Below are 71088 nucleotides of genomic sequence, written 5' to 3' on the forward strand. Positions count from 1 at the left end.
GCCCCTCCCGTATCATGACCTCTTTTTGGCGAATTCTCCCTTCTCCAAAAACATTGCAGTGTATACCAGTATTTCTGCTCCAACTGGAAGTCAATCTCTGTGGAGCAAATTGATATATTTCCATTGAAATGTGATGCTGTACCTCTGAGCTGGGTAAGAATTCTTGAGACTGCCTGTATTGAATGATACTCAATGTGGAACCTATAGCCATAAAACTATGAAATGAATATCTTTATGCCACATGATTTAAGGTATTTTTTATATATTTTTCTAAAAATTCAACACTCCTGTATTCTTCTGAGTGGGGGTGGAAACGTGGTATGAAGAAAGATTTGTACAGATATATGCAGATACTCAATATGTTGTACAGTGCCTCAAATGTTTCAGTAAAAGTGATTTCACTTGGTGCCAAATTATGGTAAGCAACACCTTTAACGTCAGTTTGATGTAAAATATTCAAAATCTGATTCCATTTCTAATTGGATATCCAGTAAGACAATTTTTAAAATCTTGGCTAATATTCTCTCTTCCTGGATTGTTCACTCTGGAGAAAGTTGTTTTTTTTAATTCGTTCATGGGATGTGGGCATCGCTGGCGAGGCCGGCATTTATTGCCCATCCCTAATTGCTCTTGAGAAGGTGGTGGTGAGCCGCCACCTTGATCCGCTGCAGTCCGTGTGGTGAAGGTTCTCCCACGGTGTTGTTAGGTAGGGAGTTCCAGGATTTTGACCTAGCGACAATGAAGGAACGGCGATATATTTCCAAGTCGGGATGGTGTGTGACTTGGAGGGGAACGTGCAGGTGGTGTTGTTCCCATGTGCCTGCTACCCTTGTCCTTCTAGGTGGTAGAGGTCGCAGGTTTGGGAGGCTGTCGAAGAAGCCTTGGCGAGTTGCTGCAGTGCATCCTGTGGATGGTACACACTGCAGCCACAGTGCGTTGGTGGTGAAGGGAGTGAATGTTTAGGATGGTGGATGGGGTGCCAATCAAGCGGGCTGCTTTGTCTTGGATGGTGTCGAGCTGCACTCATCCAGGCAAGTGGAGAGTATTCCATCACACTCCTGACTTGTGCCTTGTAAATGGTGGAAAGGCTTTGGGGAGTCAGGAGATGAGTCACTCACTGCAGAATACCCAGCCTCTGACCTGCTCTTGCAGCCACAGTATTTATATGGCTGGTCCAGTTAAGTTTCTGGTCAGTGGTGACCCCCAGGATGTTAATGGTGGGGGATTCGGTGATGGTAATGCCGTTGAATGTCAAGGGGAGGTGGTTAGACTGTCTCTTGTTGGAGATGGTCATTGCCTGGCACTTGTCTGGCGCGAATGTTACTTGTCACTTATGAGCCCAAGCCTGGACGTTGTCCAGGTCTTGCTGCATGTGGGCTCGGACTGCTTCATTATTTGAGGGGTTGCGAATGGAACTGAACAGTGTGCAATCATGAGCGAGCATCCCCATTTCTGACCTTACGATGGAGGGAAGGTCATTGATGAAGCAGCTGAAGATGGTTGGGCCGAGGACACTGCCCTGAGGAACTCCTGCAGCAATGTCCTGGGGCTGAGATGATTGGCCTCCAACAACCACTATCATCTTCCTTTATGCTAGGTATGACTCCAGCCACTGGAGAGCTTTCCCCCTGATTCCCATTGACTTCAATTTTACAAGGGCTCCTTGGTGCCACACTCGGTCAAATGCTGCCTTGATGTCAAGGGCAGTCACTCTCAACTCACCTCTGGAATTCAGCTCTTTTGTCCATGTTTGGACCAAGGCTGTAATGAGGTCTGGCGCCGAGTGGTCCTGGCAGAACCCAAACTGAGCATCGGTAAGCAGGTTATTGGTGAGTAAGTGCCGCTTGATAGCACTGTCAATGACACCTTCCATCACTTTGCTGATGATTGAGAGTAGACTGATGGGGCGGTAATTGGCCGGATTGGATTTGTCCTGCTTTTTGTGGACAGGACATACCTGGGCAATTTTCCACATTGTCGGGTAGATGCCAGTGTTGTAGCTGTACTGGAACCTTCTGTATTGTATTTAGTGATCTAGACTCCTATAAGTTGCATTGCTATGGTATAGGAGGAAGTGCCTTTAAAATCAAAGTTATTTAGTTACAATTTACAAGTTCTGTATCCAAATGACTGGCAAAGGACATGAGAGACTATTCTGAATTTAAGAAACCACTTTCAATTCATTGGTTTAGACAAGTTCAAAGTGGTTTCCATATAAACAATGTTTGTAATCTGCTTCGAAGAGATGTAGTTCAGGGTCTCATGCATCTGTCTAATTATAAATGCCTTTTCCTTGCCATTCAGTGCTGGTGCTTGTTTTAGAATATTCTTCCTTGGGATCATTATTCACTACAAATGTTCACTAAATGATATTGGCGTACACCAGAATGTGGGATATTCATGTCTACTGCTACATTAGTTGCAGAATCATGTGTGATTGTCAGATAGCTCTGGATGCACCAATACTCTATAATTGTTGGGCACATTCTACAGTTCAGGTAAATTGCAACAAATCCTATTTCTCTCATCGTGATGCCCTATTTGGAAGGGGCAGATTACAAATGGAAAGAAGAATTTTCCTATTAGAGAGGATGTCAGGAAATGTTTACCATTTTAGGCCCAATATTGCCAGTAATGTAATGACAAAATTATAAGTGAAGGATTGCATTTTGGCATTTGTGAAAATATAGCCTAATCATTGGGCTGTATACAGTATAATGCAATAATTGAATACAGTTTAATTTTGAAATTTGAATAAATTTATTAATTTTAACTAAGTATTACATAATTCAGTCTGGAGTCATGTGCATGATGCCGCATGAAATTGAGAATCTCTACAAAGCAGATTCCAGTTTATAAAAGCCACAGAACTGAGTTCAAAGGAACTTCTACAGGGAGTCTGTGATAACTGGTTGTCGATGTGAGCCTCTGAGTTTGTGTGATCTGCAGACCTGAGAGATTGAAGCCGAATCTTTATATTCTGTTCTGGATTCCATGACTAGTTTCAAGTCCCATGAAATTTGATAAACATCTGAGAATAGACATCCCACATTAGTAGCTCAGACCATGCAGGGGTGACATTTTAGTTCTTATGGCTAAAGACCTCCATGCACATAGCTGTAGTGCAAAGTATCACCTTGAGGCAATTATGTCCAACATCATATTTGAAACTACAACAGCAATTTTTTGTGGAGCATGTTAAATCTTTTACACAAGGATTCTGTTTGTTCCTCACCATAACCAGTAGACATTTCTACTAGCCAGTATTCTCAGCAATAAAATAACTGTTCACTGTCTCCTGTGGTTTTCTTGTCGTGGCTGCTGCAGTGTCAAATAATTGACTCCTCATTGTCAAGCTAGAAAGACATGCGTTGGAATTTTGACAAGACTACACTTTGTGAATTCATCTGGGATTTAAACAATGCGTGATCTTTGGAAAGAAACAGCTGGTGGTTGAAGCTAATATGCTTTCTGTTTGAGACTAAAGGGACACTTTTTAGCTGACTTTATTGGATGCAACTTTTTCTTCCGGTGCTCTGTGTCTAGTTACATCTTCATAGTGTCTATGAAACATATTCCACATCTTAGTAGCCTACGAAAGTGTGATATCTCACTTCTGTAGTAACTCTGAAAACAGAGACAATTCATAAAGATCATGCACTGTTTAAATCTTGGAGGTATTCCCAAAAGTGCGGTCTTGTCAACATACTATGTATGTAGTTTTGCCTCCCATTTGTTGCGTCGTCTTATGAAGTAGCAAGGAAATGAGCATGGAATTCGTTTAAAATAGCACATACTGTCCCAGATGAACTTGCAACCCTTTGGTTTCAAATATATACCTAATTTTATTTACTTGTAAATCCGGATCTTCACCATATTCTCATCACAATTCCTTTTGGTTGAGTGGTGAATGGCTGTATAGTTTATCCATCTAAAAATGGTTTTAAGAACTAGGAGTAGGCCATACGGCCCCTCGAGCCTGCTCTGCTATTAAATAAGATCATGGCTGATGTTTAACCTCAACTCCACTTTCCCGCCCAATCCTCATCCCTTGATTCCGCGAGAGTCCAAAAATCTATCAATCTCAGTCTTGAATATACTCAACGACTGAGCATTCACAGCCCTCTGGGGTTGAGAGTTCCAAAGATTCACAAACCTCTTGTGAAGAAACTCCTCGTGAAGAAACTCCTCCTCATCTCAGTCCTAAATTGCTGACCCCTTATCCTGAGACTATGCCCCCTAGTCCTAAACTCTCCATCCAGAGGAAACAGCCTCTCCGCATCTACCCTGTCAAGCCCTCTTAGAATGTTATGCATTTCAATGAGATCACCTCTGAGTCTTTTCTAAACTCAAGACAGTATAGATCCATTCTTCTCAATGTCTCCTCAGAGGGCAATCCTCTCATCAATCTAGTGAACCTTCGTTGCACCGCCTCTAAAGCAAGTCTATCCTTTCTTAGATAAAGAGGCCAAAACTGTACACAGTACTCCAGGTGTGGTCTCACCAAAGCCCTATACAATTGTAGCAAGACTTCCTTATTCTTGTACTCCAACCCCCTTGCAATAAAGGCCAACATACCATTTGCCTTCCTAATTGCTTGCTGTACCTGCATATTAACTTTCTGTGTTTCGTGGACAAGGACACTCAAATCTCTCTGAACACCAACATTTAATAGTTTCTCACCATTTAAAAATATTCTGCTTTTCTATTCTTCCTACCGAAGTGAATAACCTCACATTCCCCCAGATTATACTCCATCTGCCATCTTCTTGCCACTCACTTAACCTGTTTATATCCCTTTGCAGACTCTGTCTCCTTCTCACAGCTTACTTTCTCATCTACCTTTGTATCGTCAGCAAACTTGGATACATTACACTCGGTCCCTTCATCTAAGTCATTAATATAGATTGTAAATAGCTGAGGCCCAAGCACTGATCCTTGCGGCACCCCACTAGTTACAGCCTGCCAATCTGAAAATGACCGTTATTCCTACTTCCTGTTTTCTGTCCTTTAACCAATCCTCTATCCAAGCTAATATCTTACTCCCAACCCAATGAGCACTTATCTTGTGTAACATTGTGTGGCACCTTATTGAATGCCTTTTGAAAATCCAAATATCCACTAGTTCCCCTTTATCTACCCTGCTAGTTACATCCTCAAAAAATTCTTAATAGATTTGGCAAACACAATTTCCCTTTCATAAAACCATGTTGACTATGCCTAATCATATTATGATTTTCTAAGTGCTCTGTTACAAATTCCCTAACAATAATGGATTTGCACATTTTCCCAATGACTGATGTCAGGCTAACTGACCTGTAGTTCCCTGTTTTCTCTGTCCCTCCTTTCTTGAATAGCGGGGGTTACGTTTGCTACCTTCCAATCCGCTGGAACCGTTTTAGAATCTAGGGAATTTTGGAAGATCACAACATTTTTCACTTCAGCCTTCAGTCTTGTTATTGAGACATGCCATAGTTTATGCTGACAAAAGTACCAGAACAGAATTCCGGTCCCATACACCCTTGATATCACATGTTTTATAAATTTCTGTAGGAACCTTGGTTCCCAGCACTTCAAGCATCCCTCTGCAGGAAGGATCGACAGAGTTACCTAATCAAGTGACTTCTGGCATAAGTCATTTGAGAGAAATCAGGGACAGTTTTGCTATTTGAATGCTCATGTTTTGTTTTTCTTAAGGATTCGTAACCTTTGGTTGTTGAATGGTAGCATGTGGGGTAATTGTGTGTTGACGTTTCTTGAAATACTATTACCATTGCTGGATTTTGTTTAAAATATCAGGATATCTGTTGTATTAAGGCATTTGCGCCTGGAATTTCTGATCATCATTTTATCACCAACAGTGAATTACTAGCAGTGTTAAAATAACGCTGATGGGAAAATCCAGGCCAAGAATCCATTGCCATAGGTTTATTAGATTGCCAGCATTTGTAGGCAACTTTTGGTCTGTTCTAACAAATCTGTAGGCAAACAATGTCAAGGAGCCCCATTGAGAGAGTTAAATATAGAGGTTTCCTATTTTCTGGAGCTGCTGTAGCAGTAGATGTCCAAACTGTGAAGGAAGCAGAGTAAATTGCTGAGTTCCCCCATTGGTTCAGCAAACTTATCCAGACCAGAGAGGTTCCAGATTTAGTCCGAGCTCTGTTTTGAGTTAGCTGATGTCCACTGGAAGTGACAGTAGGAGTGCCACAATTAACCTCTGCGCTACAGAGAAGGAAAATTGACCAGGATTTCCATTCCAGACCATTATCCAGTGACCCCCTGCTGGGAGAACATGTGTGTGGACATTGGTTGAAGACAGTATTGGGTTTGGCTGCGATACTTTCAAGGTTGAATAAACCACCGATGCTCCCTGTCAATGCTTACGTGTGCAAAATGGCCACTGAGATGGAGAATGGCCACTTGGGTGAGGTACTGAAGAGCTCATGTGGGACCATACCCCTTAAAGGAGTCAACATCTTCAGAAAGGGTGGGCAGAAAATTGCTGATAACGAAAAAGACTTCACTGTAATTGTGTATAAAATCTGGATCTCACTGCATTACATTCAGATCAAAATTTTAATCACAGTTGTAATACTGATGTAATTTACGAGCACCAAGAATCAAGACTTAATCCCAGCATGATTAAAGGCCAATATATTAAAAAAAAATGTGGGCTATTCATCTCCCTCTCTCTCTCTTAATGATCCAACACAAAGATCTAATAGTATGTAGAGAAAGGTTTCATCAGTACTGGAAAAATTACAAGCAGATCTGTTTAATAATGTTATGGATCAGTCTATGTAATTTACTTCTGAAGGGGAGGCAGCCTTTGACTTTGCTTCTGTTTTGGAAAATGGAAAATGTCTAGAAGTATTAATAGATTATTAGAAGAACTTCAATTAAGTATACTAAACTATTGCTGGTTCCCTATACATCAGCAATAAATAGCAAACTAATTCATGTAAAATAACTTGCTAAATTGAATAGTTTACATTTGACTCTTTTAAATGTAGGAAAATGTGACTTTTTATTGCCATATCATCAAATTTTGTCAAGACAAGGACCATATTATTTCAGCTTGTTCATGTAGATAAATAAATGTATTTTTTCATTTAAGTGTTTCTCTTCTATTCAGAATGTCCACATTTGGGAAGATGACCTACTTACAGCCTATGGACACACGGCAGTATCTGTACTGTCTCAAGCCCAAACCTGAATTTGCAGAGAAAGCTGGGGTCATCAAGGGAGTCACAGTTATTGGAAAATTGGATATAGTCTGGAAAACAAACTTGGGTGAAAGAGGACGGCTGCAAACAAGTCAGTTACAACGAATGGTTAGTAAATGTTTCTACATTTAAGTTTTCTCCAACGTTGTGCATTTAGTCAAACTTCAATATTATAAACTCTTGTGGATATAAAGTTCTATGAGGATTGTGCTTAATCAGGCTTTGTGTTCACCATTGGAACTTTCACTAGGAACAGAACATTTTGATGAGGTCCACTACTGAGTGTCCCACATTTATCAGGTTACTCTTAATAAAAGTGTAATCATACTTGTTTCATTATGGTTTGTTTTAATTAGAATATCCGCAATGCACTATTGTAAATTTGTGTGTTTTTTTGCTCCCTCTCCTGAGAGTGGTGACTTGTGTTGGGGGACAGTTCCATGGTTGCAGATCATCCTCCAGTACCTTGCCCATTCTTGATGTGTGACCCGAAACACATTGTTGAGCTTTTCAATCATGGGGCCAATAGATATGCCTGAACCTGTCAACACTTTTCGACTTTCAGCAGGGATCACTGGATAGCACTCAAGTTTTGCTCTCATCAAATCCTGGCTATGCTTAGCTGACACCAACATGTAGTCCCTTTCCTCTACTTTAAACTTCAGTGAAGCATCCCCAGAGATTGAGCCTGGGGCCTTTTTGCCTATGTAATGTTGCTTCCTTGGTGGGGGGAGGCCACATTTAGCCTGGGGAAGCTCCCTTCCGAAGATTTGTAATTCTTGGTACCAATGCAGAATGTTTAATGTTTTGTCATCTTTCTTTCAGAAAGATAATAAAACAGATATTAATTTTGCCTGTTTAGAGTTCTCATATGGTCAGTTTCTCATATGGTTTTATTTCAGGCTCCTGGATACGGTGACGTAAGACTTTCCTTGGAGATGATCCCAGATACAGTAAATCTTGAAGAACCTTTTGAAGTTACTTGTAAAATAACTAATTGCAGGTAATAGTAAGACCGCTGATGAATGCAGAGTGTAACTTTGTACTGCTTTTAGCATATTGGAGAGAAAATATTTTCAGTCTGAAATGTTGACCCACCCCCCGCAACACTCAAAAAAAAAAAAAAAAAAAAAAAAGTAAAGATGAAAATAAAGATGAAAAGTCTTGACTAAGCTTGAACTTCATTTTTCCTTTCCTGCAGAGGTCCTTTATTTCTGGTATCCACATTCAGCAGAGTGATTTCCTATGGAGCTACTTGTTGAAGGGCTCTGTAGCTGACATCAGCTGAGTTGCTCCGCCCTGAGTGTGGAGACGTGGAATGGTAAGCCCTCTACAGGAAAGTGAAATTTTTAAAAATCAGGTATCTCCTACAGGGTAGGCATTCTTGAAATTAATGTGCGCTCTCACTCCTTTAATTCATTGAATTAATTTGTCAGATGATGGATGAAAGCCATACTATTCTATTGCAGCTACTTTAATGTGAATCCTTTTTCATTTTAAGAGGGGGGAAAGTCTAAGACGAGTATAAGGTATTCCACCATCTATATAATTTAAAAATAAATATCTTCTACCTTCTGGTAAATAGCATTGCTTTTATCATTTGTCACAACTCCCGTGGAGACCCAACATCTGAGTCTGCTCTGGCTCTGGTTTCTCTATTGAGCAGCTTTGATGATGCATGTTATGGGTGCAGCTTCATAGACTAATCCAGAAATTGGCACATGGGATCAGTCTGGATGCTGATTTGAAAGTATCAAGGTGTGGGTGCTCATCCGGTAATAACTCTTCTTGGCTCCTGCTCCTTTCGTTTGGTATCTGGGTTAGTCCAAGCACAAATTTTCAGGTAACTCTCTATGGAACTGCTCCTAGAAGCTCCCATAAACAATGTTGCTGGAATGGGTTCTGGAAAGATGAGTTCTAAAACAGCGGGCCTCAATAAGAGGCAAATGAATTATTATAAAATACCATCTCCTACACGATAGGAGAAATATATTTCACTTTTTGAATTTGCATGGATGGGTGAATTTTTTAAAAATAATTTCATAAGTATTTTTGCAGTGTTACTTCTGGTTTGTGACTATTTAATCACTTAGTTGAAGCCATAGCGGTTATTGTACAATGTGTATTGTAGAAAATAGTTTGGGAGTATTTACCGTAGCTGTATAAGATATTCATAATTTAGGTTTAAAAATTGTTCGTTAAAAAATGTTTAATTGCCTGAAAAAAAAACTCAGGTCAGTGATTTAAGTAGAGGTGTCAGTCTAGTAATGAGGCTGTAATTGCTGTGGCTCTGATGCACCAGTTGTAAATAAAAACCGATCTAATTATTACTAAAGGTGTGAATAGCAACAACAATTTACATAGGAACATAATGTGCAGAGTACCATCATTTCAAAATAAATGTTCCTAAACTTTGTAGTATCGTTTACACCAATTGTGCAAAATGACTATTGTTTCAGTGTTGTGACCAAATTTTATTTGATACATATGTGATGCTCTTGGGAAGATGCCTTGCAGGAGTTTGAAGTTTCTTCTGATATAGGTGGAGTAGTGATGGGGATTTGCTAATTGATACTGTGCATCCTATATACTAAATTTAGAGGCCATATCCAATAAGCTGAGTTATTTTTTTTTGTTCTTGGGATGTTGGCAACATTGGCATTTGTTGCTCTGAGAAGGTGGTTACGGACATTCTCCTTGAACCGCCGCAGTCCTTGTGGTGCTGGTGTTAGGTAGGGAATTTCAGGATATTGACCCAACAATGATGAAGGAACAGCAGCAGATGTCCAAGTTAGGATGGTGTGTGACGTGGAGGGGAACTTTGAGTTGATGGTGTTCCCATGAAATTGCTAACCTTATCCTCCTTGATGGTAAAAGTAGCAGGACTGAGAGGTGCTATCGAAATAACCTTGGTAAGTTGCTGCAGTGCAGCCACAGTGTGCCGGTGATGGAGGGGATGGATATTCAGTCTAAGGGCAGGTGCACCAAACAAGTGAACTGCTCTGTCCTGGATTATCTCAATCTTCCCAAGTGTTGTTGCAGTTGCACCCATCTGAGTGAGTGTGTATTCCATTACACTCCTGACTTGAAACTTGAAGATAGTGAAAAGCCTTTGAGGGATCTGGAAGGGAGCCAATTTTTGCAGAGTACACAGCCACTGCCTTGTTCTTGTACCATGGTGTTGATGTGGCTGGTTCAGTTCAGTTTCTGGTCAATGGTGACACCCCCTAAGATGTTGATGATGGGGACTCAGCAATGGTGGTGCAGTCGAATGTCGGGGGAGATGGCTTGACTATCTCTTGGTTGTGATGGTCATTACCTGGCACTTCTGTGGCTCAAATATTAATTGTTACTTGTCAGCCCAAGCTGGGATATTGTCCAGGTCCTATTGTAGGCTGACATGGGCTGCTTCATTATCGGTCCAGTTGTGAATGGAGTTGAACACTGGAATTATCAGTGAACAGCCAGACTCCTGACCTTGTGGCAGAGGGAAGGTCTTTGGTGACATGGCTGAAAATGGTTGGGCTGAGGAGACATCCCTGAAGAAAGCCTGCAGCAATGTCCTGAGTTTGTGATGAATGGCCTCTGAAATCTATGACCATCTTCCTTTGTGACCTCAGCCACTGGAAGATTTTCCCTTTGACTTCCATTGACAGTTTTGCTAGAGCTCGTTGGTGCTGTACTTGGTCAAACACTGCCTTGATGTCGAGGATAGCTGTTATCACTTCTGGCTTTCAGCTCTTGCATCCATGTCTGGATCAATGCTGTGATGAGATCTGGAGCTGAGTGGTTCTGGCAGAACCTTAACTGAGTGTTGGTGACGAGGTGTTGCTTGATACCCTATTGCTGACTCCTTCCAGCACTTTGCTATTGATTGGGAGAGCAGATAGGGCAGTAATTGGCCAGGTTTGATTTATTTTTTTTATGCATGGGACATACGTGAGCAATCTTCCACATTCAGGTAGATGCCAGTGTTTTAGCTGTACTGGAACAGCTTGGCTAGGGGAATGATGAGCTCTGCAGCACAGGTATTCAGCATTACAGTCAGAATATTATTAGGGCCCATAACCTTTGCTGTGTTCAGTGCAACCAGCTGCTTAATGTCACATGGAGTGAACCAAATTGGTATCTATGATGGTGGGGATTTCAGTAGAAGCAAGTAGAATCATCCATTCGGCATTTTGGCTGAATACACTTGCAAACACTTTATCCTTCTGTCTTCCACTCACATTGGGCTCCACCATGATTGAGGATTAGGATGTTAATGGAGCTTCCCCCTCCTGTTAGTTACTGGTTGTCTATCACCATTTTTGACTGGATGTAGTAGGACTACCGAGCTTTGTTGTAATCCATTGGTTGTGGGAGCACTTAGTTCTGTCTCTAGCCTGCTGCTTTTGGTGTTTAGTATGCAAGTAGTTTTGTGTAATAGCTTTACCAGGTCTGTACCTCGTTCTATGGTACGCCTGGGTTTTGGCACATTATTCTTTTTATTCAAGGTGAAGTAGAATTGTTAAACTGATGTAGTGCTCAGAGACTGGTCACTGTCATGTGAGGATGATTCAAATCTTTATTTTTACACTAGCAAAATGTCTGTGATATTGTACTGAGCTGTTTCATTCACTCTTTTTCTTTCTCTAGCAGTGAGAGGACAATGGATCTGGTGCTTGAAATGTGCAATACAAATGCAATCCACTGGTGTGGAACTTCAGGAAGACAGCTAGGAAAGTTGAGTCCAAATTCCTCTTTACATCTTGCACTCAAGCTATTGGCCTCTGTGCAAGGTTTACAGGTAAAATCCTATGACTGTGAGAAGAGCAGTAGTAGAGGGAGAACTTATTTTATGAAGTAGCCATGACAAATTTACTTTGTATTTTGAATGTTAAAATTAGACTTCGCTACAAATCATCAACCTTTGGAACAAATTTATACATTGTATCTGCTCACCAGCCCACGATTTCTCCCGATCTATTTTAGTGGAAAATAAAGAGCTGGCAAGTACACACGTGGAAAACCTCAGCCACAGTGTATAAGAGTCATAATGTTTCACACCTGAGCTTTCCTCGGTTTTTGGAAACTTTTTAATTGGTCATTGTATAACTAAGTCTGTTAATGTATTCATGGCTTCTTGGATCAATTTCATTAAATTATGTAATTGCATTGCTGACCAAATCTAAACACACACATGTTAAGTACAGCCATTTTAAAAATTAATTATTTTTATTCATGATCATGAACTGTGTTTGCAGTATTTGAATGTTTTAAATTTTTTTTTACATTCTTACTTTCAGCACTAACAATCCATATTATATTGGTTTTCTTTTAACTGTGCAATTACTGGTTATGACAAATGTTAGCAAGGATGAGGGAAAAAGTTGTTCTTAATAGAGGAAAAACATCCTTGTTCTATTCACAAAATACAGTGGAACTGTACCTGCTGGTAAAGCAGGAGCACAATGTGGTAACTTCGAATATATTGCATCTTGCACCACTGACCTTTTGTTTGATTTTGCTTCCTGTTTTACCCATCACATGGTCCATTGTTAAAGGGACACAGTCTTCATGAAAAATAGCAAATATGATTTGTTTGGTGGAGCCAGGATAGCTGTGCATCACTTTCATATGTTGCATGCAAATGGTGTGTGATGTTTCAATGTGATTTACATTATTGTTTGCAACCAAATCCAAGCACTGCCCCTTAACAATTTTGAACAAACTTTGCAATCTCTTCCAGTGATCTATCTACATTTTGTGTATGCTTCGTACAACTTCTAATTTTGTTCATTTCTCTTTTCAGAGTATTTCAGGATTACGACTGATGGATACATTTTTAAAAAGAACATATGAGTATGATGATATTGCACAAGTATGTGTGGTCTTTTCACACTTGAAGCCAGAAAGCTAGAAGCATCTTCTAGCAGTGGTGTCCCCTTCCTGTGGTTAGCTGTGGGCCAATGGTTCTGTTTTAATGATGTGACCTTTTTCACTAGTGAAAGACTATCACCACGTTCTTATAAACCAAACATGTATAAAGATTTTATCATTTTAAAAAGTCTACTGATAACATCTGTTTGGAAAATGTTAACTCTGGGGACTGAGTGGTTGTGGATTGGGGCACTACCCCTTTCATCTCTGGGACCTGCTTTCAAATTCAGTGCAGATTGATGGGATAGCAGTATTCTTTGCTTGCTGGTTGTAGAGGTCTTGCATGAAATAAGTTTGGACAGTCTCGATTCATTTCTTGGCCATGAACCCAAAACACAAAACTGTTATTTGCCACTAAATCGATGATCTCATTCAGAGATGCCAAAGGGTGTGGGAAATGGGAAAGTGTCAAAGGTACAGAAACGGAGTGCATTTCTGAAGATGGAGCTGAAGCATAATGTGGAGGCACAGTAGACGGAGCTTTACTTTGCATCTAATCATGCTATACCTGACCTGGGAGTGCTTCATGCTGACATAGGATGTCTGAGATGTCTGTTCCATTCCCCAGCACTTAGCGAGGCTCACACTGAGCATAAAATCCACAGAAAACTCTTTTTTTTAATAAATAAATATTTGCTCGAAACTGGTTTTAATTTCATGTGAATGTAATAAAGCTTTAAATGTACTTACCAAAATGGTCTGAAGTGTACATCCCTTTTGAAAGAAAATATATCTCAACGTTACAGTGCTTTTACAGTTAGAATAGTGGTGACAGGCATTATGACTCAAACTTTTTTGATGAAATCATTGTTTCTTTTACAGTTGTATTTGGGGTAAAGGTGCATGTGACATAACTGTCCATACTGCTTTGTTGGAGTTTGAGCAGGTTCTGTGCAGCTGGAAAGAAAATAGTCCTCATAGGGCTGGGGATTAAAGCTATGTAGGAGGTGAGAAAATGTTGATTTTCTTTCCTTCTTTGTTCCTCTTTCTGCCCTGCCCCCCCCCCCACCCCCCACTAGAAAAAGGGAGACCAAAGGGGTGGGGGAGCAATTTAACTTAATTTTAATATGTTTAAGGATCACAGAAGTACTTAAAGATCTTGGGGCAAAGTCTGAAGCTGCTAACTATTACCTCCTTGTGTGAGTTCATACTGAAAATGAGCTGTATCAGCAAACTGGGGAAAATGTGTTCAGTTCTTTTTTAAATTCCCAAGCGCTCGCTCATGGAGGATGCCACGTCATTGCTGTGAGGGGAGCGGAGATGGTTACAAGAAGAATATTTATAGTGGCAGAAATTTTTATTCTGATTCTACTGAATTCACCATGCTTTTTGTTACAAAGTGGAGTCGTTATGTTTGTGATAAAAAGGTCTCACTCGAGAGACCACAAGGATGACTGATGTTGGAAACTGCAGCATTGTGCTGCTACAGTAGAAGGTGCTCTTAACTTTGGTTAAGCTACATTCTCAGGGAATGATGGGAGTTATTCCTTGTATCTAACTTGTGCAATGCATGACCTTGGGAGTCTGTAATACTGGCCTGGGCATTGAAAAATGTTTTTTTTTCTTTCTGCAATGCAAGCATCTTCAAGTTAATTGGTCCATCTAGCTGAAGTGTACTTTTTGAATCCTCATTCATCTAAACAAAGCACTCAAGACATGACACTGCTGTATGTTTCCCCTCTCCTTCCACATCTGAAACGTCTCTATTCCCATTCTAAATTTTCTGTGACTAGTGCCTGTTTATTGTCACTCGTAACTTGTTAGCGGTTTCTGAATCTTAGCATTCTGGGTCCACAAAGAACAATTCAGCTTCCATGATATTTACCTTTTGTAACTTTAGGCAATTGAATTCTATATTCTCAAATGATTTATTTTTTAAAAAGTGAGCTTTCTGAACCTCTTGTAACTCAATGATCTAAATGCTGGAACCATCTTAATTGCTGTTCCTTGCACCCGCGCAGTGCATTTGTTGCAATTATTAGAACTGGGTGTAGCACTCAAGTCGGCGCTTACTAATATTTGGAAGAGAATTAACGATTGCTTTACTATAGGCACTTGGCCGTGCATTCTCATATTTCATTTAACTCCCATAATTTTGAAGTGCATATAGCTTTTATTATGCAATCATATTTTGATCATATATGAATAACACTTACATTTTAACTGAGTAATTCTCTCTGTTCACATGCACTGTGGATGTAAATCCCGTTCAAATGACTTTCTCTCCACTTTCCCACCTAACTTAATATTATAAAAACTTGGACGACCACCTGCTTACAATTAAGAAACATCACCCTAATTGGATTAATAAGATAGTGAAATAAGAAAAAATCAAAAACCTTTAGGCAGTAAACTGAGGGAAACCACTGGGAAGAATACAGGAACTCCAAAAAAAACATTGTAAAAGGCTGTCTGAGGCAAAGATATACTGAGTAGGGTGTCCTAGCGCTCAGTACGGGGGCCTCCTACTATTTTCGATCTACATTTTAAAAAAAATCTGAATTCAGAAGCTTGAGTGAGTTAGTCAAATTTGCAGATGGGGTGGGGGAGTAGTAGTCTAATAAAGCAGTTGAAGGTTTACAGTGATTTGGATCATATTTGCAATTGGACAAAACTATGACAGCTGAAATTGAATACAGATATAAATGCAAGGTCTTACACACTGGAAAGAAAATGCATGGGAACGTAATGATGCTGAGCTAGCTAGAGGAGAATTTGAAATATATCTGATAGTCATTGTATCCAATTATTGCAGAGCAGCAATTAATAAAGCAAACAGTACGCTGAGCCATATTGCCAAATCAGTGGAGTTTAAGTATGTGGTTACAAATCTTAAATGGTATAGTGTCTTGTTAGGACACACCTTTGTTCAATTCTGGTCACCAAGGCATTGAAATAAGCTCTGAAAATGATGCAGAGAGGAACCAAGAGGTTGATCCTGAGTGTCAGAGGACTGAGTTCTGAGTAAAGGTTAGAAAAAGTTGGGCTCTTCTGCCCTGCAGAAGGCATATGAGATGGAACCTTCCAGAGGTATGCAAGATACTAACTGCAATAGAAATGGTTAATCCTGAGTACTATTTTAAGTTAAGCTCTGACTGCAGGACAATACAATATAAGTACAAGTGCAGGACTTGTTAAGAACCATTTCTTCACATAAAGCATGATTAGTACCTGGAATTGTCTTCTGGTGAGGATAGTGGAGGAAAAAACTAATTTGAGGCATTTGAATGCTATGGTACAGAAGGGGACTTCTAGATTTCTGTGAAAAGATGAATTGGGTGGGCAATTATTGTGGATCTTTTTAGATTACTACTAGAAGGTCTTAGGATTGACAAATCTGTAACTCTTATTAGTTACTGCTATTGAACTGTTCCTCTAAATTATGAGCTCTTGAAACTATTTCATTGTTTGCTGTCTTTTGCTTTTACTAGAATTTCAAGTTGACATTGTGGTTGCTTGTATTCCAGCCAGAAGAATGGCAGCAACCTCCTGTTCACTGCAAATGTTAGATCTAGTATGTTATTCAGTTTCATTTTATCCTTTTAACAATTTGAAATGCACGAAGACTGAAAATACAGTGTGATTTGGGGTATATTGTCTGGAATGTTACTGCTAAACTGTTGGTGCAATTAATTTTACACTCGAGCCAAGGATGCCAGTGCTGGAGAATGGAACACACTTTCATGTTTTGTATCCATCCATCATCAAAGACACCCAGACAATGGTTTAGATGTCAAGTGGAGCATAGAAACATTTTCCACTCCAATAGTTACTGTGGTCTCACCAAGTAAAACAGTCAAATTATGGCCAGTCTTGTACTACAGACTTAAATTCACTCTGATCACTGCACCATTACAGCCAGTGAATAGGGGACTTGCATCCCATCAGTCAAGGCTGAATTGAAACTTGGATTCCAGAAATGACCAGTTCAGTGCTCTAAACCTACTGAGATTCAAGTTCTATGTTGATGCTAGTTTTACTTTTTAATTCAAGGATTTTTTTTTTAATATGCAGCATAAATTATATAACATTTTTATATAAGTACTTTAAATTGTTATGTATTGTGGTATATTTCTTATGCTAAATAATTATGTAATTAGCATTCACATTTAGAAGAATGCAGGTTATTTTTTTAAATGTTGTCTTCTCTGCCCCCACTCCCATTCTACTGTGAAGTTTGCCATGGCTCTATTTACCTGACTTGCACATTAATCTGTTCGCTCAAATATTTCATTGGATTTTAACAACATTTTATCTCCTTAACCATCCCCCACTCTCATTGTGTTCCTTTTCAAAAGAAGCACAGTGGCATTGTCCATCTTTTTATTATTAAGTTTGACAAGGTACCACACAGACTTTCGGGAGAAGATTAAGGGATATGGAATTAGGGGGAGGGTAGTAAAAATTGGTTAGAAGGGAGGGCAGGGAGAGGAAGAGTTAAGGGCAATTTCTGAGTGGTTGGAAGTGGGTAGCAGTGTCCCACAGGGATCTGTTCTGGAACCACTTCTGTTCACTGTGCACATCAATGATTTGATATAGGGCTAGAGTGGTGTCCGAGTTTGCAGACGATATTAAATTAGGAGGCATAGCAAATAATTCTAAGGATCAAAGGAAGCTGCAAAGGAATATTGATATAATGGTGGAATGGGCAAGAGTGGCAGGTGTCGGTAAATGTGAGGTGGTACATTTTGATTTTTTTTCTAAGAAAGAAGTAATTACACTTTTATGGAAGGTTGGGTGATGTGGAAGGACAATGATTTGTGGGGGGTTCACAAGGCATTAAAAGCAGCACCTCAAGTGGATAAGACCATTTTTTGAAAAAAAAAATCTAGATGGGTGGAAGTTAGGCAGGCTTTTATTAGCAATTGCCTTGTTAAGAGTTCCTTTGATAATGCCCTGCTCTCCACCAGAAATACTTAATTCCAATGGGGAGGAGAAGACGGCAATGGCAAAAGGTGAACAATAAGAAAGTAGAGACGTAATAATAAACCTATATAAAACCTTAGTAAGAACACAGTTGGAGTAGTGCGTGCGGTTTTGGGCTCCACCCTATAGGAAGAATGTTGAGGCAATAGAGAGGGTATAGTGCAGAATAACTGGAAGAAAGACTTGAAAAATTGGAGCTGATTTCATTAGAGGAGATTACTGTAGCGGTGTTTAAAATTGAAACGCTTTGGGATGGAGCAGATAGAAACCGACTTACCAGTGATTGAGGGCTCGAGAACAAGAAGACACTGATATAATATCAAATGCAAGAGATTTAGGACAGAAAGCAGGAGAAACTTATTATTACATAAGTGGGTTGTGAGACTGTGGAATGCATCATTCGAGATGGTGATTAAAACCAGGACTATGCCAACATTTAAGAATAGGCTAGATAGGTGGATAAAGGGAACAGGGCAGGCATATGATTTTAAGACTTCTGCTTGTGTGGAGCATAAACACTAATGGGCTGGTTAGGGCAAGTGGACTGTTTTCATGTTGTAATTTTTATTTAATTCTGTGTAATTTGTATGTCTAATATTAACTTGACAAGTGCTTTTTGCTCATGTCTTCTGGCTGCCTTTTAATAAACTGACCTGTTGAGATCAATTAGTCAACTGGAAATAAGTTTATAAATATGCACATGAAAACATGGCTCTGCAGTGATCGTCTGTGTACTCGCAGGAGTCGACAACTCATTTTATTTTCTGCAAAGGACTTCAAGCTGTATATTAAAAGTGAATTAATTTTGTGTGGTTGTGCAATGGGACTTGTGTATGTGGTAGTTACATTTGGTCCTTATGTGTCAGTGTGGCTGTGAATGCTCCCTACTGCTATGTGCCCCCAGTTGAATAGTACTGATGGATGGGTGCATAGCCAATTGGTGAGCTGCAGGGAATATAGAAGGTCTCTATCTAAATTTACAAGTGATCATCTGTGCCAGGGCTCTCCTTTCATGACTGCAAATTAGAGTGTGGATCTCAAATCCTCTAACGGTAGCAGAGTATGAGAGTTGGTGCTAATGCTCTGAGATTGAGGTTTTTGCCATAGGTGGAACTGGTAAACTACAGTGATATGGCCATTGTTCCATGGCTTTAACTTTGGGAGATGGCATTGCAGAGCTGGATATTGGCTTCCCCCACCTTACTACCTTCCAGAATTGTTTACAAGTAGAAAATTGACATCACAGTTCTTTGCTTCTGCTGTAAGACTGTTTGAAACTGACCACTAAGATCTACATCCTCATACAACTTAGCATGCTAGATAGCCATGATAGATTTCCACGCAGTGTCAACTCTTCCCTCATTAACCACAATTGTCCCTTCCGCATCACTGCTTCACCATCATTTTGTATTTCTCCCAGTGTGCTGGTGCCCTTTGTGAGCAGCTGGACGATCACTGAGCAGAAGGGACATACATCTATTTTGGGATTGTAATATCAATGTATTTGCTTTTGCATTGTTTGTTTATAGATGCATTATGAAAATCATACATTCATTATAGTATATAACCAATAGTTCTGCACTCTCCAATTACCACAGTCCCAGTGCATTCCAGGATTGTTCACTCCTGAATACATCAATCATAGCTACCTCATAGGGAGTGAATTGCTTCATGTTTTGAGGTTTGCAACCTGTTGCACACTACATCCTCCTGTTTTAATGGTAAAACATGCTTTGCACAAATGTAAAAGCAGTGCTAATTGAAACCTGATTATTTGGCGCATGGAAATTCCATCATACATACTCTCTTTCTCATCATGGCATATACAATAGAAGATGTATAACCCTGCTCCTTTCACTTCTGATACCGTGCTAATATGTCAGTACAGCAATTTTTGTGTAAATGTGTTCTGTGCTGCTTTCTATAGTAATATGCCTTTTGTGCTCTAAGTCATGCAACTTCTTCTGAATCATATCACTCTGACATATTGGCACCTCCTGTGCATACTTGGGGCTCTGCTTTCCCACCAATACTGTGCTTGTGTCACTTCATTATGGAGAGCATCAGCATTAAATTGGCTTTTTTTTAAAATCACTTCACTTTCAGCTATTTTTACTAAGACATATGCAAGCCATGCCTGGATTAATAAACTTTTTGAAATTTATATTGATTAACTGGGTCATAAGCTACTTGAGAAGCTCTAACTACTGACTACTTTGACCCCTCAACTGTCTTGTATAAGGTTTTGGATAAGTCTCAACTTCCTCCAGCTCAGCTTTAGAAATACCAACACCATCGTCTTCGATCTGCATTTTTGCCATTGATTCCAATTCCTACGACTGAGCAAAACCATTTGTAATCTTGCTTAATCCTTAACTGAGTTTTAAATCCTATATCCTGTCCCCTCACCACCTTACATTGCCCACCTCCAGTCACTACCTCAGCCTGTCTACTTGCCACCTTCAGATGCAACTACTCTTCACGTTCTTGCTGGTCTCCCAAGTATGCTTCAACCTGTCAAACTCTGCCACGCTTATCCTGCCCCACACTTAAGTCCCGTTCGCCCATCAATGGTCCTTGCTGACCTACATTGGCTCCTGGTCCTCCAATGTAATTCTTCCCCTTTTATCTATAAATTCCTTCATGGCCTTGGTCCATATCTCTGCAATCTCCTGCAGTACTTCAGCGAGCAAGCAGTGGGTTTAGGAATGACAGATGTGTTTTAATGTGGATAATGGTAAGAATACTTGCTGAAATATGAAATCTCTACAAAATAGATAAAAGATAATGGGCTGGATCTTGCTAGAAAAATAATGGTGTGTTAACGACACACGCCATTATTAATGCACAAATCGGACAGCAAGTTTGGGGGATTAAGAGAAGCTGTGAGTTGCAAATCCCCAGAACTTGGTCAATTTACACCGCTCCGCCATTTGCACAAACGGCATCTCACCCGTAGCCTCCCCGTTATTTTTAAGAACTTGCTGGATTTGCACATTAATTGCCCATTAAACACAGCAAGTACCTTTTTAACAAACTGATGGCTGTTAATGCAATGCCATACTCTCTGGCACAGAAATGGACCAATTGAAACTGGCATCTCATTCCTTCAGGTGGTAAATTATTCTTGGAGATTTAAAAAAAATATTCTTACTTTGCCCTTGTCTTTTTTTCCAATCTCTCTTTCTCTTTCAGTACCTGATTTGACTAATTCACTCTCCTCCTCAGTGGTTCCTCTTTTTCTCAGTCCTTAAATTGGTTAAGGAGATACATTGATCTGGATTTCCTAATGTAGAATGTGGAGAATTTTTTAGTTGATACAAACATTTACTAATAACTCTCCTCCCTCCCTAACCACCCTCTTAAAAAAAATTAATTTAAAAAGTACAGGCAGCTTTCTTATTTAACCAAGGGCAACACATGGAAAATGTTGAAAAATAATTTTAATACACACATTAGTGTAGAAAGCCATGCCGGTTTAAAGAAAAAAGGGTCTGCATTTTAATCGACAAACATGCCTATATTTTTTTTATATCAAAGACATACCAGATTTGTCCACTTAAAATATTCAAGTGACTCAATTTATTGTGGTTTAGGTATTACAGCCACAACAAAAACATTCATGAGAGAAAAATTACTATGTAGATTGTTCATAATTAAAGTACTTACAAAGGAAGACCCATTCCCCATTCTAGTGAAGTTACAATATACAAACTTTTTTCCTGATTACTAAAGAAATATCTTATCACTTACACAAAGCAAATGGGGAGGGGGTTGCATTTCCCCACCTTACAGCCTGTCATGTGCTGAAGAAAGTTACCATCTTGTACAGTAACCAGCTGATGTACACTAAACACTTTTAAAGTGTTGGTGGCACAGTCTATGCTTCAGTTAATTACTGCATCAGCTGGGAACTTTGAGCATTGAGACAGTGGGAGGCACAGCAGCACTGAGTAGATAAGTGGATTAGAGGCAGTAACTAAAAAAATAAACTGAAGCAATAAAAAATGTTTAGAACATAATGTCGAGGTAGGTGTCCTGGCTCTTATGAATGGTTTACACTGTTGTACATTAAATATTTTACACTGCATACTTCACTATTCATGTCTAATTGTAGAGTTCGTATTTTTTTTTAAATGATACAGTTGAATCATTCCTTGTCAATCTGGTGCAACACTGACAAGTACAAGACATCAAATGGTCCGAGGAATGTGGGTAATCTAAACTCCAATTACAAGCACAGATATCAGACTTCCTGTTTAAGTCTGAAGTCTTGACATACTGCAGAATTTTCAAGTTTTACAACTAGACATCAACCCCTAACATTTCATCTGCTTTACTTTAGTGTTTTGAGTTTACAGTGCAAAATAAAAATAAAATCAGTTATCATAAAAACTGATAATTAAATGGCATTAATCTCTTTAAATATTGCAACAGTAATGATAAAGACAGAATAGATTATTGGACTAACAACCAAGCTTGGCTCACATTTGATTACCTTGAATAACAGAGGGAGATAGTCATTTATACTTTTAGAAGTGAATATTGTCAACCATTAGAGACAGATTTGCATCATGCCTTTATTTTAAAGAATGTTTGGTACAAATCTATCTAATGACTGGGTTTATAAATTCTTTTAAAAGGGCATTAGTTGCTTGAAAAAGAGTAATATTAGAGTGTGATCAGCTTATAGGAGAATGGGATAAGACTAGGTGGCTCAGAGAAAAACATCAGCAAAAACTTGGGCTAAATATTGTTTCTGTTTTGCAGCATTTTATGATTCTAAATTCTTTAATGCACCTTGTTAGAAACATTAAAAATCTCTCACTAGACATTTCCTTTTTTCGGGGAGGGGAAGGGAAGAGTGAGGAGGAATATGGGGATGAGAAGGAATGATCATGTTAATGTAGACAATGGCAATTACTACAGAACTTAAGGATTATAACAAACATTTTAGCTCATCTCAACCCTATCCAGGATATTATTTGATAGAATACTTAAGATGCATAATTAAACATTGGTAGGTATCTCTCCTACTTTAAGCAGAATGCATAAATAAAATAAAGTGCAAATAAGTTGCAGTGATATTTAATGCATTAATATCCTTAATTTTACTTTTTTCAGTAGTTGCTTTTCATAATCTGGCAATATTTTGTCTAAGAGCAATTCTACTAAAGTGCCACATTTCAACGAGTGCAGTGCTAATCTGTTGCTCTACCAGCTCAGGTATTTTGTACAGTAATATCAACCCAAGCTTATGATACCAGATGCTCATAAGTAGATAACAGAATTGTACATTCACTCCTTCATATCCATGTATTTCTCTACACATACTGTAGAAACTAATTTAATTATATTCTGCAAACTTATTACATCCAAACTGTAAAAAAAATTATACAATTCTCTCACAATGGTAAACATTCTCGAACTTTCATAATTAACTGATAACTATGAATTGCAGCCAGATGCCTCTGTCTGTTATTGTGCAAGCTGTGGCATTCAGAACTGATGGGTACTTGCTTTTGGCATCCAGCATCATTGGGATTTCCTTGATATAAGTATTCCCTGTTTGAGCAGAAAATGTCATTATGAAACTGCAACTCATAAACTGAATGGATGTCCTTACAGTAATAATCCAAAATTTAAAATGCAACTTTGGTATTTGTGTTCTTTACATCGCTGACTAAACACATTTAACAATAGAAATTCCAGGTCCTCTCATACTAAGTGTGTATTGAAACATCATGTGCCCATGATTTCCTGATGCATGCTAATGATGTATGAGGACTCATAAAATCTACTGTTGAATCAAAATTTACCCTTTAATGTAGTTTGTCATATATTGCAAAATTATTTTTTAAAGTATACTATTACAAAACATGTTGCTTATAGCAGCAATGCCTTGTTTTCATACACACAAGTTCACACAGCCACCTAAATACACCTTTTATCAAGCTCTTGAATCATAATATTTGGACAAAGATGCAAGATAATGTTTCTCATTGTGTAGACGCTTAAGGTTTCATGGCTGCTGCTTGTTGCCCTCCAGTACCTCACCCAAGTGATCAATATTCTTGTAAGCATCAGTAGGCTGTTAAACTGTTTGCTGCTTTCAGCCATGGCTACAATTGAGCGCCCCTTCATTAGGGCAAAAGAGGAAAAAAATCACGTCAGAATTCCCCATATGATCATTATCCAACAATCCATGCTGAAAGTCTATTTGATTTTTTAAATCAATGATAAAAATGCTACATATATCTACATATATAAACATAATTTAATAGGACAAAGTCAGCATAGCTTTACGAAGGGGAAGCCATGTCTGACAAATTTGCTCGAGTTCTTTGAGGACATAATGTACAGGGTGGATAAAGGAACCAGTGGACGTAGTGTATTTAGACTTCCAGAAGGCATTCGACAAGGTGCCACATAAAAGATTATTGCTCAAGATAAAGAATCACTGGATTGGGGGTAATATTCTGGCATGGGTGGAGGATTGGTTATCTAACAGGAAGCAGAGAGTTGGGATAAATGGTTCATTCTCGGACTGGCAACCAGTAGCCAGTGGTGTTCCGCAGGGGTCGGTGCTGGGTCCCCAACTCTTTACAATCTATATTAACGATTTGGAGGAGGGGACCGAGTGTAACGTATCAAAGTTTGCAGATGATACAAAGATGGGAGGGAAAGTAGAGAGTGAGGAGGACATAAAAAACCTACAAGGGGATATAGACAGGCTGGGTGAGTGGGCGGAGATTTGGCAGATGCAATACAATATTGGAAAATGTGAGGTTATGCACTTTGGCAGGAAAAATCAGAGAGCAAAATCTTAATGGCATGAAACTGGAAAGTACTGCAGTACCAAGGGATCTGGGGGTCCTAGTGCAAGAAAATCAAAAAGTTAGTATGCAGCTGCAGCAGGTGATCAAGAAGGCCAACAGAATGTTGGCTTTTATTGCTCGGGGGATAGAATATAAAAACAGGAAGGTATTGCTGCAGTTATATAAGGTATTGGTGAGACCGCACCTGGAATACTGCATACAGTTTTGGTCTCCATACTTAAGAAAAGACATACTTGCTCTCGAGGCAGTACAAAGAAGGTTCACTCGGTTAATCCCGGGGATGAGGGGGCGGACATATGAGGAGAGGTTGAGTAGATTGGGACTCTACTCATTGGAGTTCAGAAGAATGAGAGGCGATCTTATTGAAACATATAAGATTGTGAAGGGGCTTGATCGGGTGGATGCGGTAAGGATGTTCCCAAGGATGGGTGAAACTAGAACTAGGGGGCATAATCTTAGAATAAGGGGCTGCTCTTTCAAAACTGAGATGAGGAGAAACTTCTTCACTCAGAGGGTAGTAGGTCTGTGGAATTTGCTGCCCCAGGAAGCTGTGGAAGCTACATCATTAAATAAATTTAAAACAGAAATAGACAGTTTCCTAGAAGTAAAGGGAATTAGGGGTTCGGGCAAGAAATTGGACATGAATTTAGATTTGAGGTTAGGATCAGATCAGCCATGATCTTATTGAATGGCGGAGCAGGCTCGAGGGGCCGATTGGCTTACTCCTGCTCCTATTTCTTATGTTCTTATATTTTCAGGTTGTAGACAAGTAGTTAATGTCATCCTGATACCAAATAAAATTTGGAGGGAGGCCTTAAGCAACTTTTTATCTCCCTAAAGAAATTTCACGAGTGTTTTTTTTTAAGAATTAACTCAAGGATTGCATGGGTGCTAAATTGGGATAATCAACAAAGAAAGGTTACCACTGCATATCAGGAGTGATCTTCGTTGCTGCCACTGAATGATCGGGTTCGGATCTGATTCCTTAACTGTTCTATCAGTTCTGGGTTGTCCTCTTGCATCTGCTGTGCAAACTGCTGTCCTCTATACAAAGTAGATAATAAGCAGGGTAGTAAGGAAAATTATAAACTGTCTCTAATGTGATACAAATAACAACGATGACTTATGTAGTTGGAGAAAAGTGTAAGAACCTTTATTCTAGTTATGGCAAAATTAACCAAAAAAGCCCATTCTTAAGTATACAATTTTTTGTACATATATAGGTTTGTTTTCAGAAAGTTTCTGCTGAAAGGATTGTAGAATGGTGTTAACAAAATTAAAGTGTGAACTGGTGCATACGGAAGAGGTGGATGTTCCTGAGGTTCTCCATAGAACTAGTCCCTGATTTTAGCTAGGTTAAGATGAAATTATGAAAGGTGGTCGATATAGAACACTCCTGGTCACTTAGTCCCTGGTTCAAAACGTGATATTAAAATAGCCATTGGCCAATTTTTTGGGGTCAGGGAATGGTGTAAAGTATACAAGGGCCTAAAGACGCAGGAGAAAATCAAGTTTGGGAAAAAAAAATGGGAGGGGATAAACAGCCCAAAAATCTTTTCAAAGCTTCATTCAAAGCTATTTTCTTCCAAATAACCCTCAAATTCCTTCACAGGTGCAAACCTGCATCATAAAACTATTTTTAAGTGTTTCAGATCCTTGATTTATTGTGATCAAATTCACACATTTAGGGGAGGGTTTTTTTTAATATTCCTTAATTCATGCAACTAACACTCCTTGGAGAAGTGTTGAGAAATGCATTTGACGGTACGAAGTTACTCCATGATGGAGGGAGCAAGATTTTTAAAAATCTTATTGCAAAATGTATTTATGCTCTAAAGTGGAAGATGTATTTCTGCTGCAACACAAATTAAATTAGGAAGTTTTGCTCTGATCTGTATACTTGATTCTGTGACTAAGAAGTGTTCCATTTCTAGTGTTGATACCCTGTGTTGATGAATTGAAAAGCTCCAATAGAAACCTTGTTTCCTTGGTTCTGGGAGAAATCGATTTTAGTCAATAAAATCTTACCACTTTGCTTTTTTCAACAAACCATTTAATAGGTTTATTTTTTATAATTGTCATCAGATCAGAAAATAGCTGAAAAATAACAACTTCCAGAAGATTTAATCTTTTTTTTCTGCAGATTTTGCTACTATAATTTTTCTTTAAAAAAAAAATTAAATAGAGAAACCAAGCTGAAAGGCTAATGCTTACGGTGCAGGATATAAAGTTTAAAAAAGATTAAAAGATAATGCAAGGTAAATCAGAAAGTAGTAGATGTCAAAAATCTTGAGTTTTAAGAACCTGAAAGCTGTAAATGGAAAGAAAGAAGGTAAGGCATTGTCCAGTTTAATTCATTCCTTCCCAGGAACTCTAAGACTTACTGTGCAGTTTTGTACTTTAACTAAAAAACAGTGGGAGAACATGAGCACTGACCATAGTAGCATAAAGACAAGGAAAGCTTGGGTTTAGGGGGAAGAGGAGAATGAGAGAAAAAAAAGATTTAGATTAGGACTGACTTTTCTTGTATCCTGTCCAAGAGAGCAAGAATGCTCTACATATGAGAGCAGTATTGAAGTGTTTGATGTTAGAGAGGGAAAAATAAATATTTGGCACAAGAGAGGAAACGAAGCTTCGAGGTCAAATAAAATAGTGAGGCCAAGAATGCCGAAAGATGAAGAAGGACTAAGGTTGGGTCCATCGAAGGCCAGAAGTTGCAGCTGCTAGTTAGACTTGAGACATGAATAACCTGTCTTTGAAAAATTGAAAGAAACAACGGGGATGAAATTGGTCTCCACCAGTAGCGCGAAATGCACTAATAGTGAATTGACAGCCCGTTTTTTGTTTCCAATAGAAAAGAAAATCGGGTGCCCAAGTAAAATGGGCTGCAAATTCACTGCAAGCACATTTTATGCTACTGGTAAAGTCCAATTTCACCCCCTATATTTTCATTACCCCAGTGAATCATTAAGTCCTTCATACCATTCATTTTTTCATCCGCATCACATTGCATGTATTGTGCCTGCCAAATATGTTAAAAGTAATATAGTTATATCAAATTCTCTAGACATTTCTTTACCGTAGTTGCAGGAAATGCAGGTAAATCCAAGTACATAAAAAGTAAACTGATTTGTTTGTGACTAAATATTTAACATCAGAGGTTAATTCACTGATCAAATAAAAAACCTGATGAGCGTCTATATGTGTGCATTTTAAGAGATTCAAAGTAACTGTCATTGGGCCATCATTGACAATGCCTTCCTGGTTGCATTGGCTAATCAGAACAAATCAGATCAGCATGGACCAATCCTGTAAAACTAAATAAATACTTAAAAATAAAAAATCAGAATGCTATTAAACAACAATATCTGGCTTCCTTTCAATCTGGGGGTTCCTGACATTCACAAACTGCTTGACCATTACTTTAATAGTTTATATCTTGGAGTTGCTGGATTGAAATACTGCCTGTACCTCACCTACAGAAATATATTACCCGATAGTAAACCCTCAGCAACAGCAAACATGAAAACTCACTATTCTGTATCATAATTTTGGAAAAATAATACCAAATTATAAGTTGTTAAAAGTTATGCGAGACTTACGCTTGTATAAGGCTGCCCATATCTGTTAGACCTCCTACACCTGCTGCAGGGCCACTGATCGCATTAGACATCATTCCTGACATTCTTTTTGTAATACAAACAAAAACAGAAAAAAGATTCTAGGTTAAAAGGTCTTTTTTTTAAAAAGCTAATATTAAAAATGAAAAATATTATAACTTACAGTTGTTGTAACTGAGGGTTCTGCATCAAACTTGCAGCCTAGAAAGAAGATTAGTTAGTAAAATAAGCAGCAATCTTCAAGTTTGAATTTATGTTTTAGAATGCACAAGGAATTTGAGAATTCAGTAGTTTTTTCATCCAATTTCTGCTATAATTTAAAATAGCTGATCTTCCTTGGTATTGCTCATGCACATAATTTTAAAAAAATGTTGTTCTCTCTTCCTGTAACTATCTTCTGCTCATTTGTCACTCATTATTTCACTGTTTTGTTTTACACTATCTTTTTTTCATCTCGCTCTATCTCTTGCATACCTTCTCTAGTTTGTCTCTAACTCTTTCTCTTTCCGAAAATCATTTTTTCTGTTATGTCTCCCAATCTCTGCACAAATTGTTTCTCTTATTTTCTTTGCCTAACTGAACAGTATTTTTTTGCTCTAGATTCCATTGGTAAGTTGTTTGAGTAAGACGCAGTGGGCTGCAAAGCTGAGCAGTGAAGTTCACCTTAGAATCATACAAGATCAAAACTGCAATCTTAAAAATTAGGTTGTGTTGAATTTGACATCATATATTATCCAATCCCTAAAAACAAACCAAAATAATAGCCATTTGATTAGTCTGAGAAATGGTGTATACTAATTCAGATGCCATGTTTAGTATTTTTCTTGAGCAGGGTCCACTGAGATCATTATAAATCAGATGTTAGCTATTCATTTTGTCTCCCTAAAGATTGCTAAATTAAGCAAAAATTGCTCTCACTTACTTGTATAAGCCTTGCCTTGATCTCATATTTCTTGTCCATTTTTCTTCAAGGTAAGGAACTGTTAATTGGCAACATTAACATTTACATGGCAGGATCTTTCTCTAAGTACCAGCTCCCAGCACCAGTGCCACTTTCCATGCTCTTCCCATTCTGGTTTAACCAGAGACTCTCCTAGTGGGACAGCGCAGGCAGAAATGCTGAGAAAGTGGAAGGCTCTGTGGGCGCAGGTTTGGCCAGAGAAATTAAGAAGTGAGGCTTGGGGCTTGGGCAAGAGGTAGGCCCACAGAGTGTTGAGTGGATCTGTTGGGCCAAGTAAAGTATGGGAAGTCCGAAGAGCAGTGGCCAGACCTGGGGGGCTGATGGGTTGGAGACACTATTTAGGGTTGGGCTGGGAGAGAGACTGGGAGGCCTCCAGGCAGAAGGGAGACTGGCTACAGAAGCATGAGGACTGGGTCATGGTAACCATGTGACTGAAATAACTGTAAAGTAGTTTCTTCTGACGAATCGGGTCGTTAGAAAGGTACACCACAGACTATGTTTCTAGCAATGGACACTTAGGCAATTCTCTTTTTTTAAAAAGTAGGTCGGCACAATTTTCTAAGAATCTTAGTTGGCTCTTGTATGCAATATAACAGATGTACCGAAAGAAGAATTGCAGCTGGATATTAGCATACTTCACTTTTTTTTAAATGCAGAATCATAGAATTTTGCAGCACAGAGAGACTTAAAGTGTAAGTCATTTAAAAAGCTATGATAACCTATTTCGTAACTGCTTACGTTACTTAAGCATCATTAAAAATGTTTATTCTTCACCAATTTCTAGCTGGATATTGCTTATGGTCATTTGTCTCTCGAGCTGAGTTTCCATACTACAACAATCTATCAGGAGGAGTGGGCTTGATGGGGTGAATGATCTTTTCTCATTCTGCACTTAAGTTCCATCAATCTGTCTATTTTTACCCGTATTTCTTTCTACTATCTTTCTACTGAACTTGGATAAATTACCCATCTGATTCCCTCTTATCTTAAGAGTTACCATGACAAGATTATGCATTATGTTTTAGCTGTTTCAGAAATATAGTTACAGCCCAAGCAATGCTCCTTTTAAGCTTGTCTAGAACTGTCGCCTATACCAGAAGTGAGTAAGAGCAGCCTGGCAGAAATTCCATTTTTGAAATCACTCGCTTTGTGGGATATGCTTGGCACTTCTTGGCAGTGGTGTAGTTGAAGTTTTGAACTTGACAGAGTAGGGGATCAAATCTGCATCCTACCACTCTTGTGGCACCACGTCGCATTCAAAGCAACATACTTAGTCAGCAAAAATGTTTATTTTAATTGGCATGTAAAGATCCTTAAAAGGCAATAGTTCCCTTGTCTATTCTTATACTCTCCTGGTCAGCCTCCGATCCTCCACCCTCCATAATCTTCAGCTCATCCAAAACTCTGCTGCCTGCACCAAGTCCCACTCACCCATCACTCCTGTCCTTGGTGACCTACATTGGCTCCTGGTCCTCCAAAGCCTTCAAGTTAAAATTCTCATCCCAGTGTTTAAATCCTTTCATGGCCTTGCCCCTCCCTATCTCTAACCTCCTCCAGCCCCATAACTTTCTGTTCCGCCAACTCTAGTCTCTTGTCCATCCCCCACTCCTTTCACCCCACCATCTAGCCCCAGTGCATTCGAATTCCCTTCCTCAATATCTCTATCTTTCCACCTCCCTCTTCTCCTTTTAAGACCCTTCTTAAAACCTATTCAATTGCACTTTGGTCACCCCTCCTAATATCACCTCTTTTGGCCCGACTGATTGTCTGATTACGCCTCTGTGAAGTGCCTGAGTTAAAGGTGCTATATAAATATAAGTAGTTGTTATTCCCCCAAGGGAGATGTGTAGTATGAAAAGCCTGAAGTGAAGAGGAATATGGAGAAGGGGACAAGCCAACCTTCCCTTTCCATTTTTCCTTTACAAAGCAAGTGAATAATCTGCAATTACTACTGTATTGTTTGGTGTAGATTTATTTTGGCACACTCTTATTTTAATCATACTTACCATACTTACAAAACTTGGATTATTCAGTAAACTTGCCAAATCAAATCCCAAACCAGCTCCTGTCTGCAGATACAGAAATCACTTAAAATAATGTTGTTACAATTAACCATTCTAAGTTAAACAAACTATGATGATCAAATTACACAAAGTGTGTAAAAAAAAAAAAAAAATTGCAGAACAATGTGAGTGGCATGTTTGGCTTCTACAGTTGTAATTAACGTTGAATTGCATATTTGCAGCTGTGATAGCCCATGATTTATATTATGTGCAATTTTAAATTGTCAACATCTCTCATTACTATACTGCTTATTGACATGGCTCCAATAGATTTCACAGCAGTATGAGCATTAGCATTGTGAAACAGCTGAGCAGTTTGTTTACTCAATGCAGCTGTAAGTTTTGCCCTAGAATACGCAAGGAGAAATACAGGAAGCATGGTCCTCCATTTTCAGAAAATATATGATGCAGATCTTAGGATTTCCACATATTTTGCATACTATATGTATCTCAATTACATGCTATTTGCCTAATTAGTAATATCAAGTTAAGGAGTCACGGGGCTTGCCAAAAACAACCCACTGGAGATCATCAGTGGAAAGTGTTATTTATTTTTAAAGGGGCAGGGAAAAAACATGACTGGATAAACACATTTCAGTGATCTGCAACACCATAGGTTCAAAGTTACATTTTAAAACAGGCAACTTACAGTGTGTCACATGGACTTCACATTCAGTAGAGCAGCACTTACTGGACTTGATGCCTCTCTTATTTTCTGTTCTGCCACTTTTAGATTTGATTTGAAAGTGCCATTTTCAGGATCCAATTCCACAGCTTTTTTGTAATAGGTGATTGCTTCGGAATGTTTATTCAAAGAAGTCAATGCCAAACTGAAAAGAAAATAGTAATTACTAATGGTATATTATGTTAATAAATTGTAGCTCAGTTCATTTTATAAATTCAGTTACAGAATCAAAGAATATGAATATTTTCAAATGTACACTGCAAGGCAATGATAGGGATATGACCAGTGACCCTGAGTCTGGGGGTGGGAAACCATAAATTGTTATCCAGTGAGCCCGGTGTATATGTGGGCACCTGGCTCAATTGATGTGCGCTCTCTCTCTCTCTCTCTCTTTGCCCCCATCACCACAATCAATCAATGTGCCAATTTTCACTGCCTAGACTTGCACATGAATGCCGTTAGGTGAAGTACTAGAGGGTTACTGGCTCCTGTGGCACCTCAGCTCTGAATGGGTCACTGCACGCCACACAATGAATAATTATTGAAGTCCAGTCACTGTTATGTGAGCAAGCACTTTATAAAATCTCTAGATTAAAAAAAATACTTTTCTTAAATTAATTTGAAAGATATAATTACATACCCCATCCTTCCATAAGCCTTGCTATAGCCTGGATCAATGGCTATTGCTCTCTTGCAGTCTTGTATTGCTGCAGTGTAATTATTTAGTTTGCTCTGAGCAGCAGCCCTAAACAAATTAGATTGCAAATTTTAGTGTATGAACTCTATGAAAGGAAAATAAAAATCAGGTTATATCATATTTCATCAAGGTTGGATGGAAGATGAAAGTACCATTTGCTGAAATATACTGGCCAAAGATTTAGGATCTAGGTTTTAATATTTACCAAATTTTAACTTCGAGGCTGTTGCTGAGTAAATAAAGGTACCATGATCACACAAAACAGATAAAAGTTGGCAACACTGTACCAAACTGCTTCAGCACAATCGTCTCTTCAGATGTTTTAGTGACAATAGCTTTAATGGTAAATTTCTTATTAAATAAAAAGTAAGAAATTAGCCAATACACACAATAGATCCATGACATAGCGTTATTACAAAATGTATGCTGAGATACTCGCTAAACATCCTTTGAATAGATGACATAGTTTCTAGAAATCAGATTATTCATTATATAAATGAACTGAAGGCCGAAATTATTAAACAGTACAACAACAACAACTTGCATTTATATAGCGCCTTTAATGTAGTAAAAAGTCCCAAGGTGCTTCACAGGAATGTTATCAAACAAAATTTGACACCGAGCCACATAAGGAGATATTAGGAGAGGTGACCAAAAGCTTGGTCATAGGGGTAGGTTTTAAGGAGTGTCTTAAAGAAGGAGAGAGAGGTAGAGAGGCAGAGAGGTTTAGGGAGGGAATTCCAGAGCTTAGGGACAACAGCTGAAGGCACGGCCGCCAACAGTGGAGCAATGAAAATCAGGGATGCACAAGAGGCCAGAATTGGAGAAGCGCAGAGATCTCGGAGGGTTGTAGGAGGTTACAGAGATAGGGAGGGGGGGTGAAGCCATGGAGGGATTTGAAAACAAGGATGAAAATTTTAAAATCGAGAACTTTCCAGCCAGAGCAGGAGCCAATATAGGTCAGCAAGCACAGGGGTAATGGGTGAACGAGATTTGGATGGTGCGAGTTAGGATCCTGGCAGCAGAGTTTTGAATGAGCTACTACCTAGAATGGATATACAATATAAAGTAACTCAACAGTAATCGATCCAATTACCTGATTATACCCTTTTGCCAATCCTTTGACATTTATAGTGTCTTTGAAATATTATACCCATTTAACAAAGACCAACATTGTACCAAACTGTCAATACCTTATTCAATACAACTGAATAGAAATACATAGGGTGCTGATGTTCACAACACAGAAAAAATGCAAGTTTCATTAAAATAATTTCAGTATTATGATATAAAACAGATGCCATGGAGTGAATGAAAGGCTTTCACTCAATCTCAGGGTTCCTTGGACATCAAAATGGGGAGGGGGAGAAAATTCTCTGTTTGCTATGTGTAGTGAAATTGTGAACATGTTTAAAAAGTACTATTTTGCTACTCAAAGTACTGGAGAAATCTTCTCCTTAGATCTCAGTTGAATTGTGAATCATGAGGTGAAAGGGAGGGAGGAACTTAAAACATTTACAATCACCGGGGAAAGGGTTCTGAAAAAAATATTAGAACTAAAAGCTGACAAGTTCCCAGGTCCTGACTGACTTCATCCTAGGGTCTTAAAAGAAGTGGCTGCAGAGATAGTAGGTGCATTGGTATTAATTTTCCAAAATTCCCTAGATTCTGGAAGGGTCCCATCAGATTGGAAAATAGCAAATGTAACTCTTCTATTCAAGAAAGGAGGGAGACAGAAAGCAGGAAACTACAGGCCAGTTAGCTTAACATCTGTCATAGGGAAAATGCTAGAATCTATTATTAAGAAGGTTATAGCAGGGCACTTAGAAAATTTCAATGCAATCAGGCAGAGTCAACACGGCTTTGTGAAAGGGAAATAGTGTTTGACTAATTTATTAGAGTTCCTTGAGGAAGTAACAAGCAACGTGAATAAAGGGGATCCTGTGGATGTGGTGTACTTGGGTTTCCAGAAGGCTTCTGACATGGTGTCACATCATAGGCTACTACACAAAATAAGAGCTCATGGTGTAGGGGTAACGTATTAGCATGGATAAAGGATTGGTTAGCTAACAGGAAACAGAGAGTAGACATAAATGGTTCATTTTCAGGTTGACCAGATGTAACGAGTGGAGTGCCACAGGGATCAGTGCTTGGGCCTCAACTATTTACAATCTATATCAATGACTTGGATGAAGGGACTGAATGTGTGGTTGCTAAATTTGCTGATGACACAAAGGTAGGTAGGAAAGTAAGTTGTGAAGAGGACATAAGGAGTCTGCAAAGGGATATAGATAGGTTAAGTGAGTGGGCAAAAATTTGGCAGATGGAGTATAATGTGGGAAAATGTGAACTTGTCCACTTTGGCAGGAGGAATAGAAAAGCAGTATATATTTAAATGGAGAGATATTGCAGAACTCTGAGGTACAGAGGGATTTGGGTGACCTCGTACATGAATCACAAAAAGCTAGTATGCAGGTACAGCAAGTGATTAGGAAGGCAAATGGAATGTTGTCATTTATTGCAAGGGGAATGGAATATAAAAGTAGAGATGTTCTGCTGCAGTTGTACAGGGCATTGGTGAGGCCACATCTAGAATACTGTGTGCAGTTTTGGTCTCCTTATTTAAGAAAGGACATAATTGCTTTTGGAGGCGGTTCAGAGAAGGTTCACTCGACTGATTCCTGGGACGAGGGGGTTATCTTATGAGGAAAGGTTGGACAAGTTGGGCCTGTATACACTGGAGTTTAGAAGAATGAGAGGTGATCTTATTGAAACATAAGATCCTGAGAGGACTAGAAGGGGTAGATCCTGAGAGGATGTTTCCCCTTGTGGGAGAGACTAGAACTAGGGGACACAGTTTAAAAATAAGGGCTCTCCTATTTAAGGTGGAGATGAGGAGAATTTTTTTCCCTGAGGGTCGTGAGTCTGTGGAACTCCCTTCCCCAGAGAGCAGTGGAAGCAGCGGGTCATTGAATATTTTTAAGGCTGAGTTAGATAGATTCCTGATTAACAAGGGAGTCAAAGGTTATAGTAGGTCGACGGGAAAGTAGGGTTGAGGTCACAATCAGATCAGCCATGATCTTATCAAATGGCAGATCAGGCTCGAGGGGCCGAATGGCCTACTCTTGCTCTTAATTCATATGTTCGTATGTAGCTATACAATTCCCCCCCTAGCAACATTTATTCTGTATTTAGCATAGCAAATTTAACTAGACTGAAACATATATCAACACAAAAAAAAGAGAAATAGTAAAAAGGATTATTACCGATTACAAAAGTAAACTGCACTATTTGGATCCAACTCAATTGCTTGAGTGTAAGAGTCTACAGCAGCTCTGTAGTTCTCCTCTTTTATATAGTTGTTGCCTGGAATATTTAAACAAAAACAAATTGCAAATTAAATTCCATTGTCCATATTTGTTTGAAAAATGTATTCTAGCACTTAGTTTTGTACTTTAAGTTTATTTACTTTTTCTAATTCTTTAGAAGCAGTAACTCAAATTTTAAAAACTGTAACCTCAAACATTCACTTTACAGCCAAGAGGTTCACTGCAAATGGACTTTAGTATAAAGTCAGTTTGTTTTTCAACATTTTTTGATGGTAACATTCTGCTTTCATTCTCATTTATCATCTACAGTTTTAAATTTATTTTGCTTCTGCTAATTTTCTCTCGTGTCCTGCAGGTGTTTATTCATAAAATCATAGAAAGTTACGGCACAGAAGAAGGCCATTTGGCCCATCGTGTTCGTCCGTCCGTATTCCCTGCTGGGGTACAGTTTCACAGGTGCCAACGGCCTTCAATATCTCACCCAACTGGCGATTCTTTCTGTGAGTTTCAACAGTCTATTTGACTACAAGAAACAGCACAGCAGAGCCAGGCTTGGGCTTCAGCTGATGTCTATATTTCCAGCTGGGGTTTTGGATAGCGATCAGTAGCAGGAACAGCAGCTGTTCTTTCTCCTCTTTAACTGGGAAGCACCAAGCCCATCATAGCATCGCATTTATCACTTCTTCTGAGATTAGCTAATTCAGCATGGCCAGGACTGCATCTGACATTTACAGTCTGTATGGCTCAGCTGCCTTCAGGGAAGCCAGATCTACATTTCTATCATTGATTTCTTAATTTGGCTTCATTCTTAACATAGCAAAATCATTATGCTTTTGGCAGGAGAAAATTATTGGTCAATCTATCCTCTTTCCCTGATTCTATAACTGAATCCTAATTACTAATAGGAATTCATCCAGTCCTTTTGAAAACCTGCCATGGTTTTCTATTCCACTACCCCCGCTGGTAATCGGTTCAACATACCTATTGCTCTTCTACTCAAAAATTGTTTCCGAAATTTCAGATTTTCTTTTGACACCCTTAACTTTAAATTGGGTCCCCTAGTGCTTGCATTCTATGCCTCTATCAGAAAAGCTTTCCTGGATCCAATTTAATTCTCTCCCATTTTCAGCCTTCTGCCAAGTACCATTCCCCAGCTGAGAGGATGGACAATCTGCTTTCTGATTGAACTTTTATACAACACTTGAGTTTGCACCATTTATTGCTGCTTACGAGACAGATCTAGACCTTTCTTGTTCTACCATTTCTTCATTAGATTTTACTATTAAACTTTTGTCATTTCCATCTTCACTGCCTTTTTCTTTAAAAAGTCTTCTGTTTTACTTAAGTTTTCTTCATGCTGTGTTCTTTTATTCATTTATGTTCCAGCTTAGTGTTCACCTATTTGTAAAATTCTCTGATGCATTCTTCCCTACATGACGAGCTTTACAAAAACATGAGTTGTTATATTTTCATTCACTTTTCTTATTATTTTCATATTTTTTAAAATTGCAACAACAACTTTCATTTATATAGTGCCTTTAACGTAGTAAAATGTCCCAAGGTGTTTCACAATTTCTTGAGCTCTCACTTTATGTTCCCTTTTTCCACCTCCTCCAGTGAATTAGCAACACTGGCATGTCAGCTGTTCCTTTGATTCTTTTTGACCATACCAGGTTCCTTGTTCTACCTTTCCAAGCATGACATACACATTTAAAACAGAAGTAAAACAAAAATAATACAGTAAGAATCAGATAGAGGTTCTGGGTGATAGTGGATGAGCACACACACATTTCATTTCTAGGAAAGGGGTCAAATCTAATCCTGACTGATGGGGTGAAAGTGTGCTCGACTATAAGGTTCCTAAGTGAATTTCAACACTCAATTCATCCCCTAGTAGAATTTTTAAAAATTGTTAAACCAAGGTGAAGGGCCAAGGCTCATAGTGCAGGACAACATCTAGACTGCAAAGAGATGTTGACATAAGTCACAAAGTACAGTTTATATAATGCCAACTTTGGTTCTTAAAGACTTGAAGATCATAGGAGAAGAAAAGACTGAGGGATGTCAGGAGTTCCATTGTTTTGAGATCCTGGAAAAAAAGTTAGATCAGAAGACTGTGCTACCAGTCTTGATTTCAACTCTGTGGGCATGTGAGCAGAAGGGAGGGGGTGTAGTTGGAGCTTGGAAAGAGGAAGAAACAAAAATTCAGAGAACACACAAATATATTACATAATATATTATGAATGGCTTTAAAAGTAGATGAGAAAAGTGGAAATTTGTTCACAGCACTGACATTCCTAACCTTGATGTGGAGATGCCGGTGATGGACTGGGGTGGACAAATGTAAGGAATCTTACAACACCAGGTTATAGTCCAACAAATTTATTTTAAAATCACAAGCTTTCGGAGATTATCTCCTTCGTCAGATGATTGAATGAAAAGGTTCTCAAATCGCATATCTTATACGATGTTGGGACAGCATCACACCAATCAAAAGGTGTCGTTGTTATTCAAACAGGCCAGTCACGGAGAACAGAACGTCCCAGTACACTCGATATACATTGTGTCTTTTACACAGGCAAGCAGAAAGAAACTTAAAATGGCAGAGAGAGAGAGAGAATTTTAAAAAACATATAAATTTTTTCCCCCTTTTCGCTGGTGGGGTTACGTGTAGCGTGACATGAACCCAAGATCCCGGTTGAGGCCGTCCTCATGGGTGCGGAACTTGGCTATCAACTTCTGCTCGACGATTTTGCGTTGTCGTGTGTCTCGAAGGCCGCCTTGGAGAACGCTTACCCGAAGATCGGTGGCTGAATGTCCTTGACTGCTAAAGTGTTCCCCGACTGGGAGGGAACCCTCCTGTTTGGCGATTGTTGCGCGGTGTCCGTTCATCCGTTGTCGCAGCGTCTGCATGGTCTCGCCAATGTACCATGCTCCGGGGCATCCTTTCCTGCAACGTATGAGGTAAACAACGTTGGCCGAGTCACAGGAGTATGAACCATGTACCTGGTGGGTGGTGTCCTCTCGTGTGATGGTGGTATCCGTGTCGATGATCTGGCATGTCTTGCAGAGGTTGCCGTGGCAGGGTTGTGTGGTGTCGTGGACGCTGTTCTCATGAAAACTGGGTAACTTGCTGCGAACGATGGTCTGTTTGAGGTTGGGTGGCTGTTTAAAGGCGAGCAGTGGAGGCGTGGGGATGGCCTTAGCGAGGTGTTCGTCGTCATCGATGACATGTTGAAGGCTGCGGAGAACATGGTGTAGTTTCTCCGCTCCAGGGAAGTACTGGACGACGAAGGGTACTCTGTTGGTTGCGTCCCGTGTTTGTCTTCTGAGGAGGTCTATGCGATTCTTCGCTGTGGCCCGTCGGAACTGTCGATCGACAAGTCGAGCGTCATATCCCGTTCTTACATCGCTGCAACAGCCTCAGTACTCAACACCAACAACAGCCAATCTCCAGACACCATCCTACAACTCATCCGCTTCATCCTGGATCACAATGTCTTCACCTTCAATAACCAGTTCTTTACCCAAACACACGGAACAGCCATGGGGACCAAATTCGCACCCCAATACGCCAACATTTTCATGCACAAGTTCGAGCACGACTTCTTCACTGCACAGGACCTCCAACCAACACTATACACCAGATACATCGACGACATTTTCTTCCTATGGACCCACGGCGAAGAATCACTGAAGAGACTACACGATAACATCAACAAGTTCCATCCCACCATCAAACTCACCATGGACTACTCCTCAGAATCGGTTTCTTTCTTGGACACACAAATCTCCATCAAAGACGGGCACCTCAGCACCTCACTCTACCGCAAGCCCACGGACAACCTCACGATGCTCCACTTTTCCAGCTTCCACCCCAACCACGTCAAAGAGGCCATCCCCTATGGACAGGCCCTACGAATACACAGGATCTGCTCAGACGAGGAGGAACGCGATGGACACCTACAGACGCTGAAAGACGCCCTCGTAAGAACGGGATATGACGCTCGACTTGTCGATCGACAGTTCCGACGGGCCACAGCGAAGAATCGCATAGACCTCCTCAGAAGACAAACACGGGACGCAACCAACAGAGTACCCTTCGTCGTCCAGTACTTCCCTGGAGCGGAGAAACTACACCATGTTCTCCGCAGCCTTCAACATGTCATCGATGACGACGAACACCTCGCTAAGGCCATCCCCACGCCTCCACTGCTCGCCTTTAAACAGCCACCCAACCTCAAACAGACCATCGTTCGCAGCAAGTTACCCAGTTTTCATGAGAACAGCGTCCACGACACCACACAACCCTGCCACGGCAACCTCTGCAAGACATGCCAGATCATCGACACGGATACCACCATCACACGAGAGGACACCACCCACCAGGTACATGGTTCATACTCCTGTGACTCGGCCAACGTTGTTTACCTCATACGTTGCAGGAAAGGATGCCCCGGAGCATGGTACATTGGCGAGACCATGCAGACGCTGCGACAACGGATGAACGGACACCGCGCAACAATCGCCAAACAGGAGGGTTCCCTCCCAGTCGGGGAACACTTTAGCAGTCAAGGACATTCAGCCACCGATCTTCGGGTAAGCGTTCTCCAAGGCGGCCTTCGAGACACACGACAACGCAAAATCGTCGAGCAGAAGTTGATAGCCAAGTTCCGCACCCATGAGGACGGCCTCAACCGGGATCTTGGGTTCATGTCACGCTACACGTAACCCCACCAGCGAAAAGGGGGAAAAAATTTATATGTTTTTTAAAATTCTCTCTCTCTCTCTGCCATTTTAAGTTTCTTTCTGCTTGCCTGTGTAAAAGACACAATGTATATCGAGTGTACTGGGACGTTCTGTTCTCCGTGACTGGCCTGTTTGAATAACAACGACACCTTTTGATTGGTGTGATGCTGTCCCAACATCGTATAAGATATGCGATTTGAGAACCTTTTCATTCAATCATCTGACGAAGGAGATAATCTCCGAAAGCTTGTGATTTTAAAATAAATTTGTTGGACTATAACCTGGTGTTGTAAGATTCCTTACATTTATTCCTAACCTTGACAGACACAAACAAAATAGTTAAAATATCAGAAAAGATTTATATTTAGAAGTCACCTAATCACATATCAAATATTTCAAAATACTTCACATATAACAACAGAGGGGACAGAATAAAATATTAAAGGATATTTTTGAAAAACTGATCCTAAGGCAAAAAACAATTAAAAAGCAAAACAAAATGAATGGAGAGAAAAAAAAAACCTGACTCATTTCCCTTACAGTCCAAGTGGCAGTATGCACACATAAGTATCTTCCATTTATGATGTGAACTTCAGCACAGCAGCTTATATGACTGGTCACATTTACCTCTCATTTTTTAAAACAACAGGTAATGCCACAGGATAATTAACGGGATATTCTTTTATTTATGTTATGTAATTTTAAAACAAAGTTTTCCATTTTAAAAAGGATGGTCTGTTACACAGGAAAAAAAATAAGGGTAGTTTGTTTCACCACAACATAAAGACAGAAATTAAACATACCAGCAGCAATAAAGGTGATTTTGCAGAAGACCAGGTGATAGAAGATAGAATCAGGTGGGAAAAAAGGCTGGTAAGAGCTTTGCTTACTTCCCTGTCCCTTGTCAGAACCATCCCTTCCCACTCAGTGCTCATTAAGGTAAAGCTTGTCCAGGACACTGGTGAGACCACATCTAGAATACTGTGTGCAGTTTTGGTCTCCTTATTTAAGAAAGGACATAATTGCTTTGGAGGCGGTTCAGAGACGTTTAACTCGACTAATTCCAGGGATGAGGGGGTTATCTTATGAGGAAAGGTTGGACAAGTTGGGCCTGTATACACTGGAGTTTAGAAGAATGAGAGGTGGTCTTACTGAAACATATAAGATCCTGAGGGGACTTGAAGGGGTAGATGCTGAGAGGATGTTTCCTCTTGTGGGAGAGACTAGAACTAGGGGACACAGTTTAAAGATAAGGGGTGAGGAGATATTTTTTCTCTGAGGGTCGTGAGTCTGAGGAACTCCCTTCCCCAGAGAGCGGTGGAGGCAGGGTCATTGAATATTTTTAAGGCTGAGTTAGATAGAATCCTGATTATCAAGGGAGTCAAAGGTTATAGTAGGTAGACGGGAGAGTGGGGTTGAGGTCGCAATCAGATTAGCCATCATTTTATCAAATGGCAGATCAGGTTCGAGGGGCCGAATGGCCTACTCCTGTTCTTAATTCGTACGTTCGCATGTAAAGGGATATCAGTGATGGGAAATTAGCTTTTTCCATTTTACATATCCAGTGTCAGTATAATCTGCTCCCTAGGTTAGCTATTGAATAAGCGAGATGCAGAATAAAGTTCCTTGTCCCAACAATATGCTTTAATCATAACATAGGACGAGTACCCTCTTTTCCCACACCAGCCAACCGTATTGTTTTGATTTGTTAAGGCCAGCAACTGGGATGACCTGTTCTTACTTGAACCTCTGTGGTGTCGAGTCTTGAAAATCTAGCAAATCATTTTGTGGTTTCTGCCAGCTAAGCACAACCTTTATGTCGGATCATACTCATTACAAAAGTTGCTTTTATATTCTTAGTTAACTGGTCTGAATGAAAGGTATCCTGTGCAGATTTTATTTTAAAAGATGAATTCTCTCATTATTTATACAGGAGTTGGGTGTGGGCAGAACTTTCTTTTAAAAGACACTTATATTTTTCTCTCCTTCTGTAGCCCCTACACCCCTGGTTTCTGGCTGTAGGACAGGCAGGTTTCTGGCAATAATACGCAACGGTAGATGCGCTGGAGAAAGGTGAGTTCTCTCTCATTTGCCCATCTTTCATGCAGAAATACAATTAACCTTTGCTATGCTTCTCTGCAACAGCACAGTTAAGTGCCATAACGCACTGTGTAATTCTTATTAAGATGACAGTATAGAAAATGGATGGCCTGAAATGCTATTTTATAAAAAGGTAGGTACCAAGAACACAATTACATTATGGTGTTATTATGGAATCTTTCAAATTTGAACATATTTTTCAATGAATAGTCATAGGAAAACCAAATGATTAAGCTAAGCAGAGAACAAGTAAGAATTCTACAAGCGCTGGTTACTTGCTGCCATGTGCATCCACAAGTGAACTTTTCAGATTTTTAAAAAATCTCTTCCAATACCAGGTATTAACATCTTGAATCTACAGCAGGTACCAAGTTTGTTTGTAATCCACATAATGACGTAAGAAATCTGTTAACATAATGCCCCCCCCCACCACCACCATCCCATCTGACTGTGGGTGCAGGGAAATGCATTGGTTGCTGACTGATGTAATTCAAGTCTAAACATCAATTACATGAGGGAAGATAATATAATTTTTTAACATTTCAAAATGATGACTGTTTCTTCAATACAGTAATTTGTGGTTATCTGTTATCCCTGAGCAATTCTATCAGGCTAACAAAAATATGAGACTTTTTGAGCACTGTGATTAAACACTTTAAAATGGAGACATACAGTAACTACTCCTACACACAAGGCATAATTACCTTCATTTTTCAACTGTTCAGCTCTAATTACATCTTGTGCAGATGGAGTAAAGTCTGATGGAGAGTTCCATAGCAAATCCTTCTAGAAGAGAAAGTATATTGTACAAATGTTCTCTGAATTTTTTAGTAGTAGCATTCTAATGAGTAGAAGATTCTCATTTGTAAATGACGATCATAAAACAAACTACTAGGGACACAAATCATGTGGATGTTTTGGAAGATTATGGCCAGTAACTCCGCAATTTCCACCCATACTTCCCTCAGCAACCTAGGATGCATCCCATCCAGACAGGGTAACTTATCTACTTTAAGTACAGCTAGCCTTTCAAGTACCTCTTTATCAATTTTTAGCCCATCCATTATCTCAGCTATATCTTCCTTTACCGAGACTCTGGCAGCATCTTCTTCCTTGGTAAAGACAGATGCAAAGTACTCATTTAGTACCTCAGCCATCCCCTCTGCCTCCAAAAGTAGATCTCCTTTATGGTCCCTAATTAACCCCACCCCTCCTCTTACTACCAGTTTACTGTTTGCATGCCTGTAGAAGACTTTTGGATTCCCTTTTACGTTGGCCGCCAGTCTATTCTCATACTCTCTCTTTGCCCCTCTTACTTCCTTTTTCACTTCCCCTCTGAACTTTGGCCCAACAAGTCCATGCCGGTGTTTATGCTCCATGTGAACCTCCTCCCACCCTTCTTCATCTAACTCTACCAATATTACCACTGACATTAAGCTAATTCCCTGGACTTGTTCTATCACCCTTTTTAAATATAGGAATCACATTAGCTAACCGCCAGTCCTCTGGCACTGTTCCCCTTTCTAATGAATTTTTATATATATGTAACAGTGCCTCTGCTATCTCTTCCCTAACTTCTTTTACTATGCGCGGATACAATCCATCCAGACCTGGGGTTTTATCTTCTCTAAGTTTGATTAGTTTATCAATTATCTCCCCCCTTTCTACCTTAAATGTCTTTACATCTTTTTTGATCTCTTCTTCTAATGCCATGCCCACCATATTAGTCTCCCTGGTAAATACTGAAGCTAAATATTTCTGCCATTTCGTTATCATTGGCTGTGAGTTTATCGTGTGTATCCCTTAATGGCCCTATCCCTATCCTGATTCTTTTTCTATTTGTATCTGTGGAATACTTTACTATTTTTTTTGATATTCCTTGATAATTTCATGGTTTCTTTTTGCCTTCCTAATTGTTTTTTGACTTATTTCCTAACCTTTTCGTATTCTCTTTTGTCATCTTCTCTTTTTTGTTGTCTACATACTTAGTGTATGCCCTTTTTCTTTAGTTTCAGTGTTGCCATCATTTCTTTATTCATCCATGGTGTGTCATTACTGACTAGTTTGTTCTTGCTTTTTAGTGGGATATATTTCTGCTGGATTCTATTGATCACTGTTTTAAATGTTTCCCACTGCTGTTCTATTTCTTTGTCAGTAAATTTTTCCAGTTCATTTTTTCCTAGTTCCATTCTCATCCCCTCAAAATCAGCTTTTTTCCAATTTATTACTTTGATCTTCGTCTTACTTACATCCTTCTCAATCTTTATCTTAAACCTTATTATGTTGTGATCGGTATTACCTAGATGTTCTCCTACACTTACTTCTCTTATCTGTTCTAGTTCCTTTCCCATTACTAGATCCAGCAGTGCTTCCTCTCTTGGGCTTTTTACATACGTGAGTAAGACTTTCCACCAGAAGTATACATTTGTAAAATCAGCCCTGTTGTTTCTACTTATCCTCCAGTTAACTCTGGAGGTACCTTCCGTCTGGTTAACCCATTCCTCCGACAGTCTAGCTGAGACTAGAAACTCATTTATGGAATTGTACCCAAATTCCCATGGTATACCAATGCATCTCCTACCCACTATTATGATTAGATTCCGCTTAAGAACTTATTTAGACCCACCTTAGTAATGGCTGCAGAAAATATCTCTGTTAAAGGAGGTGAGACTGCCAGATGGATATCTTGCGAACTTATTTTGAAGACGTTTTCCAAGCACTGCATGGCAACTGGAAAAAAACAGATATCATTACTACAGTTCATAACTTGATAGGCAAAATTAAACCGAAAGAAATGTCCCTGTGGAATGGCATTTTTCATACAATGAATTTCCAAAATATAGAATCTACATTACAGACAATAGGTTCTTCTATTAAAGCATTCAAATGTTTGGGGTATCAAAATGCTGTGATTAAGTAAAGGTCATCGATCAATTACAATTAATAAGCTTATAATTGTTCATTTGGATTATCAAAACATGAGGGCTGATTTTCATCTGCTGCCTGTCCAATTTCCTGATGACGAGATCCAGCGGCACAAAAATCAGCGAGACTCGTCTTACCAAGAACTCAGGAGAGGCTCACCCAATGCAATGTTCAGGTAGGCAACAAAATAGGCATCCAGCGTAGGAGCTGGGCGATTTCACACCCTCCCCGATCAGCACATTGCCTTGGAGTGCCCGTTCTACGCTCAAAGCTCGCCAGCCACACACTATTGAGACCTGACCACTGAGATGGTTCGGGACTCTTGCTGCTGTGATCAGGCAGGTGGCGCAATCGCAATGCCCACTACTCGCCCAATTACCGCAACTAACCAAATCAGCCCTATCGTTTATAATAGTTGTTTGTTCTTTTTCCCTGTGTTCACTAAAATGCATTAGGCTAGTGTTGAATCTTTATAGTGCTCTAGTCAAGCTGTATCCTGATTACTGCATCCCGTTCTGGTCGCCAAGAAATGCAAAACATTCAAGCACTGGAGGCGAGAATCCAACTTAGGAAGAGTGACTAAATAAATGAAATCATATTGCTCCTTTAAATAAAAAGCCCAGCTTCCATAGGTACAATAGGTTTAAAAATGTTTCTTAAGCAGTGTTCCAAAGATAAATATATTAATCTCAAATATTTTTCAGGGGGTGGTAGAGAGGAGGGGGAAAGAGTGTTACAGATTTATCTTAACTTGACTCCAGAACTATTTTGCCCCTTGTGGTATCTTCAACAACTCTCAGGGATAGGTACACCCAACGCCTCTGGTTCTGCAGCAAGCCCAAGCAAATTCTGTTGCAATGTAAATTTTGCAGATCAATTGTTTCTGTGTTACATTACTAAGTGGCCCATGCTTATGTTAGGATAGGTATCAGAGCACAAATTTAGAGAGGCACTTGAATTATAAGCTTATAGTCTGCTGCCAGAAGATTTGGTGGGGGGGGGGGAGGGGAGGGGAGGGAAGAGAGAGGAATACTCAGGTTCCCTGAATTATGGGAACAAGGGAAGTAGCAGGAGAGGTGAAATAAGTCTTTAGTATTTAGTCAGCTTCTTGGTTAATACAGACAACTTGCCTTCATGGGCCTGCTCCCTCAAGACTCCTGTATTAACTAAGAATTGTACTATAAAAGCAAACTAAGTTTCATGTCTCTATTGCTCCCACCAGTTTACCCACTCTTCATTATGCCATTTCCGCAGGAGGGGAGAGATTCTATGGCTGTGGAATGCTGTGGCCCTAGGTACATCACAGGCTGTGTGCAAAGCAAAGCTCCCTCAATAATGCACCAATAATATACTTTAGCCCCTGAACTAAGAAAGCCACACCCTCTCCCACACTGTTGTTATTTTTAAAATTTCACACTGATAGTGCTGGTAGTTTGCTAATTCGCCCTTAATAGGTCAGACTCACTGCCAGTAAGAACTATACTGTGACTGTCCAGACAGTCAGCTGGTAGATAAATATGACTTTCATTCCATCAGTCTGAGCTGGATACAAACAGAGGCCTCTGAAGTAAAACACAGCACGATGCTAACCTACTACACCATCCAGTCTCATTCAGGGTTAATTAAGTAGAACACTGGAATTAAATAAAATTCTCCTGGGTCTCCATCCCTCATCATGCTGCTAGATCCTGCTCCCTTGACTCCCAATACTAACATAACCCAATACTACAAGACTTTAATCCCCTCAATGCTCCAAAACTCCATTCCCAGTTCTGGTGTACTGGTACTACTCTCCCCAGCTTTCCCTCCTCCCCACCCTGTGCTCACAAATGCCCAGATTGCTTTTCTAGTACTCCCTGGTCTCAGTACTACAAAACTCTGTGACCCCCTACCCAATGCTCACAGATCCCAGAACATGTCCCAGTCTTGCTAGAATCTCCTCTTCTAGCATTCCTAGAACCCCAGTACTCCAAGACATTGGGACCCCTTCAAAATAATGTTGGACCCCAAGACCCCATCCCTGTTCGCAGTGCTCCCAGATCCCAGGACCACCCCCAAAGCTGATAGGTCAGCATCATGGATAATAGAATCTGGCATAACACCCCAGACTCATAGTGAGTAATGCCATGGGAGATCTGCTAGTGTATATAAACCGCACATACAAAAAGGAAACACGCTCCAAGTAACTTGATTGCAGACCTCAACAAATGATTACTCAATGAGATAGGCTAAAAGGAAATGTCTTTATTTGTTCAAGTGGCTACTTTTACTGGGAATGTTTTCAAAGGTTTTAAGCAAGTACCTCAACTCAGACAAAACACAAGGTTGGGAATTCCTGACTTCCACAGAATTTATCTCCTTATCTCGAGTTACATCAAGTCTACAGCACAGAAACAGGCCATTTGGCCCAACTGGTCCATGCCGGTGTTTATGCTCCACACGAGCCTCCTCTCTCCCTGCTTCATCTAACCCTATCAGCATACCCTTCTATTCCTTTCTCCCTCGTGTGCTTATCTAGCTTCCCTTTAAATGCATTCATGCTACTTGTATCAACTACTCCTTGTGGTAGTGTTTCACATTCCTACCACTCTTAGGGTAAAGAAGATTCTACTGAATTCCCTATTGGATTTAATAGCGACTATTTTATATTTATGATCTCTAGTTTTGGACTCCCCCACAAGTGGAAACATTTTCTCTATGTCTACCCTATCTAACCCTTTCATTATCTTAAAGACATCTATCAGGTCACCCCTCAATCTTCTCTTTTCTTGAGAAAAGAGTCCCAGCCTGTTCAGCCTTTCCTGATAGGTATAACCTCTCAGTTCTGGTATCATCCTTGTGAATCTTTTTTACACATTCTCCAATGCCTCTATATCTTTTTTGTAATATGGAGACTAGAACTGTTCACAGTACTCCAAGTGTGGTCTAACTATGGTTCGATACATGTTTAACATAACTTCTCCGCTTTTCAATTCTACCCTCTAGAAATGAATCCAAGTGCTTGGTTTGCCTTTTTTTATGGCCTTATTAATCTGCGTGACTACTTTTAGTGATTTGTGTATCTGTACCCCTTTGCTCCACTACCCCATTTATAGACTCTTATTATCCAAGCCATATGTGGCCTCCTTATTCTTCCTACCAAAATGCATCAACTCACACTTATCTATATTGAAATTCATTTGCCCATTCTGCAAGTTTATTAATGTCTTCTTGCATTTTGATGCATTCTTCCTTTGTATTAACTACATCCCCAATTTGGTGTCGTCCACAAATTTTGAAATTGTACTTCCGATTCCCAAGTCCAAATCGTTGATGTAATTGTGAACAACAATGGTCCCAACACCGATCCCTATGGGACACCACTTTCCACCTTTTGCTAGTCTGAGCAGCTATCTTTAACCTCTACTCTCAGTTTTCTGTTTTGTAGCCAACTTGCTATCCATTCTGCTACCAGTCCTGACTCCACATGCCCTGACCTTAGTCACGAGTCTACAATGTGGTACCTTATTGAAAGCCTTTTGAAAATCCATATTACATCTACTGCATTGCCCTTGTTTACCCTTTCTGTTACTTCTTCAAAAAATTCAATAAGGTTGGTCAAGCATGACTTTCACTTCTGAAATCTGCACTGACTACTCATTATTATATTTTTGTTTTCTAGATGTTTTTCTATTACATCTTTGAGTAAAGATTCCATTATATTTCCTACCACCGACATTAAGCTAACCGGTCTATAGTTCCCTTTCTAAATACAGGAATAACATTAGCTGTCCGCCAGTCCTCCGGCACTATTCCCTTTTCTAATGAATTTTTATATATATTTAATTGTGCCTCTGCTTCTTTTAACATTCACAGATGCAATCCATCCAGACCAGACGTTTTATCCTCCCTAAGTTTGATTAGTTTATCAATTATCTCCTCCCTTTCTATCTTAAATGTCTTTATATCTTTTTTGATCCCTTCGTCTAATGTCATGCCCACCTTGTTAGTCTCCCTGGTAAATACTGAGGCAAAGTAACTCTTCAATATTTCTGCCATTTCGCTGTCATTATCTGTGAATTTATCTTGTGTATCCCTTAGTGGCCCTATCCCTATCCTGATTTTTCTTTTGTTATTTATGTGTCTGTAGAATACTTTATTTCTTTTTATATTCCGTGATAATTTAATTTCGTAATTCCTCTTTGCTTTCCGAATTGTTTTTTTTGACTACTTTCCTAACCTTCGCATTCCTTTTTGTCATCCTCTCCTTTATTGCCTTTGTATTTAGAGTATGGCTTTTTCTTTAATTTCAATTTTACTCTAATCTCTTTATTCATCCATGGTGTTTCATTATTGGGAAGTTTGTTCTTGTTTTTTTAGAGGAATATATTTCTCCTGAACTCTATTGATCACTGTTTTAAATATTTCCCACTGCTGTTCTATCTTTGTCTGTCAATTTTTTTTTTCAGTTTACCTTCCCTAGTTCCATTCTCAATCCCTCAAAATTAGCTTTTTTCCAAGACTTTGTTCTTTCTGCCATTTCGCTGTCATTATCTTATCTGCTATGGTTCATTTCCCATTATGAGATCCAGCAGTGATTCCTCTCTTGTTGGACTTCCCACATACTGGGTAAGAAAGGAGTCATGTACACACTGTAAAAACTCCATTCCCCTTACCTTACCTCTTGCCAGTTTATTTGGGGGTTGTTGAAATCTCTCATGATTATTATTCAATGTTTTTTTACTCATTTCATAGATTTGCCTAGATAATTCAACCTCTGCTTCCCTTCCATTATTAGGTGGCTTGTACAATATGCCTATTAACGTGATCAATCCCTTCTTATCCTTTGTCTCAATCCATGTGAATTCTGTTTCTATCTTAAGATTACTTATGTCCCTTTTTTCTTTTACCATTGTTGTCTCCAATTAGTATAGCTACCCCACCCCACCCCACCTTCTTCCTTCCCTCTTCATGAAGGCAAAGGTTGACCAAGCACCATATGGAAGGGCCTGAACAACAAACTTAGGAAATCTCTGTAGAATGGTCAAAACTGCTGAAATTTAAATGAATTTGATGGGGAAAATTACATCTCTCATGTAATGTGGCCAGTTGTAACTGTGTAGATGGGATCTTGTGCAGAAACATAGAGTCCCCAATTTTCACTATAACAGAAATAAAATAAAAGGCAAGGTACATTAGGGATAAGCAGTAGTGTTGCACATTGACAAAAGAGCAGAGGAGAAACAGGTGACTTTCCCTGTATGGTAGGGTTCTTGGGGGTAGGAGGAAGAAAAAAATTCGAACAGCTTCCTACTTGGCTGTTGGCTAAAATTTGAAATTGTCAGTTGCCTGCAAGCAGACCATCCACCTCACTCTCTTAGCTGCAGATACACATGACTGGAAGAGGAACAAGCAAGGATAGAACAGGTAATAAAGGGTGTGTGCCCTTCATTAATATAATGCTAAAGAAAATAATGTAAATTTTGGGTGTCATTTACCAGGGTTATTAGTGCTCCTTTGACTTCCTCCTAGCCCAACTCTTGACCAACAACTAGCCTTCTTTGTCAAATATTAGCTGACATCATTAATGGTTCCCTTTACACGGGCTTCAAAACTGCGGGGATCTGCCAATTAACAAAGTTCACCCTTAATCCTCTCCATCATCTTCAACTACTGTCCCATAGATAGATTAGTCATGATATGACACAAAGATAGGCAGCATTGTAAGCAGTGTAGATAGAAGCATAAAATTACAGAAAAATATTAATAGATTAAGTGGGCAAAACTGTGGCAAATGAATTTCAATGTAGGCAAGTGTGAGGTCATCTACTTTGGACCTAAAAAGGATAGATCAGAGTACTTTCTAAATGGTGAAAAGCTCGAAACAGCGGAGTTCCAAAGAGACTTGGGGGTTCATGTACATAGATCATTAAAATGCCATGGACAGGTACAGAAAATAATCAGAAAGGCAAATGGAATGCTGGCTTTTATATCTAGAGGACCAGAATGCAAGGGTGTAGAAGTTATGCTACAGCTATACAAAGCCCTGGTTAGACCATACCTGGAGTACTGTGTTCAGTTCTGGGCACCGCTCCTTAGGAAGGTTATATTGGACTTGGAAGGAGTGCAGTGTAAATTTACTAGAATGAAACCTGGACTCTAAGGGTTAAATTACAAGGAGCGATTACACAAGCTAGGGTTGTATTCCCTGGTATTTAGAAGATTAAGGGGTAATTTGATCGAAGTTTTCAAGATAGTAAAGGGAACTGATAGTTTCTCTCTAACTACCCTATTTCACTGGTTGGGGAGTCTAGAACTAAGACTAGGAACCTAAAAATTAGAGCCAGGACTTTCAGGAGTGAAGTTAGGAAACATTTCTACAAGGAAAGGGTGGTAGAAGTTTGGAACTCTCTTCCGCAAACGGCAGTTGATGCCAGCTCAATTGTTAATTTTAAATTGGAGATTGATAGATTTTTGTTAACCAAAGGTATTAAGGGATATGGAGCCAAGGAGGGTACATGGAGTTAGGTCACAGATCAATGAATGGCGGAACAGGCTCGAGGGGCTAACTGGCTTACTCCTGTTCCTATGCTCCAGATATCATGAGTGTGGGACAGGTTTGATTGACCAGCTGGTTTTATTCTGCCCGCCATTTTCGTATGCTCATATAACCTTCATTTCTTTTCTACAGACCATGTCTGCGACAATGCCACCCAGCCCCATACTCACCTCTCCCATAATTCCAGTTTGGGTCCCTTCAATCCAGTTTCCATTCTGCCCACAGTACTAAGACCACCCTGACATCTTTTGTGACTGTGACAATGGCTCTTATCCCTCCTTCTTGTCCTCAATTCAGTAATGGTATTTTACATGATCAACCAACCCATCCTCCTCCACAATGTCTCCTCGGTGGGATTTCCCTCGCTTCATGTCACACCTGCTGTCTAAACATAGCTAGCACGTATCTAATAAAGGTTCCCCTCCCATCCATGAATGGTCATCTCAGGAGTTACCCCAGGTTCTACCCTGAGCCTCCCCCTTTTCCTCATTTGCATCTTGCTTCTCGATGCCATTATCCATTAGTATGCAGCACATATATGCTGATGATGCTCACCTCTACTCCACTACTATACTATCAGACTGCTTCACCAACATTAAGTCATGAATGAGCCAGAACTTTCTCCAACTGAACATAAGATGAGACTGAAGCCATCCTGTTCAGCTCTGCTGAAGACTTCATACTCTTTACCCTGATTCAATCTCCCTCTCCAGCTGCTTACTCAGACTGAACCAGATGATGCACAACATCAGTGTCTCAAACTGAGCATCAAATCCTATATCCTACTGAGACCACTTACTTCTACCTCTGCAACAATGCCAATGCCAATCTCTGCCCTTATCTCACCTCACCCCTTAGCTTCTAAAACCCTTTTGTAACCTCCACACCCAACTTTTCCAAGCTCCATCCCAGATAAACTCTAACTCATCTGAAATTTGGCTGCCCGCATCATGTCCCAAACTATACCTTGCTCATTCATCACCTTGTCCTTGATGACCTCCATTGAATGCCCATTCCCCAACTCATTGGATTCAAAATATTTGTCCTCATTACAAGATCACAAGATAATTACAGATGAGGAAGGCCATTTGGTCCATCTTAATTCAGCCATCTAACGAGATTCTAACATCCCCCAATTGTAGCATCTAAATGATTCTTAAATGATTTCAGGGGTTATGTTTCCACTGCTCTATCTGAAAGTTCATTCCACACATTGATCACTCTGTAAAGAACAATTTCCTGTTATCAGTCCTAAAATTACTTTTTCTAGTTTGAACCTGTGTCCCTCCATTATTTAATAAGGGAGTGGGAGAGAAACCAGTTAACTATAGACCTGTCAGTTTAACATCAAATGTGGGGAAGTTATTGGAATCTATCAACAGAGACAAAATGACTGAACACTTGGATAGGTATCAGTTGATCAAAGAGTCAGTGTGGATTTGTGAGGGGTAGGTCATGTCTGACTAATCTTGTTGAATTTTTCTTGAGGAAGTCACTAGCATGGTGGATAGGGGAGTGTCATGGATTTTGTCTATATGGACTTCCAGAAGGCATTTCATAAAGTTCCACACAAGAAGTTAATATGAAAAATGAGAGCACATGGAATTGGAGGTATCCTTGTGCTATAGGTTGATAATTAGCTGGGAGGTAGGAGACAGAGAGTACAGATAAAAGGCTTCATCTCTGAATAGTGGGATGTAACAAGTGGTGTTCCCCAGGGATCTGTACTGTAGCCTCAGCATTTCACCATATTTATTAACGACGTAAATGAAAGAATAGAAAGTTATATATCCAAGTTTCCTTTCAGGTTCATTCCGCATAACACAAACATTTGACAATGGGGATTAGTCTCATGGCTCCTCTCTGCACTGCCTCCAGTGCTTGAATGTTTCTCTTATTTCTTGCTGACCAGAGCTGGTCATAGTATTCAAGGTGTGGTCTGACTAGAACGCTCTAATATTTCAGTAATACCTCCTCTGATTTACATTCTACTGTTTTGGCTACATGGTTCAACATCCTATTGGCTTTATTGATTGTTGGTCTGCATTGGTTATACATGTTTAGCATTGAGTCCACTATGATTCCTAGTTCTCTCTCAGCTTTATCCTTAGTTATCTCAACACCAGTCACAGAGTTTCATGTGTCATCTATTTTTCCTACTAATGCGTAGTACTTTACACTTATCTGCATTGCATTTCACCTGTCATTGTTCTGTCAAATAATATAGCTCATCTAACTCATTCTGTAATTTCTGAGCTGCCTCTTCAGATTCCTCTGCCCCTCCTAGTTTGGTATCATCTTCAAATTTGGCCACTTTGCATCGAGTTTCTGGCCCCGATTTTATCAAGGGGCGGGATTGTTCTGTGCGAGGGCCCTGGGCGAGCAACAAGCTCGCATGTTGAGGCTAGGAGAGCTTTTTATTCCCAGGCCTCTTTTCCATATCCAGGCTCCGACTACCAGCCGAACCTGGCAGAAATCATGTTGCAGGGTTTGAACACTGGGAATTATGGATTACACCAACCTTCTAAGCTTTCCCGTTCATCAGAAGTCCAAGCCTGGGACTTTGTCTGCTCACGCAGAAAGTCAATAATTGAATAGGCAAGATGCTTCAGCTCTGACATTTTTATCACCTTAAAAATATCATTAAAAACAACATTAATGGAAGTATTAACATCCTTTTAAAATCATACAAAATTGAAAAATTATTAAATTTGTGACATGAGAAATCAAGCAAATAATATGATTCCTACTGCTATCAAAAATATGCATTTCATAACTTAGCAATTTATCTTCCCTCTTAGACTATACATCTTAAAATCCAGACCACTGGATAAAAACACTTTCTCTTGAATAAACAGCCTAACGCTGTGATGCACATTAAGTTATATTTGGTAGAAGAATTTCATGTAGCTAAAAAAATGAACAAAAATAGAGGTTCTTACTCATTCTGTATCACTGCTTCTGTTCATTTTTATTATCAATATTCTCAGTTTGTATATGCTGCTTTAAATACAACCATTTTTGCCCATACATTTACCTCCTTTAATACCATTTAAGCAGATTTCTATTGTCTTGAATCTATCCCATTTACATTGAGAGGTAGATTTGACAATAATGGGGAATTGTTCATAAATGAGGGTCACAACTTCAGTAAATTGTCAAGATGGAGAAGTGACAGCAAATGGAGAAACAACAGAGCTTGATTCCCAAGCTGTGTCTTCTCTATATCATGACGGCAGAGAATGAGTTTATATCTATATTCTAACCTATGTGCATCTTCCAAATCTTAAATTTTGCTTCTTTCTTCTTGTGCTATACAAAGCACTACCAAGCTGAATAATGCATACAAATATAATTATAGTACACTAGCTGCTGGCTGATTTTAAAAAAATTGAGCAATATTAATATGATAATACAGCAGCAATATTAATATGATAATACAGCTAGATTAAGTTATTATGAACAAGCAACAGTAAAAGCAGTTACTATTGTTGTTGTAATCCAGGGGTGGGGTGGGGGAAGAAAAGAGTAGATAATGTCACCAGAAAAGAGAGAGACAGTAAAACAGAATTGTTTTTGCATTTATCATCAGGTGAATACTATTTCCTTTTCAGTTGAAGTTTTGTCAGAGTATCAAACTTTTAACGAATAATATGCTGCAGGATTTTAAAGCTTCATTAACTCGTCAAACTAAATTTCTTCAAAAATCAACTTAATCTATTGTTTAAAATTTCTGATGGCTTTACACTAGTTGTCAGGTGAAATTGGATTTCTCTTTTGCCTCTACTATAAAGAGAAATCCAATTGCACCTGGCAATGACCCTCACGCCTAGGTTTGGGTGTGGAAGCTGCAAAAAGTCGAGAAGCAGCTGGGAGGCAGTTCGGGGCTGAGAGGAGGTCATCATGGGGCTGAGACAGAAAGTGCAGAACAGAGGCTAAAGAAGTCAAGTCTGGGCTCTACAGGTGGAGGCTTTCCTCGGATTGCAGCTGGGAAGAACAACATGCTCAACACTGAACGTTTCCAACAACGTTCACCTGAGGAAGGAGGAAGCCTCCGAAAGCTTGTGAATTTAAAATAAAATTGCTGGACTATAACTTGGTGTTGTAAAATTGTTTACAACACTCTGAAGTTAGTCATTAGGATAAAACTTGATCCATGGTTGAACATCTCTTGCGCACACTGCCAATACTGGAAAAGACATAGGCACAGATTTTCCCGCAACAGTGAAATTGGCGATGGACACCGTAATACTCGCCGACTAGCGCACCGATATCGTCATTGCTAACTTGCTCCAAATTTTGCTGGTTTTCTAATTAGAATACGCCACAGTGAGCACAGCGACTCAGTACCGATCTAGGAGCCGAAGCGACGCTACATTCACCATCTGGAGCCACGGGAACGTTTCAGTAAATGAAAGCGCAACTTCTTAAATAAACTATAACCTCCAATTATTTTAAGGTGTACTGTGTTTTTTCGAATTGCGAGATTTTGTCAGTTTCACTGCTGTGTGTGAGCTATGAATTCCGGTCATTCCAAGTCGCTACATTATAAATAATTAGGAATAAAATAAATTTTGCCTTTTATTTTCGTGGATTACGAGGGCATAAACTGAGCTAAGCAAACTAACCGTGAATTTTTAACTTATTGAAAAGTTCTGATAATTATTTCGGTTGAATGAGACTGAAGATCAAATCTTTGTGGACAGCAAAAATTTACATAATATGCTGAATTTCCTCTGAGTAGATGGGCTTGAAATGTTTGAGGTGTATGAACATCAATTTACTCATAACTGAAACAATAGTAATTAATAAGAAAATTAGAGCTATTAGTAAAGATCTGTTTGATGTGTTAGTAGTTTCAGTGAAGTTGAGCAATGCGGGGAAAGAGGAGTCATTTAAATTCTCAAAATGATCCCAACAACTTGCTTATATATCGAGCCTTTATCATAGTAAAACATTCTAAGGCACTTCACAGGAGCGTTATCAAACAAAATTTGACTCAGAGCCACGAGGAGATATTAGGACAGGTCAAAGCTTGGTCAAAGAGGTAGGTTTTAAAGAGCGTTTTAAAGGAGGAGAAATGGACAGGTTCACGGAGGAAATTCCAGAGCTTAGGGCCTAGACAGCTGAAGGTACGGCCACCAATGGTAGTGCGATTAAAATCAGGGATGCGCAAGAGGCCAGAATTGGAGGAGCGCAGAGATCTCGAAGGGCTGTAGGAGGTTACAGAGATAGGGAGGGGCGAGGCCATGGAGGGTAATGAAAACAAGTATGAGAATTTTAAAATCGAAGTGTTGCCAAACCAGAAGCCAATGTAGGTAAGCGAGCAGAGGGCTGATGGGTGAATGGGACTTGGTGCGAGTTCGGATACGGGCAGCAGAGTTTTGGACTCCAAAACGAGCTCTAGTTTATTGTGGGTGGTAGATGGGAGGCCAACCAGGAGAGAATTGGAATAGTCAGGTCTAGAGGTAACAAAGGCATATAGATGAGGGTTTCAGCAGCAGATGAGCTGAGGCAGAGGTGGAGACGGGTGATACCATGTTGGTGGAAGTAGGTGATCTTGGTGATGGAATAGATATAGGGTCAGAAGATCATCCCAGGGTCAAATAGGATGTCACGGTTGTGAACGGTCTGGTTCAGCCTCAGACAGTGGCCAGGGAGAGGGATGGAGTTGATGGCTAGGGAACGGAGTTGTGGCAGGGACCAAAGACAATGGCTTTGGTATTCCCAATATTTAGTTGGAGGAAATTTCTGCTCATCCAGTAGTGGATGACTGACAAGTAGCATGACAAATCAGAGGCAGTGGACGGGTTGAGAGAGGTGGTGGTGAGGTAGAGCTGGGTGTTGTCAGCATACATTTGGAACCTGACGTCATGTTTTCAGATGATGTCGCCGAGGGGTAGCATGTAGATGAGAAATAGGATGGGGTGGGCTCCAGACAAATGTGGCAATATTAAAATTGAAAATCCCAGGTGCAGGAAGTGGATACTTGGAGATCCTAGCTGTTGAATCTTTGTAACAGTAATGTTTTTAACAATTGGGAGTTTAACCAGGATCTTGGAGCAATAAATCACACCACAGCTAGGTCACCAGCACCATTATTTTTAAGTCTATGTGGCAGCAGTGTGAAAACTGGTTTAAATGCAAGAAAATTCCAATTCCCATTGATTTTAATGAGGGCGGAGCTATGATAATTACTTTAGCTGTTTTTGGGCGAGGGCAACGGCAGAGTGGTGCAAAAGTCCCAGTAAAATATTGAGTTGTGTGATTAATTGTGTAAGTCAGTTACCCCATAATTTCCTCTTTCTTTTGCACTGTTCATGGGTCCCAGTGGCACAAGTCCCCAGGAAAATCTGGGCCATTCAGTAGCAAGTCCCTTCCCTCATGCAGCTGCCCTTTTCTTGAATCTCAATCACTTGGGCCTTGGTCACATCTCCCCACTGAAATATCATGGGCCCACTGAATTTTTTTTTTAGTTGACGCAGGACAATCACAGCACTCAAAATGGATGAACAGTCATTTCGCCCTCCTAATTTTTGTTTTCACAAGTTCAGCAGCCTGTTCATGGGAATGTATTGGTGTACTGAAACTAAAGTGATCGACAAGTGCCTCTTTAGTAGTGATCATTTCAGATTGATAGTGATAGCATTTTATCGAGATCATAAATTCTAAATACAAATTATAACATTTTCTCAATCAAAACAAAGACTTTTTCTGTTCTTAAAAAAATATTTACAACCTGAAATTAAAACATTTAAATTGTCCAATTATTTCTTCACCTAGCATCCCTCTCTATTGCTTCAACTTAAGAAAGCACCTTATCCCAACCTTAGAGTTTCTCCATTTCTGTAATCCTTTTTATTCGTGTACCTGTTTCATCTGATGCTTCCTACTGCAACGAATTCATCTAAACAACAAAAATTCAAGCATACTGTCCTTGCTTCCATTGGGCTGCAACCCAGTACTAGCAATAATCCACGGTATTCGTTGCTTCCCAAAACGATGTTATTGCATTTTATAAGAAACGCTTTAAGCTTTTAGATAATACAAAGAAATAAAAACATGTAAACAGTCTCCAAATTTTAAGAAACTGGCAGCTGCCTGTGAACGCCAGGCCTTGCCCTTGTACGACTCTTGCAGATTCCAGATTTACGCCGTTTACAAATACCTAGATAATACCAAGAGTATTTTTATAAGGCAAGAAAATCATTACACTAACAAAAAGGATGACGGAGAGCGTTTAGCTTTTCAAATCCATTCGGTCAAATCAATACTCTTCAATTCGTTTGTCCTCTAATCAAAATTACTGTTTGTGAAAAGGAAAATACAACATTTAGCAAACATGGGCTGGGATTTTAATGTACCGCTTCTGTTTCTTAGCATTCGGAGGCAATTTTTTTTTTTACGATTTTGATTTAATCCATACCAAAAATAAATTACTGTAAATGCCGAGAGTCTCAGAAGCACTGAGCTCTAATCTGAACGGCTGTTAGACCCACAAGAGCTGCAGCAGACGGAGAAGGACTAGTACCCAGTCACGGTACCGCATTCCCGGTTTTCAGAGGTTTATTTTAAAGGTACCGGAACAGTTCCATTATCGAACAGCTTTAGGAAACGGGAAAACGCGGAATCAGCCACGGAGTCCCGGCTGCACGACCCGCGGGCGCTGTCCTGGTGCTCGGGTGGAAGGTGCCCCGTTACCTGCCGCCGCCGCCCGCCGCCGCTCTCGAGCTGCCTGGCACCAAATTCTACATCAACATCGCGGCGCAGGCGCACTGCCGCAGCCGGGCGGAAGTGGGAGTCTGCAGAAACCGATGTTTGCCCCCAAGCGGAGAAGCGAATGAGTGTCGCGGCGGCTCCTTGTGCAGTAGGAATTCTGACATTTAAATGAATGTGGTTTAACCGTTTTGGAAGAAATCCAAGCCGTGTATGAAATGTAGTTCCTGCAGTCAAAGAGTAGATTAACCACCAGACAGGTAGAAATCAAGGCAAAGGGCTTACTGCAGGTCTGCATCATCGGAAAGAGCAACTGCAGGCCCACTGTATGGAACCTACAACGAAACCAATACAAGGATGAGAAAATGAAAGTTAAAATGTATTTTTGTACCTAGTCGGCACTCACTCATAAACGTATTGCAGTTTACTGTAGCCCCACAAACTTGCATTGTAGCTGTGGTAATGCAAGTAATTGATGAGCATATGTGCCAACTAGGACAAAACATTGTGTGTTTGTGTTATTTTCTTTGAACACTTTTGTTTATTTATAAAAATATTGGAGATTTAAAAAAAGGCTCTTTTACTTGGTTGGGCAGTTAGAGGCAGGAGGTCATGTGATGAAACCACCAGGAAAATGTCCAACTGGAGTTGGCAACCCTACTAGATGGGCAGTCAAACTTGAGTCCTTAAGTACACGTGCTCTCCTGTCCTATCGAATGTCCTGGAACAAGTTTACTCACAGTGCGCGAGTGGAATTACATCGATACTACAGAAACAACCCATTCGGCCTAACTGGTCCATGTGGATGTTTATATTCCACACGAGCCTCTTCCCATTCTAATTACTTCTTCCCACACTGCCCCCATATTCCTCTATTGCCTTCTCCCTCAAGTATGCATCAAAATTCCGCTTAGATGTGTCAGTGTTATCTGCTTCAACCACACCATGTGGTAGTGAGTTCTACATTCTCATCACTCTGTAAAGAAATTCCTCTAAAATTCTTTATTTGATCTGTTAGTGGCTTTTTTATATTTATGCCCCCTTGTTCTGAACTCACCCATAAGTGGAAACATTCTCCACATCCACCCTATCAAACGCCTTCATAATTTTAAAGACCTCTATCAGATCTCCTCTTCGTCTTCTCTCTTCCAGAGAAAGAGCCCCAGCCTGCTCAATCTTTCCTGATAGTTGCATCCTGGTAAATCTTTTCTGCACTTTGTCCAGTGCTTCAATATCCTTTTTGTAGTGTGGAGACCAGAAAGCACACAGTACTCCCAAGTATGGTCTAACCAAGGTTCTATATAAATTTATCATTACTTCCCTTTTGTATTCTGTTCCTCTAGAAATGAACTCCAGTACTTTTTTTGCAATGTTTATGACTTATGAACTTGTGTTGCTACTTTTAGTAATTTATGCATCGGTATTCCCAGATCTCTTTGCTCCTTTACCCCATTTAGTTTCTTGCCTTCCAAGGAATAAGTGGCCTCCTTATACCTCCTACCAAATGTATCACCTCACAATTTGAATTTAATTTGCCATTTTTCCAAAATTGATTGAAGGTTAGCAACAGAACCAGACAGCCAGTAAACAACGACAGGCTCCCTACTATAACAGGCGAACCAAAAACTTTTCACCTTTGAGAAAAAAATTTGATTGGGACAAAGGGAATTTAACCATGTGTCCTTTAAACACAAATAAAGCTGCCAAACAAACATTTATTCAAACAAAGCCCACAGGATGTTTGTACTTGAATTGAGTGGCTTGGCTGCTCTCTCAGATATCTGTCACAGACATAATATCTGTTCTGGGGCTATAGTGTATTGAAACAAGCTGGGCCATTTTCTGCAAGTAAACTTGAATTTTTAACACTGTATGCATTCTGTCAAAAAGAAAGAAGCCAAGCCAATATTCTGATATTATCTGGTGTCAGCCTTGACTCAGTGGTAGCACTCTTACTTCTGAGTCAGAAGGTCATAGGTTCAAGGCCCACTTCAGAGATTTGAGCACATAATCTAGGCTGGCACTGCAGTGTAGTACTGAGGGAGTGCTGCACTGTTGGAGGTGCTACCTTTTGGATGAGATGTTAAACTGAGGCCCTGTCTGCCCACAGATGAATGTGAAAGATCCCACTGCACCATACAAAGATGGACTTCGGTGTCCAGGCCAACATTTATCTCTCAACCAATACCCAAAACAGATCATCTGGTCATTTATTTCACTGCTATTTGTGGGATCTTGCTGTGTGCAAATTGGCTGTCGGGTTTCCTATATGCAAAAACAAGTGTACTTCAACAGTGATTACACTTCAAAAATACTTCATTGGCTGTAAAGCGCTTAGGGTCATCCTGAGGTCATGAAAGGTGCTATATAAATGCAAGTTATTTCTTCTTTCTATGATATATTATAACCAAAAATGTTTCAATTTTTGTCACTGATTTCTGCTCATTCATAGTCAATGGGCACATAACCTTTCCTCTCCAGAGCTATCTAGTTTCCTCTGAAATCACTCTATCTGTGCAGTAGTTGATGGCCCATGCTCAGACACATTTTCCATTAATTTGGGTGTCCTCCAGGAGTTTGTTTTCTCTCCCACTCTGTTTTCACTCATTACCCGACCTTATCTACTCTTTTGCTGATGATTCCATTTTACATTTACATCGCACCTTCTCAGCATGCACAATCTCAAGTCGTCTTGCAGTGCAGTGGCTGATCACTATGGGGTTGAGTTTCCACTTGTTTCCGTTGGTTATATCCGTGTGGAATCGGCCGAACCAGCGCAAAAAAATACGTAAATTATGCCCAAAACAACTTATGCTCGTGTTTTCCATGATCTTTTACGATGGTTCAAGATTTAATTCACTTGAATTAGGTCCCGCTCACAAAACTAGCCACACCCCCAGGTTGAAATTGTGAGATTGCACTGGTTCGGGAAGGCTCGACAAATTGCACTCATTTTCTTAGGCGCACAGGCACTAGTAGGCATGTTTTAAAAGTTTTTTCATATCAAAAAAATATTAATTTACTAAGAAACTGACTAGGGTACACCAATGAAACTAGTAAATGGTTCAGTATAGTTTTTTAAAGTCATTTTTGGTGATTTTAAATCAGGTTACTCACAGGACATCCTTATTAAAAATGCACATTTTTGCTGATAAACCCATTTTCAGCTGTATTAATAAAACTGCACCAAATTACCACTCTTAAATACATCAACAAATATTTTTTAATGGAAAAAAAAAGAAATGATTACATTCTATTACGCTGCCCAATTGCGCTGGTTAGTAACATAGGAACATAGGAACAGGAGTAGGCCATTCAGCCCCTCGTGCCTGCTCCACCATTTGATAAGATCATGGCTGATCTGTGATCTAACTCCATATACCTGCCTTTGGCCCATATCCCTTAATATCTTTGGTTGCCAAAAAGCTATCTATCTCACATTTAAATTTAGCAATTGAGCTAGTATCAATTGCCGTTTGCGGAAGAGAGTTCCAAACTTCTACAACCCTTTGTGTGTAGAAATGTTTTCTAATCCCGCTCCTGAAAGGTCTGGCTCTAATTTTTAGACTGTGCCCCCTACTCCTAGAATCCCCAACCAGCGGAAATAGTTTCTCTCTATCCACCCTATCTGTTCCCCTAAATATCTTATAAACTTCGATCAGATCACCCCTTAACCTTCTAAACTCTAGAGAATACAACCCCAATTTGTGTAATCTCTCCTCGTAACTTAACCCTTGAAGTCCGGGTATCATTCTAGTAAACCTACGCTGCACACCCTCCAAGGCCAGTATGTCCTTCCGAAGGTGCGGTGCCCAGAACTGCTCACAGTACTCCAGGTGCGGTCTAACCAGGGTTTTGTATAGCTGCAGCATAACCTCTGCCCCCTTGTACTCCAGTCCTCTAGATATAAAGGCCAGCATTCCATTAGCCTTCTTGATTATTTTCTGCACCTGTTCATGACACTTCAATGATCTATGTACCTGAACCCCTAAGTCCCTTTGGACATCCACAGTTTTTAACTTTTTACCATTTAGAAAGTACCTTGTTCTATCCTTTTTTGATCCAAAGTGGATGACCTCACATTTGTTTACATTGAATTCCATTTGCCACAGTTTTGCCCATTCACCTAATCTATCAATAGCCCTTTGTAATTTTATGTTTTCATCTACACTGCTTACAATGTCACCAATCTTTGTGTCATCGGCAAACTTAGATATGAGACTTTCTATGCCTTCATCTAAGTCGTTAATAAATATTGTGAATAATTGAGGCCCCAAGACAGATCCCTGCAGGACTCCACTAGTCACATCCTGCCAATGTGAATACTTACCCATTATCCCTACTCTCTGTCGCCTTTCGCTCAGCCAATTTCCTAACCAAGTCCGTAATTTTCCCTCGATTCCATGGGCTTCTATCTTAGCTAACAGTCTCTTATGTGGGACCTGATCAAATGCCTTCTGGAAGTCCATGTAAATAACATCCATTGACATTCCCCTGTCCACTACTTTAGTCACCGCTTCAAAAAATTCAATCAGGTTTGTCAGGCACGACCTACCTTTCACAAACCCATGCTCGCCCTCTCTGATTAACTGAAAATTCTCGAGGTGTTCAGTCACCCTATCCTTAATTTTAGACTCCAGCAATTTCCCCACAGCAGATGTTAGGCTAACTGGTCTATAATTCCCTGGTTTCCCTCTCTCTCCTTTCTTAAAAAGCGGATTGACATGTGCAATTTTCCAATCTAGAGGGCAGTTCCTGAATCTAGAGAACTTTGAAAGATTATAGTTAGGGCATCTGCAATGTGCTCACCTACTTCCTTTAAAACCCTGGGATGGAAACCATCTGGTCCTGGGGATTTGTCACTCTTTAGTGCTATTATTTTCTTCATTACTGTTGCGTAACTTATGTTAATTTTATCGAGTCCCTGTCCCCGATTCAATATTAGTTTTCTTGGGATTTCCAGCATGCTATCCTCTTTTTCTTTTGTAAATACTGACGCAAAGTAATTGTTCAACATGTCCGCCATTTCCCCATTGTCAATGACAATATCACCACTTTAAGTTTTTAAGGGGCCAACACTGCTCCTGACCACCCTCTTTTTCCTAATGTAACTATAAAAGTTCTTTGTATTGGTTTTGATATCCCTTGCAAGTTTCCTTTCATACTCTCTTTTTGTAGCTCTTACTATCTGTTTTTGTGACCCTTTGTTGATCTTTGTATCTTTGCCTTTTTGTATGCCCTTTCTTTACGTCTTATATTGTCCCTTACCTCATTAGTTGTCCATGGCTGTTTTTTTTGGCAAGTAGAGTTCTTGCCCCTCAGGGGTATAAACCGGTTCTGTATCTCGTTAAATGTTTCTTTAAACATTTCCCACTGATCATCAGTCATTTTACCCATTAACAGATTGCCCAGTTTACTGGACAGTCTCTGTCTCATCCCATTGAAGTCGGCCTTACCCAAGTCTAGAATCTTAGCAGCTGACTCACTTTTTTCCCTTTCAAACACTACATTGAACTCGATCATGTTATGATCGCTATTGGATAGATGTTCACGTACAGTTAAGCTGTTAACTAAATCTGGTTCATTACTCATTACTAAATCTAGTATGGCTTGCCCCCTTGTTGCCTCTAGGACATACTGCTGTGGAAAACTATCCCGGATACACTCAAGAAATTCACTACCTTTCTGACAGTTGCTAGTCTGCTTTTCCCAATCTATGTGAAGATTAAAGTCCCCCATTAAGACCACTATGCCTTTCTTACATGCTTGTCTAATCTCTGCATTTATACAATCTAGCACTTCAGAGCTGCTGCCAGGGGTCCTATACACAACTCCCACTATAGTCTTAGATCCTTTCCTATTTCTCAATTCAACCCATAAGGTCTCTGTTGGCTGCTTACCCCTCATTATATCCTCCTTTATCATTGAATTGATTTAATCTCTAATCACTAAGGCTACTCCTCCCCCTCTTCCATTTTCCCTATCTCTCCTGAAGACATTATAACCCGGTATATTTAGTTCCCAATCCTGACCATCCTACAGCCATGTCTCAGTAATAGCTATCATGTCATACCCTCCAATTTGAATTTGAACCTGTAGTTCATTTAATTTATTCCTTATACTCCATGCATTTGTATATAGAACTCTTAGTTGGGCCACACACCCTAGCCTGACCTTCAGCTTTGATGCTGGGATAATCGCTTTACGCCTTCTAGTTTTCACTTTATCTGTAGTGCCTAAAGTACACTTTCTTTCTGCTGCTCTACGCTTTTCCCTTTCACTTGTTCTTGAACAACTGTTTGTACTATTTGTATTGTAAATTTCCCCTGGGTCTTCCCCTCTCTTGCTGCTCTCAACTTTACTCCCTTCTGACTCCCCGCTAAGGTTCCCACCCCCTGCCACTCTAGTTTAAACCTTCCCCAACATCACTAGCAAATACCCCCGCGAGGACATTGGTCCCAGTCCTGCTCGGGTGTAACCCGTCCCGCTTGTACAGGTCCCACCTTCCCCAGAACCGGTCCCAATGTCCCAGGAATCTAAATCCCTCCCTCCTACACCACCCCTGCAGCCACGCATTCATCCTGTCTATTCTCCTGTTCCTATACTCACTAGCACGTGGCACCGGTAGTAATCCTGAGATCACTACCTTTGAGGTCCTGCTGTTTAATTTATCTCCTAACTCATTGAATTCACCTTGCAGGACCTCATCCATTTTTTTACCTATGTCGTTGGTACCGATATGGACCACGACTACTGACTGTTCATCCTCCCCCTCAAGAATGCCCTGCAGCCGTTCCGTGACATCCTTGACCCTAGACCCAGGGAGGCAACATACCATCCTGGAGTCACGTTTACGGCCGCAGAAACGCCTATCTGTTCCCCTTACAATTGAATCCCCTATCACTATAGCGCTGCCACTCTTCTTCCTTTCCTCCTGTGCAGCAGAGCCACCCATGGTGCAACGAACTTGGCTTTTGCTGCTTTCCCCTGATAAGCCATCTCCCCCAACAGTATCCAAAACAGAATATCTGTTTGAGAGGGAGATGGCCCCAGGGGACTCCTGCTCTGCCTGGCGGTCACCCATTTCCTTTCTGTCTGCGTAATCTTTACCTGTGGTGTGACCACCTCACTGAACGTGCTATCCACGATAGTCTCAGCATCGCGGATGCTCCACAGTGAGTCCACCCGCAGCTCCAGCTCCAAAATGCGGTTTGCCAATAGCTTCAGCTGGACACACTTCCTGCACACATGGTCACCAGGGTCACTGGTAGTGTCCATGACTTCCCACATAGTGCAGGAGGAGCATACCACGGGTGCGAGCTCTGCTGCCATGACTTGCCTTAGATTTACCCTGCGTTCACCTCTCCGACTCTCCTCCCGCTCTCGGTCTCTCCTTTTATACTGTCCTCACCTTTCGGTCTCTCCTGCCTCACCTGCGACGTCGCACAGTAGTTATCTCTTGTTGCAGGTCTGCTGCTGCTTCTATCCCCACTCTCAGTCTTCTGCTGCTCAGGTCCACCGCCGCTCTGCGGAAAGAGTTAGGAAAAGCGAGGCAAAGCAGCACCTCCGTCCCCCACTTCACCGAACTCCCACACTTACCAAACTCTGAAGTGTTCACTCTGTGCTCCGCTGCACTCAGTGCTCGTTTAGCACTAACAGGCCCCTGTTTTTCTACTGTTTGTGACTCAGATGAGTCAGGCTTGCTCCCCCTTCAGGAACCAGTTTAATCTAGCTAACCAATTAACTAACTACAGCAGCTCTCTCTGCTGAAACCTGACAGAAACTTAAAAATTTAAACTTTAAAATTGAACTTAAACAGTTGATAGCAATTTATACTAGATTTTAAAGAGATTAACCCTTAAACTCCCACACTTACCAAACTCTGAAGTGTTCACTCTGTGCTCCGCTGCACTCCGTGCTCGGTTAGCACTAACAGGCCATGGTTCATGGAAGATTTTATGTTTGTGATTATGCAAATAAATTTTAGTGGGAACTTGAAATGTAGCCTAACCTGCGCAATTTCAAGTGCACTTTGGGTGCAGTTTCCCAATTGCACCCAAAGCGGAAACTCTACCCTTACATCTTGATCTCCACGATGGCATTTAATGGGTCAATGAAAATCTTATTTCTTACAATTCTTCAAAAACACATTTTGTTAATGTTTCTTGTTAGTCTAACCAACAGTATCACATTTTATCTTTCATCAATACAGCTTGTCATTTTTTCAACTTGGCTTTTAACCCTGTATGTACGCTATCAGAAATAGAGACAGCCTCTCTGTTTTATGAGAAACACTCAATATAAATTTTATTTGACTGAAGCTTTTGAAATTTGTCCTCAAGCTTTACTTCAAATTAATTTTTAAAACTAGCCTAATGAATTTGTTAGAGACAGAGAGCATTTTATTATTTCGCTAGCTAAATGCTCCTGATGCATCCTGGGAAATTGTGCATAGTGCACATGCTCAGAATGCAGGATCTGCCTTCCGTTGACAGAATCACTGTCCTTGGCAAAGTCCAAGCTCAGGCTTTTGGGAAAGAATGAGGCCTTCAAGTAAAAACTCTTAAGGAAGGCACCAGAATACACACAAGACAATTCAACGGGTAAATGTGATAATGTTACTGTAAAATATGTAATTTTTTTGAATTGGACATTGGAAATATCAATTACTGAAAAGGAAATAGCAAGTAATTTTTCAATCATAAAATGTTGATGTTAATGGGTTTTCCCATTAAAAATGTTGATGGAAAAGAGAGACAGAAAATTGCAATTAAAGGAAGTAAGGTTTGTGCACATGGTGTATGTGCCATACACATTTATATATATATATATATATATATATAATATATATATAGTGTGTGTATGGATGTGGAAGAAATTGCAATGAGATAAATATATTTAAAGTACTATAAAGTTTTATAAACATTCCCTCTGGTCTTGGAAAAAAATATCAGTCCATCTCGGTTATACAAAAATAAATCCCAGACAACATAGTTCATTCAGAATTTTATTCCAATGGTTTAAACTTTATAAAAAAAGGGTAGAATGAAATCTTTTAACTTTTTTCTGCCATTCTTGCAGTTATTTTTGTCCAAGGATAGAAGGAAGTGGATACAGCCTGAATTAAAGAAGAATTACTCAGAAAACTGACATTTCCCCAAGTATAACAAAACAAAAGCAGAATATTATTTTTGTCAATATAAATCTTCTGGCTGGCTACAGTTTGATTATTATAATTCCACAGGAGCAAGGTGAAAAATGCTATGCTCTCTCTCTATTTTGGTCTCATTATCAACCCAATTATGGGCAGGAACAGGGCAGTAGTGACTGTAATACTTACTGCCCCGTTCACGCTGACATCATGGTGCCAGGAGAAGCGTTTGTGTTTCTCCTGGCCCCATGAAAATCTTTTTTAAAAAAAATTACCTTTCCTGTTTTTTTGAGCGGCCTGCAGCAGTCTCTTCAAGGACCATTGGTTAGGTCGCACTATGCCTAGTATCAATGGGCGGAAGGCATGCTCCCTTCATTGGTATCTCAAAATTGCATTGCATTGCTATGTATGTCATAGGACCTAGATTTGCATTTTACAAATAGGCTTCTGCCTGAAGCAGGTGGGCATCTAGGCTGCTCTTGTGAAAGCCCCAAGCAAAATGGCAGCGGGCAGATTGGGAGTAGGAACGGGGAGGAAGCTCAACCCTCTGATTTTCAGAGCAATACAGCCCAGCTCCCGCCTTGGAAACCTGTCACAAAAAATGATAATAAGGAGGACAATGGATTCATATTTTTATTGCCTGAAATATTCATTGGAAACCCACTACAATAAAAAAATTGAAATAGTCAGTTGTCTTCTTATCCTAATATCACTCTCAGTAATCCAACTGAGTTTTGAAAAGCTATCCAGATACTTACATGGACAACTATAATCTGTGAATTAAATGGAGCAAAATGTCAACTGATTCTATTCTAGTATGTACGAGCTTAAAGCCAATTCTTTCCTGAATATAATATCACAATACTTATTGTGGTTAGTGTTGGCAGCATGTTGAACACCCTCAAAAGCAAAGTGGTCAGGGAGTTTACATATGGGAAATAACTGTTATATATCATGAAATTCTGTTAGCAAGGCATCTGTCCTAGACAACTATAAGCTAAGATGCCATACACTGTTGATACAAACTTTGTGATTGTGATATTTTTTGTATTTATCATGTATTTTATTTTATTTTTTATTTATGTGTGATATTGTGGCCATATGTCTTGCAGATTGTCAGTTGTTTAGCAGAAGGTCGAAGTTGAGGTACCCATAGTACTGATCTTGTAAGGTATCGCCAGGTTGACTCCACGACTGATCATTCAATTATACAAATAGCGTAACAAGATCTTCCCTATAAGGCATAATGCTCACTGACTTATTGATGGGCTAAACCTTTGGAAGGGCCAGCTAACTAAAAGCTCCTGGTCCATATTAGGCCTGGCACTGGGAGCTTGCCAAAATTTAAAGGTTTCAAAACCCAAAGCTCCTGCAGACTGTGATTTCCAAAGAGTCATGGACAGACAGAGATGACCTCTGACCCTCCCCCAGCTCTGTGTCAAGGATTGGCTCATCAAGTTGCAATCAAAACTACCATTACTTGCCCCTTTGGTGTGAGGATCAGGGCAACACATTGTCTAGCCAGCTAGGACTCCTGCTGTGCTCAATCACTGAAAGTCATTCTAACATGGTCGCGTCTATTAACACATTCTGCTATTGCCACCGACAGGATGTGGGAGGACAATACTCACCCAGTCCTTT

At 39.9% G+C, this 71088-nt stretch overlaps 2 protein-coding genes across 10 annotated transcripts in view; one reads left to right on the forward strand and one right to left on the reverse strand.

Annotated features, from left to right (window-relative positions):
• trappc13 (trafficking protein particle complex subunit 13) overlaps positions 1–18743 on the forward strand; it is an 87815-nt gene extending 69072 nt beyond the window's left edge. For 3 of the 5 annotated variants that reach the window (XM_067986705.1, XM_067986716.1, XM_067986725.1), the window contains 4 exons: positions 7136–7334; positions 8129–8229; positions 11865–12015; positions 13021–18743. In XM_067986705.1, coding sequence (XP_067842806.1) covers positions 7136–7334; positions 8129–8229; positions 11865–12015; positions 13021–13128 — 559 coding nt within the window. In that variant the 3' untranslated portion in view covers positions 13129–18743. The remainder of the gene's footprint in view (positions 1–7135; positions 7335–8128; positions 8230–11864; positions 12016–13020) is intronic. The other 2 variants (XM_067986711.1, XM_067986720.1) reach the window with 1 other exon arrangement.
• A 4077-nt stretch (positions 18744–22820) lies between these two features.
• Positions 22821–60336, reverse strand: LOC137323232 (small glutamine-rich tetratricopeptide repeat-containing protein beta-like). 5 transcript variants are annotated; one of them, XM_067986733.1, is made up of 12 exons: positions 60021–60336; positions 55102–55210; positions 45744–45847; positions 43822–43903; positions 36206–36305; positions 32883–32987; positions 32249–32387; positions 31501–31563; positions 28697–28734; positions 28516–28599; positions 25837–25957; positions 22821–23639 (listed from the first exon to the last, which is right to left on the reverse strand). In XM_067986733.1, the coding sequence occupies exons 2-11, from the start codon at positions 55199–55201 to the stop codon at positions 25846–25848; spliced, it is 927 nt and encodes a 308-aa protein (XP_067842834.1). In that variant the 5' UTR covers positions 55202–55210; positions 60021–60336; the 3' UTR covers positions 22821–23639; positions 25837–25845. The 5 variants fall into 5 exon arrangements, with proteins under 5 accessions (XP_067842834.1, XP_067842850.1, XP_067842827.1 ...); XM_067986749.1 differs by having other exon boundaries at positions 43822–43900; positions 60007–60336; XM_067986726.1 differs by having other exon boundaries at positions 60007–60336.
• Positions 60337–71088: the final 10752 nt, after the last annotated feature.

Source organism: Heptranchias perlo, chromosome 1, assembly GCF_035084215.1.
Source record: "Heptranchias perlo isolate sHepPer1 chromosome 1, sHepPer1.hap1, whole genome shotgun sequence".
NCBI classification, from domain to species: Eukaryota; Metazoa; Chordata; class Chondrichthyes; order Hexanchiformes; family Hexanchidae; genus Heptranchias; species Heptranchias perlo.

What these genes read in the sequence shown, in the direction of transcription:
- LOC137323232 (XM_067986733.1), bottom strand. Translation starts at nt 55,201, where the DNA reads ATGTCAGAGCTGAAGCATCTTGCCTATTCAATTATTGACTTTCTGCGT. An exon ending in TTTCTGCAGCCATTACTAAG is followed by an intron (nt 43,904 to 45,743) that starts GTGGGTCTAAAT and finishes TTTCTCTTCTAG; the next exon opens with AAGGATTTGCTATGGAACTC. An exon ending in AAGGCTTATGGAAGGATGGG is followed by an intron (nt 32,388 to 32,882) that starts GTATGTAATTAT and finishes TTTTCTTTTCAG; the next exon opens with TTTGGCATTGACTTCTTTGA.